Source organism: Ruditapes philippinarum, unplaced genomic scaffold (genome assembly GCF_026571515.1).
Source record: "Ruditapes philippinarum isolate M1 unplaced genomic scaffold, ASM2657151v2 ctg2772_1_1_1_1, whole genome shotgun sequence".
Taxonomy (NCBI): Eukaryota; Metazoa; Mollusca; class Bivalvia; order Venerida; family Veneridae; genus Ruditapes; species Ruditapes philippinarum.
The window spans coordinates 108,135-180,223 of record NW_026864662.1 but is presented as its reverse complement, the minus strand read 5'-3'; the positions used below and the strand labels follow the sequence as shown (position 1 = coordinate 180,223).

General features: G+C 31.5%; 6 protein-coding genes across 6 annotated transcripts in view; 5 read left to right on the top strand and 1 right to left on the bottom strand.

The window, feature by feature from the left end:
- The first annotated feature begins 18,663 nt into the window (after positions 1-18,663).
- On the top strand, positions 18,664-24,374 carry LOC132726417 (fibrocystin-L-like). The gene is made up of 9 exons (XM_060711732.1): positions 18,664-18,701; positions 20,157-20,227; positions 20,585-20,695; positions 20,929-21,287; positions 21,439-21,512; positions 22,980-23,139; positions 23,612-23,726; positions 24,015-24,173; positions 24,358-24,374. Exons 2-9 carry the CDS (start codon positions 20,209-20,211, stop codon positions 24,372-24,374), a joined length of 1,014 nt encoding a protein of 337 aa, XP_060567715.1. The 5' UTR covers positions 18,664-18,701; positions 20,157-20,208.
- A 4,155-nt stretch (positions 24,375-28,529) lies between these two features.
- On the top strand, positions 28,530-32,474 carry LOC132726416 (uncharacterized). The gene is made up of 3 exons (XM_060711731.1): positions 28,530-28,696; positions 31,408-31,559; positions 32,142-32,474. The coding sequence occupies exons 1-3, from the start codon at positions 28,555-28,557 to the stop codon at positions 32,472-32,474; spliced, it is 627 nt and encodes a 208-aa protein (XP_060567714.1). The 5' UTR covers positions 28,530-28,554.
- Positions 32,475-32,864: 390 nt separating this feature from the next.
- Positions 32,865-41,525, top strand: LOC132726415 (fibrocystin-L-like). Its single transcript, XM_060711729.1, has 10 exons — positions 32,865-33,027; positions 33,248-33,476; positions 33,687-33,953; positions 35,173-35,297; positions 35,712-35,847; positions 36,079-36,259; positions 36,395-36,645; positions 37,171-37,356; positions 37,556-37,729; positions 40,033-41,525. The coding sequence occupies exons 1-10, from the start codon at positions 33,022-33,024 to the stop codon at positions 41,523-41,525; spliced, it is 3,048 nt and encodes a 1,015-aa protein (XP_060567712.1). The 5' UTR covers positions 32,865-33,021.
- A 1,308-nt stretch (positions 41,526-42,833) lies between these two features.
- LOC132726414 (fibrocystin-L-like) lies at positions 42,834-46,856 on the top strand. The gene is made up of 5 exons (XM_060711728.1): positions 42,834-42,990; positions 43,806-43,971; positions 44,156-44,365; positions 44,804-45,172; positions 45,277-46,856. Exons 3-5 carry the CDS (start codon positions 44,359-44,361, stop codon positions 46,854-46,856), a joined length of 1,956 nt encoding a protein of 651 aa, XP_060567711.1. The 5' UTR covers positions 42,834-42,990; positions 43,806-43,971; positions 44,156-44,358.
- A 184-nt stretch (positions 46,857-47,040) lies between these two features.
- On the top strand, positions 47,041-64,640 carry LOC132726413 (fibrocystin-L-like). Its single transcript, XM_060711727.1, has 18 exons — positions 47,041-47,181; positions 47,428-47,694; positions 47,926-48,186; positions 48,839-48,999; positions 50,017-50,131; positions 50,707-51,448; positions 51,719-51,832; positions 52,592-52,689; positions 53,748-53,996; positions 54,842-55,048; positions 55,244-55,570; positions 55,760-56,037; positions 56,362-56,745; positions 56,925-57,185; positions 57,735-57,867; positions 58,029-58,210; positions 62,800-62,938; positions 63,482-64,640. Exons 1-18 carry the CDS (start codon positions 47,043-47,045, stop codon positions 63,658-63,660), a joined length of 4,236 nt encoding a protein of 1,411 aa, XP_060567710.1. The 5' UTR covers positions 47,041-47,042; the 3' UTR covers positions 63,661-64,640.
- A 5,431-nt stretch (positions 64,641-70,071) lies between these two features.
- Positions 70,072-72,089, bottom strand: part of LOC132726425 (fibrocystin-L-like) — a 14,615-nt gene continuing 12,597 nt past the window's right edge. Inside the window, exons 18-20 of the mRNA XM_060711740.1 lie at positions 71,958-72,089; positions 71,373-71,517; positions 70,072-70,695 (exon numbers count right to left, since the gene is read on the bottom strand). The exon at positions 71,958-72,089 is cut by the window's right edge and continues 50 nt beyond it. The gene's annotated coding sequence lies outside the window, so the exon portion shown is untranslated. The remainder of the gene's footprint in view (positions 70,696-71,372; positions 71,518-71,957) is intronic.

The following is a 72,089-nucleotide window of genomic DNA, read 5'->3' as shown; positions in this document are numbered from 1 at the left end:
TGCTTTAAATCCTAAAATGTATATGCTTGTAAATTATCACTATTTCATTCCCATTAATTTAATGATCATAGTATTTACTGTTTTTTTTTACAATGTTTGCCTTAGCTAATAACGACGGAATGGTATATTGACGAGTTTGGTTTTGAATATTTAAGATTACATTCAATACATATAGTAAATTTTATCATTTCAAAAGTCAGATAATTCTCCCTAATGCTTTTATCATATGTCTTTTATACAAAGACAGGTTACATTCAGACTAATGTTAAACGTATACATAAAACTGTATCATGATAATATAGTATAGCACATGTTGATCGGAAAAAGCGTACATGTAACTGTGAAACATCAGGGCAATACATGATAAATTCTCGGCAACCAAATGTTCTTAAAAGGTTTCAAAGACAAACTCTTATTATAATGAGATATACTTTTTCAAGATATCATTTGATAACATTACCACGGGAAACCTGTCAGAAATATAAATAGCTTTAAATATATATTTGATTGTTGACATAGCGCCAAAGGGGAAATTGAATTATTGCAATAATAAGGGAAACGTCGTATAAACACATAATTGTTCAACAATGAGGAAAGACAGGCTTAATATTCTTATTGGTAGAGAAAGCATACCTTCCTCAAACTATAAGCATGGAAGTGGATCTATCTCCACAGAAAAAACTATGAAAACTTATCATTAATGACAGAAAAGGTGCATTTAAATACTTATATGTACATGAAAAGATTGACATGAAGTCGTGTGTGTCAATAAAGAAAAACAAGGAACAACAACAAATACTTGAAGAACGCTAAAAATCATAGCTGGAACGAGCGGTTACCTAAATAGAACCTCTGACGTTCTCCAAATGAACAAATTCAAAGTCCTTAGAGAAATTTGAGCCTCATCGGTCAAAATCAGGTGTTTTAAAGTCAACGACTTTAAGTTTCGGCCACAGACGCCATAAAAGTGAATGTTTGATAAAAGAATGTTTGAAGCGATCAGCTCCAATGTTGTCTGTGGGGGTTATTTGTCATACAAGATTATAATTATAAGTGCAAAAATGATAAAGCAGTACATAACTAAATTTTGGTTTAGAAAACAAGGAATATAAATTAATTCCTTACATATCATCAAATGTAAGTTATAATGCTAGTATTTCAATAACATACCAGAATATTCCCTGACTGTGTTATCCTTGGTTCACAGATCAAGATAAATACCTCTGAAAATGTCGGGGCGTTTTGTCATATAAAACGATATTGGCGATTAGGATACATAAAACTAAACTTAACCCAGACCTTCAAAGTGTTTACTTTAAATCAATTTATATATAATCTTACTCATTGCTCTCAAACGCCGGTTACCGATCTGAAAAAAAGCTTATGTCTTGCAAAGATAACTTTCTTGGTATTGGAATAAAACTGCTTGAAGATATTGAAATGAGATTGTGGCATCCGCAGTATATAAACAGACTTCAGTTGTCCAATTTACCAGGATTTTGTCATCTTTATTGTAAAAAAGGCATGTGAGAGAATAAGCGTTCTATTTAAGTGCAGCTCCGAAGCATTAAAATTATGCAATATTATCAACAGCTGAAACATTTATTAAAAAGACAGAATGTAAGGTTTGTCTAATAGTTTTATATTCTTTAAGAACAAGGATCACGTGTACTCAAAAAATAAACACCACCAATGTAAATGAAACATGAAATGCATGCGCCTCAGTATGCAACCACGACATATTATTCTAAAAAGAGACAAATCGCAACTGACGTCACATTGCATCTGAGGCAGGTGCTTAAGAAATATTTCATTATAACTGTCATTTGTTCTCACAAGTTTCAGAGAGTAATTATATTCTATAGATTAAAAGTCACCACCTGAGCCTACTTGGCTACTGAAATTTATTAGAATGTTCTGCATGTAAAGTTGTCATTTCTAAATAGTGACAGTGTAACGTGATGAAATATCGTCTATTAAGTTTACTGAGAAATCAAAACATCACTAAGCAAATGCTTTTATTCAGCTTTTATGCATATGGTAAATAATATTGTGTTACTGGGTGGTAACCCATGCTACAATGCTTAAACATACAAGCGCACAACCGAATAATAGAAACGCATAGCATAAGGGAATATGGTTTCGTCATTTTTGCCGTTATCAAGACTGCAAAGAATGAAAATAAGGATCAACAAGGAAAAGTGGTATTCAGTATCATGTAATACTTGCAAACGGCATTGTCATAATGTCACATATTTGTTAAAACAACAACAAAATGTATGTATGTTCTATGCGCGCAATTCACCATATTAACTTAATTTTTTTTTCGAATGACTTTAAAACAAAATATTGAAAAAAGAATAGTTTCTTACAACATACTTCCGTCTCAGACGTCATAAAAAATCCTTAATACTGAAAGATTTTTTCTGTCTGTGAGACTGTCATCATGTGAAACCTTGAGAATTCATTTTATCCTATTCAAAACTTAATCATTGTCTTTGAAACCTTATAGGCATATTGCACTCTTTGTACCTAAATCTGGAAAATATTATGCAATGTTTAATGATCTGTCAACAAATTGTATTCACAATATCATGAAATCTCAATTGATTTTGTTGATAAACTAAGAAATTGTGTCATTTATATTTCAATAACATGTATTTCATTATCATATCTAGTATAATTTAAAAGTGCCTAAACGCTTAATGGGTTTACATTTACGACAATAACTGAAATGTGACTATCTAAACTTGTTATGAACAGTGATATCATTTTTCCTGTCTTGTTCCGCCCCAACCATACTTTGTCGGTGGAAATACTGTCAATACTGTTCTGGAAACCGCCATAACCATTCATAAAATAGAAGTTTTCAAATACCTGTCCTTTACATGTTTTTAAGTTTCAAATGGATGCAAAATCACTGAAAAAGTACACGTTTCGATATTTTCATGAATTGCCGCATATATATTGCTTTATGTAATTGCCGTATAGGCCTTCATTTTAACACAAAGCGAAGATAAGTTTAAATCAGCAGACACATTCTAAATTGTTTGCTCCACCGCCTCTCAAACACTGTACGCATGTACTTGGTTTAAATAATTTGCAGTAAGATTTAGATACAAGCTGATACTACGAAATAATAATATACTAAATGTGATTTAATGACATTTCAATTTTTGACATAAAAGAGTTTTTATTTTACCCTTGAAACAATAATTCACTACGCTAAAAATGTAATAAGACTTTAGAAGTGTAGCTGAAATATTTAACTCACCCTCGAGAATAGGTTCAATTTTCTGTATTTGTGAAAATAAATATTAAGAAAACTTGACAAAATGGAAGCAAAGCACCGGCAGCACAGTATCGTAAAGTTATTCGAGGTAATTGTTCTCTGAGAGCAATACATGTATATAAGGAAATAAAAGATTGAACAATATACCACATTTTGGAGCTTATTGCTAAATACTTATTTAAATGCGGATTTGATATCGCAAAAGCTGGGAATAGTTTCTTTCTCTACAGCAATATTATTTGCCTGTCCATAGGCGTTGGAGTCCAAGAGATGATTACGTAGGCTTGTGTAAAAACAGTAAGTATTTTTCTAAAATAACATCATGCTCTACTCATTGCATTCGAACTTATTGCACATTAGGCACTGCATTAGTCTAAGCATAACAGCTCCCATTAGCAGAAATAATAGGCACATGGCACTGTCCAAGTTCACAAAATGTCTGGTTAACATAGGCTACAACCTACACTATTGCCTCTTAATATTAACATTAAAGCTACTTATTTCTGTGAAACAACATCATTTCCCTGAGCCAGTCAACACATACTAAGTGGTCCGATTCCGTCTGTCCTCGTTTGACCTGTGCATTTACTTCGTTTTCCCTTCCTATTATAGTATTGCCCTCGCCCAAGAACCCAAGGCATAGACTCCAGATCGCGTGGCGACCCCTTTGGCTTGTATGTTAAATGTGTTTTCATTTACATCTTTTTTCGGAGCCAACTACAATGTCTTTCCATGTCCCTTTCATTGCGCATAAGCAAGTGCAACAACATGGAGGCTCCAGTTTACAACAGTCTAAATAAACATGAAGTACGCCCACCCCGCATGGCGATTTTTTATGTTCGTAAATTATAACCATGTATTTAATTAAAACATCATAATATAGAGACAAAAATGTGCTAACCATTGTACTTGAACCAGAGCAAACATTAACATTAAGATATGCGGCCACTTAAGACAAACGATGCTTGCTTTAGAAACATGTATATTTGATTTTCGCATGGTTTGTCATTGCAGCACTTTTCTAACACCATTTATGATGACACCATTAACCCAATTACAATTCCAAAGAAATATTTGCCAGTTCAGCCAATTGTTCGAGTACCTCTGTTTTTATTCACAGCGTTTTTTCTTTAAAAAAACACACACTGTTTTCTGGAGCACACCATGAGCCAACCGTTGGTAAGTACTGACGCTGCTATTTTTATGGTATATACGACATCGAACCAAGTGATGGTAAATATGACATTGTATGTCATTCATTACTTAGTGTCACTCTATTACTTAGTGTCACACCTATTTTAAAGGTATCGTAATTCAAAAAGAGGAATAACAACAAAACAAAGGATCGTTCCTACCTGCATTTTGTTTAAATCGGATATAATTTCGTCAAATATAAAAAGTGACTTCGCTGTAAATTCGCCTTGTCAATGAAACAAAGAAGGGTGTCTTTGAACATTCATGACATTAGTGACAGTTTATATGCTTTATTCAGGACGGCGGCGACAATAATCAAACATTTATACACACTATGTACTATGGATTTTTGTTATGTATTGTCATTGTTATAAGAGGCCAGCATTTATTGTGAGGTTGCATTAACATAATTGTTATAATATTCAACATGGCATAAATTGGTTGATTAAAATAGAAATTTTCAATAAAAGGTCGATATTAGACACTCTTTTTTAGCTAGAGAGAGCTCCTCTTTATCACGACAAACGGTAAGATGATTGTTGGCTGGTATAAAGATTTATTTCTCAAGTTCGGCCTTAAAATGTGAACTTTGTATAACGCTGGTATCAAACTAGTTAAATGTTTGTTAATTTAAACCGGATATTTCTAAAACAAAACACAAACAAAGAATTTTGACATATATTGTCGTAAAGTTGTATGTACTTTTCGCCCGTCGATTGACTACCACACCACCAAAAATGTATTTTTGTTGCTTTTACCTTTGTTGGCGATTGACTTATTGATTAAATGAACAATATTACATTACAGCCGATGTTTTATACCAAGAAAGTTTCACGTTTCTTTAACATATGTAATGTAGGCAGTATCTAGAACAGGGTTTAATCCTCTTCAGCAATGAAAACAAAAGTTGAAATATAAATTTTGACAAGTCTGTATGTAATCAAGCGTGCAAACTTCATCAAGCACATTACCCTATAACTGTTAAGGAATTATTTTGCAACATTTAATTGCATGTTATTGGAAGCAAGTTTACTCGTTTGTTACAACTACAAGTAAATGTTTTAAAACCCGGACAATGTTTTATGAATACGTGTAACATATGATATTATTCAAATTTCTCATAATTCCATCATTTTCATGAAAACTGATAAAATCTTTTACTGATTGGTGCTATTATACAATCATGCATTATGCATATGTTTTAAAGAATCTTACGATCCTGGTTAATCAGCTTTTTATTTTATATCGTATTAATGTTTCATATTTCGTCAATTATATTATATAGAACATTGACCTCAAAAGGGAGTAAATATTGTAATATCAGGAACTCTCCATAGTCAAACCATTCTACTGTGTTCACACAAAATATTACGTATAATCAAAATAAATTACATGTTTATAAGAACATATTATAACATTTTAAAAATGCTCTTTAGAAAACTTATGTTGAATCTAGTCCTGTCACAAAATTCTTTAATGTGTAAAAATATCATTAAAATATATGATCAGAACAATAGAGAAAATAAAAAAGTCGAATGAACGAAAAATATTTCACGAGTATGAATGATCAAATTGGTATATAATTATTGTATTTCTTTCTTTATACAAACTGTAGTACATAATTGTTCTTTTCAACCGATAATGTACGTCAATCAAAATGGTCACAGATATTTTGTATTGATGACATAATTTTTGTAACCTCTTCCGCTTTAGGTACTTATAAACCTGAAATAATTTTTAAATCTAGATCATAAAAATGGAAGCAGGAGTGAATGTGCGGATGTTTCGTTGTTGGAGTTTGTGCATATTGATTCTAGTTGCTTTGGTACCTTGGACAACATGTATCGGTACGTGCATGTTTAACATTTTAGTTATCAATTAAAAACAATTCAATTTAATGACAATATTAGAACGTTTCTTATTCCTAAAAGACAGTGTTTTAACAATTATATTTTTCGACGATAACGTGTAAAATTTTTTAGATATGCGGGGTAACAGTTCATATTATACATGAATTATTATCATTAAATTGATTATGTGATAATATGACTATCAAATAGCTAAAATAGCGGCATAACAGGACGGAAATACTATTAGGTTAATGTTATTGAAATAAATTCATTAATATTGAAGGCATGCGTATTGTAACATCGGTTTCCGTCAATAGATTTCAATAGTTTTCGTCTGCAGGTGAAATTTTGCAATGCTGTATTTGAATATTATTGCTTTTTATTTTATGGTTTTGATTGAATTTCTGATTTATCCGTGACAATTATATTTGATAATTTCACAACAAAAATTATCAAAATATAATTTCATCCTTTTCAATGAAGATATGTATTTCTAAAGATTTCTCCATTTGGTACCTCAATTTTATTTGTGCTTAAAAATACGACATTGTTTAAAGCAAACCAAATCTAAAATTGATGAATAACTTAAAATTCAACCGAATAGAAAATAAAGAACTTATTTCAATTCATTCAGTTTACCACACACCACTGTCCGTAAGACATGATTTTCAAATCCATCGTGGCTTTTAGAATATTAACTTATCTGTCAACAATTATTTATTGTCTGTATCAAATAAGTTTTCTTTCTTATGAATGCATGTAGAATTAACAAATCCAAATTTAATTCCTCTGAATCAACACATTTTATTTCTTTCTCCCGTAAGTTTTCAAAATGGCGGTCGCTTACATTTTTAAGGACAGTCTTAAATAAACCTCCGCGAAAAATAACGGAAATAAGCTCGGTATGTTGCAACATGTTCTTATTCTAGAATTGTTTGTTTTAATTATTAAAACCAGCGATAATTCATTTTTTGTATAAAATAGTTAATATCATCACCATTTAACATTTATTTTTTAAACAAGCGATCATTCATTTTTCTTTGCATAAAATTGATAAAATCATCACGATTTAACATTGAATTTTTGACTTACTTTCTTTCTGAAGATTTCATGTTTTTATGAGAAATATGTCTGAAATTGAGGTCTACCAGTGGGAAAGAAAACAGAATTAATATTTAAATTGATATTGTGGAAATTTCATTTGAACTTTGGTTTAAACATATATTAAAAAGAAAATTTGTTTGTTATTTGTGTAAGATGTTGTTTTATTTCATCCTGTGAACTTCAAAAATAGTATTGTCACTCGTGGCTAGGCCATTCATGAGAACACTGTTTTGAAAGCTCACTCAATGAAATAAATTTTCATCTTTCACAGAAACAAACAAAAATTCATTCTCCATTAAATATATGCATTGCTCAAATACTAATGTACATGTATATGTTAATTTGAATAATGTATTAAATTTAATTTCTTTGAGAAGATACTTTTAAGGTTTTGAAACATTTGGTCACATATTATCATTATTCTTTTAAACAAATTACGTTGATTTTTGGAATGGAAGGAACTAATAAAAAAACAGTATCGAGAAAACTTGAAGGATAAATTATTTTCATGATTTTTTAAGCATTTTGTTTAGAAAAAAAAATAGATTTTGAAATTCAAATATTATTGTTGATGTGATAAAGATTTATCGTTATAGCCTTTTGAAATCTGATAAGCTTGTTTTATTGATAATAATTTCCTTGATCGTAGCAATTAACATTGCATATTTTTTTTTTATAAAAAAGAACATTGAAACATTGAATTACAAGGAAAACCTAACAATATTTAGAAATAGTTATCATAATTAGGTTGGGATTATCTTATTATTGAAATAGATAAATTGATTGTTATCACATGACTTACATGTATTTTGTGTATAATTATGACTAAGACGATGTTTAAAAAGTATTTACTTTTGTCTGTACAGTCCGAGATAATAGACAGTATGTCAATCTTTAAAAGCAGATACAAAACAAATAAAACTATGACCGGGCATGACACTGAAGTTTTCATTATGTGATTTTGTAATTAAGTCATTACAACAAATGTTTTCACTGAATGCTTTAAAGAAAATTAAGTTGTTAAGTTATATTACCAATGCAAAATTGCTGTGATTATCATATTTATTAAATTTGCCTTCTTTAAATATTTATTTAGAACAGTTCCGCGTTAGGTTCAAATGCACCAATCAATATATTTTAGATATGGACTGTCCAATATAAAATGTTCAGTGTTTTACTTTGGGAACATGTCATGGGATATTTGTTTTTTTATTTAAATCAGATGAAATCATAATTGGTAGAAAACACCTGCGTATTTATAATAATGCAAGTAAGCGCAGCAACTAAACTCTACCCCAACGCCTACCCCGAAAACAAAATAAAAAGATAAATAAAGTAAATAAAATCCAAAAATACATAAATAGTTTAATGATTTTGATATTAACAAAGAGAAAAACAACAACAACAAAAACAAAGTATAACTTGCCCAATCGACCACTTTTATCTTGAATGTGATAATGTACGTTTGCTCAACGTGACCAGCGACCGTTATTAAACCAGCTTATTGCGAGCGATTACTGTATATTTTGAATTGACACTTTAATAAAAAAGAATATGGTAAACTATGAACTGACAACAATTTGTAGTAACATGCTTAGTTTCTATCTGCTCATTTTATTTATCATTTTTGGCCAAATCGTAATTTTAATAAAAAAATAAACGTTTGTACAAAATGGACAATTATAATACATTAATTCTTTGTAATTCGATAACATTGTGATTGGCTTCTTGTTAAACCTATAACCAACAACACAATGATCAGATTACTAAATTATAATGCTGTGCTTTCATCATAATACTGTAATCACTGTAAGATTTACTATTTATTCATAAAAGGAAGTTCAATGTAACTGATTTAAAGATATTCCAATGCTACACAATATCAATTCCCTTTTCACGTCAAAGTCAATGCGATTTAAAGCAATTAAAACAAGAAATATATTTACAGAGGATAGTTGGCCGAAGTAAAACAGGTAAAAATGCAAAATAATGTTATTTATAAATTTTCAATTAATAAAATGTTAGCATGCTTGCATAATAATGACAGAATATTCATTTTCTTGTAGCTAAGATGATATTCATTTGTAAACATTGAAATTAAATTATGTTATAGCATATTGATAATTTTTCAAAGATAGGCAACTTCTATTGAAGTTATCATTTTGTGATCATTTACAAATTAACCTAAAACATAAGGAACTATACTCATTCCTGTGCATTTTATTTTAGAAATATCTTTTACATTTTTTTTTCATACTGGAAAAACTCCCTTAAATTTTATCTTTGGACTATCCTTAAAATTTTATTTAAGAATTTCGGATTTGTAATGTTGTAATAGAGGGTCATCGTGATATAGTTGAACATGTGTTTAACTCGGCGTAAAAACACGAAAATCAAGCTTGAAAAAAACATACTTTATAACTGTTTTTATATAGATAAATTTGATCGGTTGAATATACTGGGTACATAATTGGTTGGCTGTCGTTATAAAAACGCGTATTGTACTCACTACAGACGAAATAACCTTCTTTTAACGCATAGAAACGGGTTTTGCACGTTAAACAATCCAATAACAGACAAGGTTTTTGCTAGGTTATAGTGATAGAGTGGTCATTTTTATAAACCTGCTAACTGTAAAATATAACGTTATTTTCAGGTTTGTGCAATATGTCGCAAACTATTGAGAGCGCAATTGTTTTTTCAATATTTTTTTTTCAGATATCGCAATATACTGAAGCTATAAATTTCTAATAAAAAACATAATATTCTATTCAAGATAGAAGTGCAATCTTTGTGTGTAAGCTTGACTGGCATTTACAAGAAGTTGTTTAAACGCCTTCGTTTCAATGCCTGTTTCAACACACTATGAAATATTTTTATACAATAGGGCCTCTGACATACATTGTTTTTGGACATAATATTTAATGATTAGATTCTGTACGTCTTACATTTAATTTTAAAGCTTTTTATATAGTTCACAATATATTGCAATGACTGTAAATATCGCAATATATCGCAATATGATTTTTTTAATTATCCACCCCTAGTTATTAATAATGAAACATAATCTTTACACCTCTTGTATGTATAAGGTACATATTGAAATGAATTTTCTGTATAAAGGTCGTTTCCCATCTTCTCCATTCTTAAACTTTCATATTTTTCGCAAACAAATTAAAAATTATATTTCTCTAGATACATTGTATCTTAAAATGTTAGTAAAGTGTTTAACAGTAATTCTTAAAAATAACGATTTAAATTGTAATATGAGTTTACATGTACTCGCTTACCTTAGTTTTACTTATTTCTTTATCATAGGTGCAACTATTTCAAGTATCGAACCTTCATATGGTGGCATTGGAGGAGATGTTAAAGTAACAATATATGGCTCAGGTAAATTTCTTTATTTCATTTCCAGTTATTTCACGCTGTTTTGTTTTTACTAAATGCAACATAAGTTATTTTATCTAGTACATACATGTTTGTAATTAAATTACATATCGTAATATAAAACATTATATTTAAAATAGATGTATTTTTGTGAACTTTAAGCATATGTTCTAATATAACTTAATATAGAACGTATGTGTGTGCATATATTGCAGGCTTTTCAAACCAGTTTAGTCTCAACTCTGATCCGAATGTAGGCAATCTTGTTTTCATATCTAACAACAATGGAAGTGAACATATTTGCGATGTCGTGAAGGAGGGCTCGAACCAAAACCAGATAATGTTTCTTACACCAAGGTTTATTTTTAACTTGAAACTCGTTTATTCCTATCCCTGCAATGTTTTGTTAAGTTTTAGCTAAAATGTAATAAATACATTACTATAATTGTTTTCGAAGATGATTAAACGTATGGTTTCTTGGAAAAAAAACACACTTAAATTAAAGTTTGAACTACATGTATATAGTAAGCGCTTTTCCAACTTACAAATTAGTCTGAACTTCCATCATTTAATAAATTAATGTTTATAGATGACAAAACAACAACAACAAAAGAAAAGCCATCCATAATAACACGTCGATTTAAATTGACAGTTTCTTCCCTTATAGAAATTTAACCAAAATTATTCAATAAAAAATTTGATTCATTTTTCAGTGGTTTAATGGATCACAAACTATATACGGTTAATGTTGTCGTCGACGGGGAACCTATGTCATCGTCAAGCTTATTTAACGTAAGTTCTCAATATATTTAGTGCGTAGTATTTAGCCCATAATTAAAAGAAAATCATTTTGTATATGGAAAATCATATAAAAATAATTTGAATGTTTTCCAAATGTAATCTACAACTAAGTTTATAGTAATACAAAAGGATAGCCTATTTCGGATTTCTGTACACATTTGTATCTATTTCAATCGTATAATGATTTAAAGAACTATTGCAAAGAACATGAAAACTTCACCTCTTAAGAAACTAAAGTTTGTTAATCAAGGGCAACTTGCACTTACTATTACTGCCAAGCACCAACAAAATCAGATTGAAAGCGTGCATCCTTTTCATTATTTTTGTCGTGCTATACATGAAACATGCCATATAATTTCATTCTCACATTTTCAGTGAATAGTCGAGTAACTGACTTAAACTAACAGCCTTATTTGAAAAAATTATTTTTACACTTGCAGTCTTATACTCATTACACACCATGGATTTCTTCGATAACACCAAATTCCGGAATACCAGGTTAGACTATATTTTTTTCTAAAGGAAACGTTTCCGAGATAATGGTATCAAAGGAAAAAGAACCAACTAACAAAGATAGTATGAAGTGTTTAAATAGCATAAGTGACGGATTATATTACTTTATAAATCTAGATCATGAATTGTGAACAATATTACGATCTATATTACCATTATATCTTTTGTAAGTATTATTGCATTATTGATGGTGTACACTGTAAAAATCTATTTAAAGTATCTGCTGTGATCTTTTCTGTACATAGATATATGAATGAACGAATGAATAAATGAATGACTGATTATAATCCAATAAACAAAGCAATAAATAACTGAAAAAAGGAATGCAAAAATGATTTACAAATAGTGTTTGTTCTAATGTAATGACTGATTTGTGTTTTGTTGTCATTAATTATAATTATTGTTTATCTCCGTGCTTAAAAATAAATTTCTTTGAATCTACAATACATTCTTATTGACAAGGGTTATATGTAATCGTACCAATCTATCTCCCTGAGGTTAGGTTAAACTAATTAAACGTTTATATTCATTATGTCAGTAGTACATTTATATATATATTAATGACTTAAAATACACGTAAAAAGGCGATTTTATTATCATTTCAAAGGAACGATAGTGACAATACAAGGCAGAATGATTACAGATAGATACAGCACAGAGTTAGATACAGGATCTAATGGAAGGACTGAAATGATATCACGGTAAATATTGATATTTTAAAATGGGAATCTAATTCACATAACAAGTTCATAGTTTAAAAAGTATTCATTCAGTGATAAACATAGTTTTTTTTCTAAATGAGGCACACGTGTCAATATCTGGAAATAACTGATCCCTCGGACGCTTTTATGCAACAAAATTACATGAAAATTGCAGTTATACACAGTTGTTTTCATAAATAAACTAATTGACAAATTCCATCTGATATATTACCAATAACTGTGAGTAAACCATATTGAAAAAAAAGTATTTTTCTAGTCAATCGTACTGATATCTTTTTTTAATTTACACCTTTATTTTTTAAATCAATTCTACAGCTTAGAGACATTGTAATGCTACATTTTAAGTAATGCCTGTAACCATTTGTAGGGTATATGCTGGTTCAAGCCTCTGTGAACTGTTCAAGGTAGAGAACAAGTAAGCATATGATTTACTTCAATTACTTCTACATGTCATAGTTTGTTTAAATCTTTTAAATATGTGTGTGTTTTTCTCTTTCATTCTATAGAACTAAACAATTGAATTTAACCCATTTAAAGCGATTTTTATTATAAGGAATTGTCAAAATATGTCTAAATACATAAATCAAAGTAAATCCGAAATAGGAAAATATTATTACTCAAATTTAATTCTCCTGGAAAACCTGCGATCAAACAAACTCAGATATTTACTACACCTCGCAATATTCGAACAATGTTTTTACCTACCATTCAAGATTTGGTAACGTGTCAATTATTAATAAGCTTAAGTATTAGATTAATAATTTTATAATATGTTTTATTACTACAGACTATGTAGGAATTTTAAATAAAATATTTGAAATAATATTGAAAATAGAATTAAAAATAAATGATCAACGTTTTCATATTCATATTTGTAATACTTCAGCTACAGCTTGTCTCTCGTAAATGAAGATTTTTATTATGGAACAATTGAATGCAGGACATCAACCTTATTAGTCGGTATGAAATTTATAGATTTTTTACAAAAAAGTGTATTGTTTATTGCCACCCGCCTTTTCGACGAAAAAATGGGGATACAGTAATAGGCTCCGTCCGTCTGTTCGTCCGTCCGTCTGAGCAAACATTTTGGGTTTCGGGGCTATATAACAGTAAAGAGAACAAAAGATAACAATAGTCTCAGTCCGTGATTAAAAGGTTTAGAGGCAAGTGGCCCTTAAGAAAACAAAGAAAATAACAAAGAAAATAGCCCCTAAAGCCAAAATGTTGGAACGTCCGTCCGTCTGTCCGTCCGTCCGTCCGTCCGTGACACTTTTGTGTCCTCTCAATACCTTTGTCATTTATCAAAGGAATCTGAAATAACTTGGTACAAATGTTTGTTATAATAAGACGATGTGTCATGCGCAACAACCAGACCCATACCTCCAAGGTCAAGATCGCAGTTGCTCATTCAAGGTCAACATTGTCTATTTGATGGTATATGTCGTGTCCGGTCCATAGCTTTCTTATCTTTGAAGGGATTTTGTAAATACTTGCCACAATTGTTCACAATAATAAAACGATGTGTCATGCGCAACAACCGGTCACCTACCTCCAAGGTCAAGGACACACTTGGAGGTCAAAGATTAGCATAGTCTATTACAGGGTATATTTTGTGTCCGGTCCATAACTTTTTCATTTATCAAAGGAATCTGAAATAACTTGGCACAAATGTTTGTTATAATAAGACAATGTGTCATGCGCATCAACCAGACCCCTACCTCCAGGGTGAAGGGTGCACTTGCTCATTCAAGGTCAACATTGTCTATTTGAGGATATATGTCGTGTCCGGTCCATAACTTTCTTATCTTTGAAGGGATTTTGTAAATACTTGCCACAATTGTTCACAATAATGAGACAATGTGTCATTCGCAACAACCGGTCACCTACCCACAAGGTCAAGGTCACACTTGGAGGTCAAAGATTAAGTTAGTCTTTTACAGGGTATATTTTGTGTCCAGTCCATAACTGTTTCATAGGAGTCTATGACACCTCGACCCCTTGACACCTCGACCCCTTGACACCTCGACCCCTTAGACATCTCGACCCCTGACGCTTAGACCCCTAAGACACTTAGACCCCTTAAATATACCGGACATTTCGACCCCTTAATTAATGTATTGTTATATAAGGAAAGACCGTGCTTTTTTAAAAATAAAAAAAAACAAAGTAATGACTAGTTTAGAACATTTTCAGCCGTTTAATAATCATTTATGTATATTATTTACAAAAACAGTAATACAAATAAATATGCATGTACACACATTTCATTGAAATAACAATACATAGAATACGCAGACACTATCACTCTCTTTATATACAAGTATGTAATAAGTACAATATTTACAATATATATACTTTTTGAAACTGTATTTTTGTATGTCTTATTGATAATCTTTTTCCAATTATACATTTCCTTGTCTGAATGATCAACGGAATTGTCTTGATCAGGTGTTGCTTGGTCTGAAGGAGTGTCACAGCAAATACTACAAGTGAACTGTACGACGCTTAAACGTTTACGTGCCTTGTAATAATCGATTCTACTGATACCTGCAAAATACAAATTTTTCATCTTATAACAAAATTAAAAAAAATAAAGTTATGTTTTATTGATAATACATGTATATATCGTTCTAATGAGCGATAATCGGATTAGTATCGGCACGCGCCGGTGTTAATCCAATTACGTGTCACTGAATAAACACATACATGTATGACCGATAATTTGATTATTAAACGGCACGCGCCGGTGTTTATCCTATCACGTGTCACTGATTAAACACATACATGTATGACATTAAACCAGCACACGGGAGATGTATGATGATAATTTATTAAAGTCATTTTCATTTTTTGTGGTCAAAATATGTATGAAAGTGATTAAATGTGTATCAAAAATAAATCCTTTTTATTTAAAAAAAATTTTGGATACAGTTTGATGCACGCTCATTCTAATTTTCACCGTTACGAATTTTAATTGTTTAAGTAATGAGTCATATATATTTTTTGTACATATCTGACATACCAAGTCAATAAATATATCTTAAACTATATCATTCATCTAAAATTACTGTAGTTTTTTTATTTTGATAAATATGGCGGTCAGCTTCCGTTAATTATTACGCAGTCAATAATTACATTTCCGTTAACTATTACACACAATTCTATATTTCATTTAGTATAAACGTTCATTGCCAATGTAACATTATTATGTCTTACAAAACAATAAACTGAAGTTTACAAATTTTTAGTTATTATTATTACGACTTACGTATGAATTATATGTAAATGGAAAAATGAAACATTACTCACCAGTATTGCAGGTTCTGTGTTGCACCTTCTCACAAATGTCACACGTAACGACATGTTGGGGAACAGTCTCCTTGCACGCAATACACAAAACGGACAATATCATTTAATAACTAATCATTTAATAAATTAATATGATTATGACAAATATACACACAAAAATAAAAGTCTGTAATAATATTCCTCCACTTATTTATCAGACAATATTAATAGGAAACACGCTTAATATTAATAAAACTGAAATGTTGTAGTAAATACGCGTTTTTATGTATATCTTCACAAGTTTGAGTAAATGATATTATTAAGAAATGTGTGTAAATAATTAGCAAAAGCTTTCTATAACATCAATACTCATTTGTAACGCGTGATGTTACATATTTAATAAATATTTCTTACTTAATGCGCTAATAACGAAATTAAATTATAAATTAGCATCTTTACATTAAACAACGGGACTTTAATCCGATTTTAGTCCGTAATTAAACAAATGAAAACTGTGATTAGTTTATTAATCACCAAAATTAGATTTTTAAAAAAAATGTAAATTTTGCAACTGATATGTCAGAAAAACAAATAAATTTAAACAAAAATCTTAAAGATTATATATAAGTCTTACAATATTTTCAAAATATATTAACGGTTCTTTTAAAGTCCAACATTTAAAACAGGGGTCGAAATGTCTTAGTCAGTAGGGGTCGAAAAGTCATCTTACAAGGGGTCTAAGAGTCAAGGGGTCTAGATGTCATCTTAATATCCTAAGGGGTCGAGAAGTCAAGGGGTCTAGATGTCTTACTTGCTTTCATAGATCAAAGGATTTTGACACTAATAGTCACTATAATAAGACAATGTGTCATGCGCAACACCTGCATCCCTACCTCCAAGTTCAAGGTCACACTCAGAGGTCAAAAGTTAAAATAAAGTTAGTCTCTTTTAGGGTATATTTTGTGGCTGATCAAGAACTTCTTCAGGATTTTGAAATAACTAGGCACAAATAGTCACAATGATAAGTGGATATGTCATGCATAACACATATGTCCCTACCTTCAAGGTCAAGGTGAAAAAAGGAGGTCAAAGATTTACATAGTCTGTAATTGGGTATATTTTGTGTCCAGTCCATAACCTGGGATTTTAAAAATACTTTGCATAAATAATTTCAAAAAATAAGATGATATGTTAGGTGCAAAACATGGATCTCTACATCCAAGGTCACACTTAAAGGTCAAAGTTGACAAAGTCTGTTATAGGGTATATTTTGTGTCTGATCTACAACTTCTACAAAGTTAAAGGAATTTTGAAAATACTTGGCACAAATAATAATATTGATAAGACGATATGTGATGCAGAACACCTGCACCCCTACCTCCAAGGTCATGGTCCCACTTAGAGGTCCAAGGTTAACATGATAGTATTTAAAATTCCGTGTTTCATTTTACTAGTATTTTTTTAATGAATTTATTGTTGCATTTGCAGATCTAGCATTGATCATAATGTTGGACTGAAAGTCCTAAAATCCATATCTCAATCTTTTGAAGTAGCACAATTTAATGCTTCATATAAACTTCCCAGAGGCGGGGGAAGTTGGTAACTCTGTTACAAATTCTTGTTTTGTTTGTTTTATTTTTTCAAAGCTCAAACAGTTTTCATTGATGTGAAACTGCTAGCATATTCTCTATAAAATGTTTATATGCATTTTGTACATGCGTAGTGAATGTCAGGTCGATATTTCGCCTGTCATGTGACAATAATTACGCCTGACACCACAAAACGTTCATGTGCATCTCATATGCCGAAAAGCTTTCAGAGTCCTCAGCCTGTCATATGTATCTAAATAAATTCCTAGTAGGGCTTGATTTTAAAAATGAGTTTGAACCAAGGATCATTGCAAAATAGAAGCAATTTTGATTCAGTTTTATTTCACAGATGACATTTTGTATGAAATATAATTGAAATGTATATTCGTTCAAAAGATATTAATCCCTCAATCATATTGAGTCTATCAAACTGATTTTAAGTATTATGGTGCTCATTCAAAAACTGAAAGTGTTGATAAAACCACGCTTAAGCAATCAATACTCAATGCATTCTTTTCGATTTAAGATTCATTTCATTATGCTGCCCAAGAGTAACATGACATTATTCTACCAAACAGGCACATTTCATTGTACTACCAACCCGATACATTTCATGATACAACCACACAGATATATTTCACTATCCTACCAAAGATATACGTTTCATGGTACACCCAAACATATAAATTCATTATTACTACCATACGGATACGTTTCCTGATACAACCAAAAAGAAACATTCTAATGTACTACCATACAGATATATTCATTATACTACTAAACATATACAAAACATTTTTATGCAAAACATATACGTTTAATAATACTACCAAACAGGTACACTTTCCAATGCACACATGATTTATTCTATATTACATAGCACACGATATATTATGATATTCATGTACATTGCAGGATTTCTAAATCTCAGTTACATTGTTGAACCACCATACGGAAGGTAGGAATAATTATTGCATTTTATCAGATTGTTTTATGTTTTGTCTTAAAATATTTATTGTCAAATTTATTTTATTAGTGCCCAACCTATTCATGTTTGGATTTGTATTAGTAAACTCTGTATTGCTAAAGCTACAGTCTCACTTACATCCTGGCAGAGCCCCGGCAAAGCCCGGTAGACGTCCGGGTGATCCCGGAACGACCGGGGTACGACCGGGAACAACCTGGAGTACATCCGTAACTCGGCCGGCAACGTCTGGGATGATCCAGGATGATCCGGAAACATCCGGCATTCGACCCCGGATGGAATAAAATATTTAATATCACCGGGGTGGTCCGGTATGATCCGGGAAGGTATAGCTTTGCCGGCTTCATCCTTAGCTCTGCCGGGAACGTCCGGGGTTATATCGGGGAAGTACCGTAGATCTGTCGGCACAAACCGGGGATGATCCGGGGTATGATATAGCCGGTAGAGCTACGACAGAGCTACGGTAGAGCCCCGGTATATGCCAGCAGAGCCCCGGTAACCAAAGGCAGAGCCCCGGAGGATAAAGGTAGAGCTACGTTGATCCCGGTAGATCCCCGGCAAAGCCCGGATCATTTCAAAAGAATAACGACAATTTGTGATGATTGCACTTGTTTGTATTAAAACCCTTCCCGTTTCCCTTCTATCCAGTATGGCATAAGGATTTTTTCAGAAAATCATCTTTTAAAATTACTATTTCTGGAACAAAGGGATTTAAAATTTATTAAAAATAAAAAAGTATCAATGTTAAAATTTTTTGGGGCGTTTTAATTTCCCCCGGGGTTTACCGGGCTTTTCCTGGATTCCCTGGCCCCTCCCGGATGACTGGGTTTCCTGTTTGGGCTCGGGCCGGGGCTTTTCCGGCGTCTTTTCCGGGAAAGGGCCGGGAAGACCGGCATAAACCCGGAGTTTTAAACTTTGGCTCTCCCTTTGGATGCCCGACCATGCTGGGGGGTTAGTTGGGAATTTACGAAAGTGTTCCCGGGGGGTAAGTGTGACCGAAAAAAAATTTTCACCCGGATCTTTCCCCCGGAAATCCCCCCTGGTTAAAATTTCCCGGGGGAGGGTTTCCTTTGGGCTCCCCGGGAAGTAAGTGAGCCAAAGTTAAAGCTAAAGATATTAAAATTTAAATTTGAACATTGTTTTTTAAATGATGTCCTTCAAAGAATGACTTAATCCATTTTAGTGACATTTTTAATAAAACTTAATTTGCATATTTTGTACTGCTTTCATTTCCAAACATGTATATATACATTAAACAAGTTGTTTTTTTTCAAATTCAAAAATCCTGAATGAATAGATAAGTATGAAATATGCTAGTTAAAAGTACAAAGTTAATATTATACAAGGTATGTCACTGTTATTTATTCAAAATGGTTAAAGATACGATATTTAAGGTATATGTTTATCATTTGTTATTTTTCAATTTAGATCCGTTTCGTATCCGCAGCTATATCACGTGTCATACAATGATATAATATATATGTTCCAGCAATACGCAGGTATCTCAATATTGATACTCTTTTAGTGTAGTACAATTGTATATGCAAAAATATTTTAGTTCGATTTAGTTGAAAGATATTAGCTTATTGAAAAACTCTCGAATCCGTTCCTGGAACCAACCAGTACTAAACAATGCGTAAAGTTTCTTGCTGGATGAAACAACGGTTTGCCCCTGACGAGGGTTTGATCCCCCCCGCGGTCAGCAATCCTTTGATTACTGGTCCGACGCGTTCACCACTCGGCCACGCCAAACTTAATATTGTTTGGTTTCCAAGCACCTTTGAACTTGTTGTTTGTCATTTTTGACAACATTCTTGAAACAATTGATTATGTATATTTTCAACTTTCAAAATCAGATATCACAAACATCAGTCACTCTAATGGAAGTGTGGCCGGAGGACTTATTCTTACGATATATGGAAGACATTTTGGCGGTAGACTGTCATCAAAGAGAGCTTACATCGATGGTAATTATTTGATAATTATAGCGCATACATACTGTTTTATTTTCACAATGTATAATTATAATATATTAGTATTAGATCTTGTAGTATTTCTTGCTTACGGTTACAGTATAGAAAAGACATTTAATCGTCTCATGCCTTTGAAATCATATGGTCAGAAATAAGTAAGAAAAACTATGAAAATATAATCGTTTTGATGAAAGTACTAGATTGCATTACAGTTATGTGTTTTTTAGATACGCCGTGCGTTGTGACAGAAGTAATGCCAGGTAAACACATTACATGCCATGTAGCAGCAAAGCCGGAAATATTAGGTTCTGACTTTGAAGGAAATAGAGGCGTGAACTACGAATACTGGACAAACATGACTATAGATGGTATAGAAACCATCCTGTGGCTCGATAATCTTGACCCGGGTTATAATTTTCAACGGCTTGACGCAGCCAATCTTGATTTCGATGATGTAAATGGTACAAGAGGTCGGCATGCTGGTAAATTCACATTTTATTTCAAGCCACCTCACACTGGGCATTACCGGATCACCGTAGAAATGTATATGAGAGGAGGAGGAGCAGCCAAACTATATATGGATGGCGTAAGTAGCGAAATTTTAAATTTCCATTACTTTAACAGTGTATTGGCCGGTTTGTGCAGGTCAGATCATGCCGTATGTGAACAACATATAATATGTTTAACAACATATTACATTTTATCAATTATTGATTTATTTTTTAAACAAATTTAAGGTTGAGAAAATGTCATCTTCTTTCCGATACGGACATTCAAGAACGATGGATGTCATTCTACATAACGAAGTAAAGTAAGTTTATTCAAAGATACATAAATTACACAAATATTTTCATTCGTCAGTAATTATTTTTTCTCTATAGTTAAAACTTTTGATACAAAGATTGCCAGTGAGAAGTATAGCAAGTATTATAGTGATTACTACGACAGGGACACCAGCCGTTCGTGGGACAGACGTTATTCGAGACCTCTGATAGTCCAAAACAAACTTTAACAAATACATAGGGGATATTAAAGTTTTTCTATTAATACGGGACTTATTTTCAATGTTTGATACGAAATTTGATAATATATATTTTGACCATATAATTCGGAAAACTTCTCCTTTTATTTTGTGTATTGGCTGCATGAAGAAGAAATGTCCGGTAAGTCAACAGTGAAAATATACAAATATGTTTAATTGCAGTGAAACATGTTTTACAGTAAGAGTACGAAAACATTTTATTTCAATAACATATCTCAATATTTGATTGATATGAATTTATGAATAAAACTGATTATTTGAAATAAGTCGAACTTTATCCTATATTGTTTTAACATTTGAGTAATCTTGAATCGAGTAAATTTCGGCTGATGTGAAAATATTATTTATCGGTAGCGTAAAGGTTTTATCTTTGGTTTTAACACGTTTCAGTAAATTTATAATTATCTGACGAATCTGTATTAAATATAGCACATGATAATTATATATGTATTTATCGCATGATTTTGAATTGTGTCTTTGTTTGTTCTAAGTCATTGTATATTGTAAACTTTCAATGGAAATTTCAAACTGTATTGATATATAACAGGGCTGTTTATTTCCTTTGAATTAAAATGAAAATAAATAAATTGATACATAAGAGTTGATTTTCTTTTTGCATCGAGTATTTATCATTTTTTTTTTTAAAGAGGTTGGAATAGAGCAAGGGAAACACATAATACAAGTAGCAAAACATAGATTAAAGAGATGCAATTTGTTCCCACACTTATGTCATAGGCCTACTGTAAAATGTACAAAACGTTACTCATTAAGTAGTATATTCACAAGACCTACAATTGAAGGATACGTCAACTGAAAGAGTTATTACCTCTTACAAAAGTTAAAGGCATTTACATTCACCTAATTGACTTATTATCATATATAGCTAAAAGGTAGCTTTCGTCAGCATTAGTAGGAATTTGCTTTACATTTAAAACAATCAGGAAAGGGCACACGAGGAGGAAAATACTGAACATATACGAATTTTTTTTGCTTATTTCTGTGACAAAAATAGTGAAATTGCAATAGAATAGTTCTAATCGATGACACCGGTTAATAACGGGGTTATAACACTGGCTAGGACGACATCTGCAAAACAGTCACGCGGCCAGACGGCCTAGACATATTTTAGTACAGAATCCATTCTCGATGTGCCCCAAGCCAATGTTATACTATTTTAATTGAATAATTCCAAATTTTGTTGCTATTACTAAACAAATACCAAATAACATTTTACAGATATCTATTTCAATTGATTTACCATTCGACTGAAGGAAGTGTTTACATGAATACAAAAGCAAAATATTATAATACGACATTTACAAACACTATGGTTAAAAAAGCGGACCAAGAACAGCAGAGAATAAAGATAACGTCTACTGTCCTAAATGAGGTTCAGGTATGAAAATTATATTACTTTTCAATAACAGTGATATATTTGTAAATCCTTTTAAAAGAATTTTTCAATAGAAATATTTTAACTTTAAAGCGAGTAATAATATAATTTTATAATTGATTGTCTTTTTATAAAAGCGTTATGACGCGTCGCTGTAATTTGCATATTTTCATTTTGGCGAACACTAATAATTGCCTTTTTTAATCGGTGTGTTTGTTTGTGTTATTTATACTAAAGACTAATATGACATTGTTTTAACTGTTATTTGAAAGCGATTGAGTTATGATACTACTTTGTTAATTCAAACAGAAGAGTATTGAATGAATTAACGATAGTCTGTATTTCTTAGATAGTTCCGTTAACTGAAACAATGTCATTTTACTTTTAATTGAAATATGTTAATATATTAATATAATAATAAAAATCCTATTTTCATTTCATTTTTCTTAATAGAATAATAAAATCTGATTTGCAGGATCTCGTTTTCATAAGAGAATTAAAGCAGAATCATGTTTTTGAGGTTCAAACGGTTACAATAGATTCAGTGTCGCATGATTTGTTCAGGTTTGGATTGTATGGTGTATTTACAGGTAGACATATAATTAATCAAATACTGATGTTGTTTATTGTCAAAAGAAACGTACCGCATAATACTTCAAATTTAATGTCCATTGATTAAAAACTATCATTGTAATCGAATGCTTTTGAGACAAAGTCATAGACTAGTAAAATTTCAGCGTGAAGTACATGTTTTGATAATAATCTTTTATATTTGCCGGGTAAAACAAAATGTTTTCACAAATTCAGTACAAAAAAGAAACAAACAAATTTATTTTACAAACGCTTACATATTCATCAAAAGATACTTTTCTTTGTAGAACCATTGTCTATATCATTTACTGAAAAAGAAATCCAAGATTCACTGTTGGCTTTGCCAATATGGGGACCGCACGAATCGGTTTCAGTTAAGAGAAGTTATAGTCCAGCTTTATCAATACCAACTTTTACTTATGAAATCACGTTCATCACTACAAGAGGTAAGTGCTAGTTTTGCTTTATATAACTTGTTTAATATTTATAAATAAGATGGAGTTTTCAAAGAATAGCGAAATTTCGTTGGTGCAAATAAGTTTATAAAGATTCGATTACGGATTTGGCTATGAATTTGTTTCTCTGAGAGATCTTTTGCAATCGTTGAGGTGACTGAATAATACTCATTAGGAAAGAAACAACCATGAATTTGAACCGAATTTGTTATCATATTGTTTAATGAAAACCAAACACATCATTTCCAAATGCTTGTCATTCAATCACTTATTATCTATACGTATTCTACATGTATTTGAGTCACAATGAATATATGTTTTGCAGGATTTCTTCCACTTATTGACGTAATTCAAGTCGGAGACAATAACCTAATCCCTCACAAGGTGACAAAAGTCCAATCAGGAGTTCCAGATTTAGACACAGTTGTTCTAATGCTTGAAGGAACTGTTTCAAAACCATTTTCACTGCAATTACTGAATGCAGGAAATATCACCGTACGTTTAAGAGGAGATGCATTCGAAATAAAAAAATGCCTGTTAAATGATATAATATGATGTTTCATTTTGCTTGTGCACGATGCATATTATTAGATTCGTCCTTGATGTTTTGAGATTCAACATTTATTTTACACCTATTAAAATGTTACCAAGGAATTTCAAGCATTTGCTACACTTGACTGTCCAATACGAATCATTTTTTCGGAACAAATGTATTCAATTTATCCATGTTTTCATTTTCAGAATTCATAACAATTTTATGTGCTTTTCCTTAGTAACTAAGGGTATGAAATAGATATTTTACGATACATTGTTGAATAATATACAGATTCCATTGAACGGGTACTTAACTGTACTCGTTAAATGGAATTCCTCTTTCTTCTCAAAATCATAGAATAACCTCTGAATATTACGATTCTTCAGTTGCACATGCATTCAATTCAATATATATTAAAGGAAGCAGCATATTATATCGCAACGTTTTTCTTCACACTTCTAAATATATATAATATTCTTCACTTCAGTTGGAGCCAGTTTTAAATGATATGTTTGAGTCAAAATGTCCAGGGAATCTTGACGGCAAGAGCTCTTTCAATTATGATAGTTTTGAAGAAAGAAGCTACTCTTATAGTGATTTCAGATGGCATAGGGTTCGAAGTACAGAAGCATTTTGTGGACGATATGCACTTATAAATCCAAGCCTGATATATAGTGATCGTCATGGAACCCAACTAATACGATATGGAATGGTAATATTAATTATGTAATACATTGTGTACCGATCAGCAATAAAAGAAATGTTTCGATTTTTCTTTTTTCTTCGTTATGAGACGTCGTTAAGGTATGGCTTTATGCCAGTTACATTGAGTATATATCTTTATTTAAATCATTTATAATTTTCATTTAATGAAAAATGTATTATAGTTGAATTTTGATCCTTTTCTTGAATTTTGCTTTCGTCGATCTTACTAGAACTGATCACTGTTAGCTGTATGTTAGAAGAATATATGTGTACATATGGGGTAAATGAGAAAACCGCGTTATGACGAAAAACGTATTTTATTATTCTATTTTTATGTCTTATAAGTAAAAATAACTGCAGACAGAAATTGATTAAGCTACATCATTAACTGTGTAACAGACACACCATGAGTGATGTGGATTTTATTTAAAGAATAAGTATTCACTGAATATCATAAACTAGACCAAAGCTAATTGTTGGTATAATCACCTCAATTATTCATTCAAAATGCATAAGTCTGTACAGAAGTAAAGAAAAGAAATACGTGTAAGCATTGAGAATTGAAAAAATACCTTGAATTGTTATATTTTATAAAAAAAATTCTGAATTTCCTTCAGCTAATTTTACTTTATATATCATATTGTGTAAATCTTTTTGTACAATATGCATCACGCTGTACTTAAGACATAGTTCTATTCTGACACAATGAAGGCCTGATAATCATGAAATACATATTCTTACCTATGTTTTTTCAGGTGTGTTTTGCATATAAAGGCTTCCTACAAAATAAAGTAGGGGTGTACTACTCGTTCAAGGGTCGTAGTAGTTTTCGTCATCAAGATTTCTTTTATCATTTTAAGACGGATTCGGACAAAGTGTAAGTATGATCATCATTAATGATGTTGTTATAGATTAAGAAAAAATAAGCTATAATGAATGATGACTAACAATGAAAGCATTCTTGTGATCTTTCTTCGGCAACCACATATATACCGTAGGAAGATCCATAATTCCCCGGACTTTGTTTACAATTCTGACAAATGTCATGTTTACTTCATAAAATTTACACCTGCGCAAAAATTGATGTTTCACCTATTCAATTGCAAAATATGTTTGATTTAAAACACCCGGTAAAAAGAGTACCGCCTCTGTGGTCGAAGGGTTAAAGTCAATGACTTTTAAGCAAGTTACGTCTCTGGCATGGGTTCGATCCCCGGGAGAGGCTTTTGTAGTTTAGCACAGATGAAGGTAGTCTGCTACTGGTGTACCTCTCGAGGAACGATGGTTAGGAGACTACCCGCCTATATGACTGACATACTGTTGGAAAAAGGCGCAAAATAAAACAAACAATCAAACAAACAAAACAGGTAAATCAAATAACCACTGAAACGCTCACATAAAAGAACGCGAAGTTCGCTGACATTTATAATACACCAAAAAGGCTTGTTACAAATATGGATCTTGACCAAAATTTGACGTAGTTAGTATAAAACCTGAAAAAGTTCATGCCTAAATTTCATGCCATTTGAACATTTGATTTTTATACAATAATTATAAAGTTTTCAGGTTTGTAGTTGCAATGTTTATTTTTCAAAAAACGTCGTCATTAAAGCGTCAAGAAAGCAGCACTTTCATAATTCCATAATCATTAGTCGACAGTCCGTGTAGCATCCTTTAATTGCATCTTAATGAGAAAAGAAACACGACACAAGTATCTTGTTTGTCAAACAAAAGGGTTTTAGAAGTTTCGACGTTTCTCAGACGTTGGACTTATTTTAAAGATAATATATATAGTTGACAGGATGAAAAATGCGCAAGGCGGCAACGTACTCCGTCGCTGTGGCAATTGAAAGAAAAAAGAAATATACTGTAGTGTGTCGCCATATTTTAATGCGATTTTAATATGGCTTTCAATTGATGAATTGCATGTATCACATATAAGTTTCAAGTATTTATATTATTTATCCAAAACGTTTTTTTTTTTGAAATTAAGTAAATTCAAAGCCTTTGGATTAATTTGATTTTCCAATCTAGTCTAGGAATAATAATCGACGGTAAACAAAAACTGAAACATTTTTCTTATTTTCTTACATCTTATTTGTTTTTTTAATTTCTAATTTTATCACACACATTCTAATGAGATAAAATTATATAAAGAAATATAGAAATGTAAATATGTTTGGCCTTCAACTTGTTAGCACACTTACGGTGTATGGCATTCGCGATTTTTCGACAATAGGACACCTTATACATAGATCCCTACATGACTATGATGTTTTAAATTGAAATTATAAGATAAGTGGATTGCAATAACATTTACAAAATATATTTGTTAACAAAAAAAGGCGCATGTCAATGCTTGTGGTATAATCGGTCGTTATTCAAATGAAAGGCCATAATAAGGATCAATCCGTTGTATAAGAACATAATTGTATCATAGTTTGGAGACCTTTCTGTTGAAAATGTGTCAGGGTTAAATCGTATACATATACATGCACAGTGCGTTAACTGGAGTGCGGGTATTAGTTACCCGCACTCCAGAGCATGCCCATTGATTGGCCCATTTTTGCTGGGGTTTACATATTTTGACGGCAGAGAAAAGGCAAGCGACAGAAATGTCATATTCAGATGTTTGTTCATTGGTTCATTTTTGCCGGGGTTTCATATTGTGACAACAGGGAACGTGTTTTTATGTTTGACTATGATACAAAAGAGAAAGAACACCAAAACACTCTGCAATCTGATTAATACTCGGAGGCTACGCCCCCTCGTACAATCAGATAGCCTCGTGTTTCGGTGCTCTTTCTATTACTTATTTTCCTAATTGGTTATAGAGCATCGATCTAGTTTGCGTACAGCAACAAATAATTTGAAAACTTTTAGTATGTTCTTGATGTCAACGCTTATGAAGTTGTGACAACGTTCAGACTGCGTATGAATACATTGTTTTAAAAATGTATGCCTAAATTCCGGGAATTTCTGGATCATCCCTCATATTAAGTCTTCATCACATTGAAACACATATCTCTTTTTGTGATATTTGATTGTAAGTTATGTAATGCCTATCTATCGTAGCTAAGGTCTTATATGATGTGTTACAGGTCACAGACGTGGCATTACACTTGTATCAACATGTTCGACATGGTAAGAACGGACCAACCTGGTTACACAGATTACCGTCTTCATGATCTTTATGTTTATCGCCTCAATGGCGTAGTAGACGCATATATTGACTCTGTAAGTCTTGCATCGAAACCGACAACAAATGACCCAGGTAATTTTGTTTTGAAATTTAGAACATATTTCTTTCATGAGGTTTATGTATATGCTTACTTACTAAAAATAGGCATTGACTTCAAGTACTGATATGAATGTAATGGTAAATATTAATGAAACCGTTTTTACTTTGTCTTAAAAAAAGTTTGAATGGCGGTTATATTTAATTACATTATACTTGTATTTAGACCCCTGTGGTATGACAAACATCAAATGAGCCGCGTCACGACAAATCCCACATAGTGCGTTTGTGACCAGCATGGATCCAGACCAGCTTGCGCATCCGCGCATCCGCGCAGTCTGATCAGGATTCATGCTGTTTTCTTACCAACCTTATAACAAGTAGAGAAACTGATAGCTAACAGCATGGATCCTGATAAGACTACGTTAGTTTTGTCGTGACGCGGCTCAAATTTCATTTTATTGCGTATCATCAAAAATATACACTTCTTTGATCATTTGAACACACACAAAGTCATTAAAAGACATACATCAATCGTCTTAGTGAATCAAAACTTCAAAACTTCAAAATTTTATTGCATTAAACAAATACATGTTTATAGCAAGTACAAAATATATAAACACAAACAACACAAGTACATGGATTTTTTCAGAAGAGCCTTACAATCATATGAATAAAATACAGATCACATTTGATAGGATTAATTTCTTAAAGTGTTAGCATGATATATAAATTTGCTTAAACCATTAATTACAGTTAACGATGATTCAGACATTAAATTGATAAACTTTTGCTAAGTCGGCCATGTGTAGTAATACCGTTTAAGATACTTTTTTTCTCAAATCGGAGAACTTCGGGCAAATAAGTAAAAAATGATATTCATTCTCTATTTGAATAAATTGACAATTTTCACAAAAACGTTCATTTCTTGGAATATTACGATATCTTCCATATTCTATAGCTAAATTGTGTGACGATGTTCTGAATCTAGATAAGGCTATTCTATACTTTGGTTCTTTAATTACACTTAAGTATTTTTCTAAATCAAAAGTATGTTTAAATAAACTGTATGTATCAAGACGAGGTGAATTATTTATCAAGGTATACCATTGTTCGTAATACAAACTAAGAATTCTGAATTTAATTTCTTTAAAACATTTAAATCATTTAAAACATCTGAGACTAATCACAAATTTGAAAAGGTTTGAAACTCAATTTGGTAAAAATCCCCAAAGGAAATTGATGTATACTGGATGCGTATTAATTTTGTGTTATTGGGTAATTGTGTTATATTGTTGTGTCCACGTATATCATTCATCATATTGCAACACAAAAAAAGATTCATGCATCGGATGAGATCATTCAAGGGGCAACCTATGGGGTATTTGTAAGTTAGTAAAATTATCGCTGAAACATTAAAATTTCACAATTCTAGCACAAGAATTACATTTCATTTCTAATTTTTAGATGGATAACATGATATTTGATAGTAAAAGTAGTAATTTAGGTAGGATATAATCCTCAAAATGATTAAAAAAATAAATAAAAAAATGAATTTCCATTGGCGCTACGCGATTCATGATCATTAAACATATTACATATTAGACAGTTTTCGGCTTATATCTACTTCATAGTATGTTAAGGTATTAGGACCCTAAAGGGCACTATCAGGAACTAAAGAATTGACATCATAGGTCGGATGTAAACCTTAAAGTACACTTGTATGCAAAATTTAAACAAAGTTTACCGTACGGAAATCAAGTTATGGCCACTTTTCTGAACTCAAACTAGGATGTTATGAGGGCCCTTTTTTAGAAATGAGGAACCTTTAAATGATCTGCAATAATATTCTAATGAAAAATGTTTTCCCATGTATTTTTGTTAAGAAACAAATAGTACCATTCAGCTAACAATCCACATAAGCAAAATTATGGTTTCTACTCAAAGTTTATGAAATCTGTATTAAAATGTTACCCTACCCAAACCATTTTTACCACATGTTTGACCATTTTTCTACTTAGGGACTCCCTAATTAAAAATTCTTAAAATTTACCCAATTGCGTGCCTGTTTTCAAAGTTTCCCTAAATTTTTAAAAAAGTATATTGGTTGATCTTGTAAAATATGAAATACTTTTACCGTCTAGTTTTGATAATAATACACTTTGAAAATATCAGGTACCATATTTTTTACTAGATAATACTACATAATTTAGCCAATAAATGCCTATATAAATTAAAAATTCAAAATTAAACACATTTTTCTTTCCATATGGGACATGAGAGATACATAGATAATGTTAAAAGAAAAAAAGAAAGAAAAGAAAGTTGACCCTTTAGGGGATTGAACCCATGGCCCTCATTTTCAAAGTAGTTAACAGTAATTCTAGCCTATTTGAATACTCTTCAAAGCGGACGTAATGCATTAGGGTGCTAATACCTTCAGTCTAAATATCGAATATTGAATATTTCATGAATACAATTAATTCATACTAAACATTAAAAATGAATTATTGAGCCGTTGAAAGTGAAATACCAGCAACGTAATCATAATTCTGCATTTTGTATTAATGTTCATTCAATATTGCATCATTCTTATTAACACTTGGTAAATGATATTTGTTTTTTCTGATCTGTCCTAGGTTAATATAAAATAAAGCCTCGCTATATGGGACATTCTGATGACAGGCTTTTGATAGTTCTGTCGATGCATACAACATTGTAATGTATAAAGGTATTTGTCATTACAGACGCTCATCTACAACGAAAACGACCAGCATATTCTCGACAAGCATTAATTGATAATGTACGCGTATATGTATTAACAAATGGATCATATCGAGTTATAATAAAACCACTTGAGTGCGGGCACGGATTTCCTCTATTTGAACTAGCAAATGTCGTAAGTAAAAAGCATGAAAATAGAGTTAATGTTTTCTCTGATGTAATGAAATGCTTTTGAGATTGAATTTTTCTACTAAGCTGCTTGAAAATGTCCGCCGTTTTGGAAAAATTTGAAATACCAGAGAATGCGTCCTTGATATTCAAAGCTGAATTTTTACGTTGTTACCTTGCGACCAATTATTAATGAAACCTACATCATTCGCCTTGTTGAACGGTTTTTTAGTATTGCAGTCAAATATTTGAAACTAAGAATATGTAGATTAATTGATAAGACATATGAAGCTCTGATAAACCTAAAATGCAACAATGGACACATAAAATGTGTGACTTGAACTTGCAGTAACTGTGAAAAACTGTTGCATTCAACCCTTCTGTTATTTTAGCTAAACGTTTTTAATAAGTGCTTGTGTGTATGTTTCTGTTTTTCCATTATGAATAATGCCTACATGTATGTTAAATCTAAATTATATTCAACCGAATAGTAATTATATTTGTAAATATATACGTAGTAATTTCAATTAACACACAAACACAAAAAGAAAAATATAAGAATGATTGAAGAAGTATGATTGTATTTCAGAATAAGAAATCACCAACCGACACAACAGTCATGTTCTCCACAACAACAGTGAGCAGCATAAATTCTTCTCCGAGAAGTTCTACTGCTGCTTCAGTTTCATCAACAACATCCAGTGAATCTTCAACAGTGTCATCAATGAACTCAGAATCTATCCCCTCTCCGACAGTGTCAACTCAATCACAATTTAAAACAATGGATGGACTATTTTCCGCGGCAAGAGTTTTGGCAGCTTCGCCGCCAGTTACAGGACTTTTTGACGTAACATTTAACGGCAAAGAGAAAAAAGGTAATGCTACTGTAGTAAATGATTATTTAAATCACTTCAATGACTAATAGTATAAGAAAATCCTTACTAGTACGAAACAAAAGATTTCTCTGATATTTAACACACATGCATACAGTAGGTAAGAAGAAATACATAAATGTTCCGGAACTATGCTTTTCAAGAACTATGCTTATATTTCATTTAATATTTTTTATAGTATAAGCTTTTTCATGCGCTTATTACACTAGAAGGACACGTGTCTCTTTTGCGAGTAATTTTACATAATCCATTTACAAAAGACGAACATTTACTTTTGAACTGCAGACGGCATATGTTGAGCACGATACTATTGAAAGAAAAAAAAAACTGTGCCGTTAATCAATCGTTCGAATGGATTATTAAATGCTTTTTTTGCAATTACGAATTAAAAGTATGCATTTTTATTTCAATTGTGTTATTTTTTAAGGAATAAATGTGTCGCTCACTGCTGTTGAATTTAAAAAAGAACTGGAATCAATTGAAGGAATCGGTTCGTTAGAAGTATCTAAGATCGGAGACTGTGCAAACTTTCATGTTATTACGAGGTTTATTACACTGCCAGGAAATCTTCCACAAATGAGGGTTCGTATAACTTTTTGTTACCTACTTTCAAAATTATTCTGTATTGATAATGTAGATTTATTTAACTTTTCCATACATTGTTATTCTAATATATATTCGAATACCAACAGTTCCAAACGAGCAAACTTATGTTCAATTGGTTATTAATTAGTATATCATGAAACAAACAGTCGCATTTCGTGTGTCTGTATATAAATGTTATTAATTATTTATATCGCAGGCAAATTTTAGCCAGTTAAAGGGCCTACAAGTATCTGGAAGCATTATAACAGATTTGTATGGTGGACTCAACTACAATCCACTCATGGGTGACATGGTTTCTACAGTACATCAACTACCGCAAGTTAGACTATTTATCAATGATGTCCCAACTTCATGTACAGGCAACTGCTCTTTTCAATGGATTCAAACAATAACCCCGGTCATAACTGAAGTGAACCCACGATCTGGTACTAATTGCAATTTATAACGAAGAAATAACTCTTTATTTAAGTGTGTTCTTACCCATTTAATACATAGAACTTGCTGTATTTCATAATGACACTTTTCTTAAATTGTGAAAAAATACTTTCCAAAATTATAGTTTAGTTACAATCATGCATGCATGTTTTTTTATATTTCATATCAACACATTTTGGGTTTTCATATTTTTAATTTAGGATCTGAGGCTAAAGCAACATCTATTGATATATCCGGTTCAGGTTTGAGCACAAACGTTACCCATGCTTATGTTAGTATTGGTGGTGTGGAATGTAAAGTGACAACAGTTCGAATAGACAGTATCTCTTGTAATGTAGGTGCCGGCCCCTTAGGCTCCTATCCTATCCTTGTCAATATCGCTGGCAAAGGTCGGGCTATAGGAAACGTTCATTTTACATATATATCAGAAATAACTGAAATAAGTCCAACTTCTGGCAGCATAGGAGGTAAGTCATTAACATGAGTCTAAAACAGGATTTAACAGTGATAATTTGAATACATAAACTATCATTTTTAGAGGTAAATGGGTAAAGTCCCTATTTATGCATAATGTTGTGGGCTATGAAATATATCTTATATTTTTTCATAAAATCTATCACCTATAAAACTAATTTGGTTCCATAATCTTATGGTCGATTCTCAAATAAAAACCGGAAAGGATGTTTTTAACACTCATTGATATTGTACGTTAACAGGAAAAAATTGCTGGAACAAAATATTACAATGCTATTTAAGAAGATTTCTATCCCTTTTATAATGATTTTGTGCATACGCCAATAATATCCAATGCAAGTTAATGCTACATTCACTTCATACAAGCATTGCGGACGTATTCCTTTTTTAAGTACAAACAATGATGTTTGAAATATATCTTTATCTTTATTCACCTTGAATACAAATATTTACATTGTTTCCAACAAACACAGCAGCAACAACAAAAATAGCGGCGGCGGCAGCATGGACATCAAAATGTTATCAAAGTTAATTTAATTACCTTTTAACGGCGAATTTATTGAAAAGTCATTTGAAGGATTTCAGCAGGCCACTTGCTTTTGCACAAAATCTTTATAAAATATATTGTTTTATTGATCTTCAAAATGTTAAACTTAATTGATTTTGACTGATTATGTCATGTAAAGCAAGTGACTATTGTTCATTCACTGGCAGCAACCATCTTGAGAATCACTGACAACTGTTTACGCCATTTTGCATGTGCTCCCATACAATCTCAAATTATATAAAAATGCCGAGAAGCAAGGTGGCATTTATTTCAAAATAATCCTGCTCTTGCTAAAATTAATATTTTAGTCGAGTTTCACGCAATGATATAGAAAAGGTCAAACCGTTTCTAGATTTACTTGTTGATCTCATGTGTCATTTTGGCCTTAAATTATAAATCTTATTGTATAACTATATGTTGCAAGGTATTACTAAAAAGTTGTAACTTTCTTCCTTTACAATATCCTTCATATCAATCCATTTTAAGAACTGTACAGTATTAAAATATTCGATTAGTGTAAGATTAATCAAATATTTCAGATTTTCATTTTAAAACGCAACTTAATTGATTTAAAACCACATTAACATTTATGTCTAGATTGAATTGAAAAACCGTTATTAAATTGTTTTAAATGATTGAAAATATGTTCCTTTCGTTTCGTATAGGTGGACTGAATCTAACGATAACAGGGTATGGTTTCAACAAAAATGTTACCATTTTAATAAATGGAAAAGATTGTATCGTGACAAGTGTGACCTTTACTAAGATCATCTGCATTATTCCGCCATCTGTAAGGAATGATTACTTATCTTATTTTAAAGGACTAACATGTGTATACTGAATATGATCAGTTTAAATGATAACTCAATAAATTTTATCGTTTTTTTTTCTGTTTAACATTGTAAACGCCGCAATCAGTAACGACTTATCTGAATCTATACCGCTTCCTTTTGTTTACCATTATGACTATCGTAGTCCATTAAAAAAACATTTATATGTTTGAAAATGACATTGTTAACGTTTGTGGTACAAATAATTAAGATAGATCACAGTGATATATATACTTCAATGTATCAATATCTGTAAATATAAAATGCATGTATAAACTGTAATGGAAAAATGTCTGGAGGATTAAGGGTGACCAGATTAAATGAAATTTAATAATTGCTTCTCTTTTTCATGATGAATAAGTGTGCTTTTGCAGAATGTAAGTGGTATATTTGATGTTCACGTGACTCATGGTTCAGGGATAAAGGTGACACCAATTTATGAATATGAATACAAACTGTCAAAAACAGCTATTGTGAGCAGTATTGCACCCGCTACAGTAAATGTTACAGGTAAAACGAGTAGTTTACTGTCGATTTTTTTGACAATTATTTTCTTGTAATTGTTAACAAAGGGTTCATATCTAATACATTTTATAAGTTAAACCGTATCTGTCAAACGTTCTTTCGTTGTTAATTTTAATTTACAGTATATTTTTTAAAGAATTGATAGCAACAACAACAAAAAATATCGTGGAACGTATCAGGCAAATAATTATTAAAGCATTGACGTAACATCAACAGGTGGAAAACTAACAATCCTAGGAGAATCCTTTACAAATGAACAAAATTTTGTTGTGGTTGGATCGGAATTGGCAAGTGTATCATTTTGGTCTGACACCCGCATTGAACTGATCATCGGGGAAATTGATAAAGGATGGAATGTGATAAAAATAGGTGCACAGTATGGATTCGCAATAAATGGGTATGGATCTGTTTTTATTAACTTTGTATATGGATTTAATTTAGTAACCGTGAACATCTTATCTCATTACTTGTGCATAATTATCATCATTGTTTTGTAATAGACTAACGATTAACTATTTTGTCCATTTTTTAGAACAAGTTTTCAACTCCCAAGGATTTATGTAGATCTGAAAGTTACACAAGTCTATCCGCTGCAGGGCTCATTATTTGGTGGAACTGTACTTACTATCGCAGGCTCAGGATTTGGAAATAATATTTCAAACGTTAACGTTACAATCGAAACAACTAAATGTCACGCTATCAATGTAACAAATTTTGAAATCGTTTGTCAGTTAGAATTCACCGGCATAACTCACTTTGTTACAAACAAAGGAGTAGACCCAGGTAAATATGTTGCTTTTATTTATCTAGAGAAGGGAGTTAAGAAAATTGATATCAATAAAATCGTTTACAAGTATGAAAATTGAAGCAGGGCTCGAGACCTTTTTCATGATTTTGAACTTAAACATATATTTTTTTGAATATTTGAGTCAGATATCATAATTTATTGACATAATAGATAATGTTTTATATTGCAAGGATCAGTCACTTATTATGATATTTATAATGACTGTTAAAATGAATTAAATGCAAAATGGAAACACAATGACAATTAAACAAAGTATAACATAAACATAGAAATATTTCAATATATGTTTTTTTGGATTTGCCGATATGACGATAAATATAGAATTTGGTAGGTGTCACTATTAAAATGTAAACTATATTGACAATGATGATTTTAACAATATTTCTTTCAAAAGAGGAGCGTAAAAAGTTACAGTAACAAAAGTATATAACGACTGTCGAAACATAAGTTTGATGGTAGAATTATTTGCTAGGTTGCTTTTCAATCTTTTTCATCTTCAGCATTTGGCGCGTTTTATGCATTCGATAAGCCTCATATCAATATAACTGTTGGAGACTACGTGCAATGGTCATGGGAAACACCTGCATTTGTGAACAATGTAACACATTCAATTATTGAAATAGAAAATCCAAGCTCTGTGACTCAAAAGAAGGACGGTTTTAGCAGTGGGGTACCTACAAGAAATGGTAGATAATAAGTATCAATATAATACTTTATATGATGTATGAACGAACTTATAAATAAAATTGTGACAAAATATCATTCCTTATGACATGCAATACAGTCAAAGAACTCGTTATCTATGATACCTTTGACATTATCCATTGAATAGACACAAACGTACATCTATGCCCTTAAAACTATGGAATAAATCTTTAAATTTAGGTATATTCAGGCACCAGTTTTTGAAGAAGGGCAGATATTATGTTTGGAGCGGATTTGTAGATATATGGTTTATCAAAAATTACGTTGGTACAATTGAAGTTCTCGACAAACGTTCAACAACGTCATCATTGAGTGTTCGAGTTGGTGAAGCAGAAGCTACTCATGACATTGGAGGTTAGTATGAAAATATTGCGCTGGCGTAACAGTTAAGCAGATTTGAACGAAATGTACTCATATATGCACACCATTAGTTAAATGTTCCGATCGAAGATCGTCTAAACTAAGTTTAACTTCTTTAAAATTTATAAGGAAGAACTTTCTGAAATCGTTTACTTCTATAGTTTGAATAAAGCTAGAGGAGTCTCGGAACCGAACGTTCTCCTTTAGTGTCTTCGACATTTAAGTTCTTTTAACAGCGAGATCACTAATTACGTTATAGACCGCATAAACTGATGTGAATGAAAATATACAAACAATAAATAAACATACAAAAAAAACACAACAAATAATATCCGTTATGCTCAGTTATTTATGTCAAAAAAGTGATTGATGCTTCAAATTGATATACCGCTTACACTTTGCGTATACTTGTGCTATGCAGATTTGTGAAATGTGTATATAACCACTAACGATTAAATGGTTTTGTGTTTTGTAATTGTTTTTCGGAAGAAAGTATTTCAAACTACATTTTTTAAGCTATACTACGCCTTTTTCCGGACTATAAGTGTCTTTAGGTATTGTCAACTTAGCTTTTAAGAGACGATTTAATGTTTGTCTCACTTATATACTTCCTATCAAAATATTGACTTGATTAAACTTTATTTGCTGAGTTTATTATTTTTACCTTTAAAATGCAATTCAGCTTAACAAATTATGTTACAATGTAAATCGACATTAATTTACATATGAAAAAAAAAATTGAAGCAGCAATTCAGAGTACGAAAAAAAGTTATAGTAGTCATTGAACGTTTTTTGTACCTAGAAGGTCACAGGTTTTCCTTTTATGTAAAGTAAAAACTGACAAAAACCTTTTTTTCTCAATTGACAAACCCTATTATAGGTTTATATTATAACCCTGAGATGAAAATCGTTCTGGGGGTCAAAATTATTCTTTTCTGAAGGGTGTCATAGGTTTTCCTTATAGGTTAATAGTAAAAGCTTAAATATTACTTGTCTGAGATAACATAGGCTAAAGCTGAGATATTTGGCATGAAACATTGTCTAGTGAACGTCTATAAACTTCATTCACATTTTTGCTTCTTTTGTCAAAACTCTGCCCCGAGGGATATAGCATTTCCTTATATGTATATAGTGAAAACTTAATTTTTTTTTATCTAAAATAACAAATGTGCACAATTGTAGATGTAAAATTATACTTTGGTATCAGCTTACCCAGTTTTTGATTAAGTGATCTAACTTCAATAGACTTTTATAAATAGGTATGACATTTTGACCGTGTTCACATTTTCGTTTTTTGATATCAAATGACCAAAGTATTGACTCATTTGTTTTTTTACAGATGTACAGCTTAGAAATAAGAACCAATGTATATAGTATAATTTAAGACTATATAATTTGCATGAAATGTGGTCTTGTGACCACAAGACATCGTTCACTTCTTATAATAAACACTAACTTTAGATACAAATAATAGTCTGTCTTAACGTGAGTGCTCTTTGGCAAATGGCTTTCTTGTTTAAACATGTGGACATGTTATGCAATTTTCAAAATATGATTCATTATTTTGAAGTTCGTCTAAAGGTTATGATCTAGCAAGAATGGAGTTACTTTTCAGGGATTTATATAAAATGATTTGAGGTCATAACCTCTAGCAAGAGTCTTGTTTGCCTTACACGGATATCTATCAAAATCTAAGCAGATATTATTAGGACAATCATATTCACACCATGAATATAATTAATACATAAATGTTTTCAAACACAGAAAATGGTTTATTTAAACAGAAGTGTTTAAGAAAGTAATGACTGTAACTGTATTTCAACTTTGTTTACACATATGTTATGCAGTTTACACAATTTTTGTTTTATAAAGTCAGTATTTTGTACTTTTTGAACCTGTTATACCTTGTCCTTTGATTCTTAACAGAGACACATCTGTAGATTTTCTTTCAATTAAAATGCTAAACTATGATCTGGACCTCCAAATTCAGTAGAAACAATAATGTAAAACGGCAAAATTCAGTTTTATAGAGAAATTACAAAATCTTTTGTTTCTAATATTTTTTCACAAATGCAGTCCTGTTTTTCATTTGCCCATATTGACGCGGGCTCTTTGTCGTCAAAGACACGAGGAAAGAGTCAGATTATATGTAAATGCGATGTTGTTGCAAAATATATTTTTATTAGTCGTCGTTAGTCTGAGTGACAAACAAGATAAAATAATTACAGTTTAAAATGCCTTCTGTTTGTATTTGATTTTAAATGTAGCAATATTCTGTTTTCTTTATCATATGACAGGTGTTCTTAAAATGGAAGACGACACTGTTTGTAAACACACTATTACACAAAGATCTGGCTGTTTTGAAGAGATCCCAGTGACTCAAGCGAAAAAAGTCAGTTACACGTTTTCGTCATGCAGTACCCCAATCATAAATTCAATTAATTTGAATAATGGTACATTTGATACAGAAATTAAAATCAGCGGAGATGGATTTTCTACTAAAGAATGTCAAAACGAAGTGAAGTTTGGCAGTTTTATATGTAACATTACATCTGCACACGAAAACTCATTGACATGTAAAATTGACAGTAACTCAAGGCCAGAAATATATGTGCTACATCAACTTCACGCTAGAGTAAACAATAGAGGTTTTGCTCAAATAAATATTTCAGATTTAGGAAAAAGTGGTTTTGCTATTAAACCAAGTATTAAATCTATCACTCCTATTCGCGGATCATTAGCAGGTGGGGCGCGCCTAACAATAAAGGGATATGGATTTGATGGTTCGCCATTTATTACAATTGGTGGATACGACTGCAAAATCACCGAATATTCTTATAATGAGATAATTTGTGAGACCCCTCCTTCAAACACAGAAGAAAGGAAAGACGTTTTGGTGTTTGTATACATTGGAAATACCTCAATACAATCCGAATGCGAAACAATGTTTGAAGAATGTACATATAGCTATAATTCCTCTTTGACTCCCGTAATGTTAGACGTTAAACCAAAAGTATTCTCGCCAAAAAACCCTTTCACTATAACCGGTTCATTGTTAGGTAATATCACAGAGGAACTTGATGTCACATTTGGCAATGTTTCAGCGAAAATAATTGAAGCAAACGAAACATACGTCATAGCAAAAGTTGATAATATTCCTGCTGGTAATAATAGTGTAATAATTAGGGTTAAAGATTATGGTAAGGCATCGGGAAAGTTGGAAGTTCATGGACCATTGATAGTCAACGATTTGTATCCGCTATCCGGCAGCATATATGGTAACACAACTGTTACCATTTTTGGAAACGGGTTTCTAAGAAATAATTTAACGATTTCTTTCGGTGACATTAATTGCACACTACTGTCATCAAACTTGTCACATATAATATGCTTAACCAAACCTCATAAAGCCGGCTCAGTAGACGTGTCTTTGTCTTCAAATGGATTAACGGCTAACTATTCCTCCTTCCGATTTACAAAAGAATCATCACCAACGGTAACATCTGTAAGCCCAAAATCGGGATTTTCAGGAGACACTTTAACAATCTCAGGTTCAAATTTACAAGGTCAATATACCAGTGTATCCTTAAATAAAGCAAAATGTGAAGTCATTTCTGTAGATACTGACGAAATCAAATGTTTAAGTGGTAATCATCCAACAGGAAAGGTCAACATATCTGTACTAGTTGCTGACTTTGGAGTATCAAACACAGATATTCAATTTGAGTACCAGCTGAGTCTTTTAGAAATTACACCAACTCAAGGTAATCTTCAATATTTTTATAACTAAATCGTGTACTTATAAACTATTTTTAATTTTCTGATATCATTAAAATAAATCAAAGCGTTTTTCTTTCTTAAACGATTTTTTTATACCTTTTAAAATCTAGGTGGAATAGCTGGTGGGCAACTGATAACTTTAACAGGAACAGGAATAGATAATTCATTGGTTGCAACAATTTGTGGAAAGACCTGTTTGCTACATAACACTACAACGCAGGTTTATATATGTCGGACCCCTGACAATAGTGGTAGGTAGAAATTGAACTAAACTTTTGTTTTAGCTAACGCTATTCTAACTAAATTACTAGTTGGTTTCAGTATCCCTTTAAGCAACTCAAAATGAAGTCTAATTAAATACACAGTTTGCTTAGATTGAGTGTCCTACAAATATGAAAGTAATATTCGGGACAGATAAAAATAAAATCAAGCGAAAATAAATATTCTTATAGCAAGCATGTTTCAAAACACCACGAATATCCTCACTAAATTGCCACACAATTGTGTTTATGTAAACGCCAAGAAATATATCAATCGATCTATGTCTATTTGGCAGTACATATCATATGAACGTTACAATAAACGTTCTGAAGTAATTATAAAAACACTTTATAAAACGTTTATAATTTAGTATTCCTTGCACAAACACAAACCATGAGGATATTTGTGGTTTTGATCAGCATGCTGCAGTATTTCTTAACATAGTAACGGTTACATACAATTATATTCTATAGACTATACTACAGCTTTTTAAATTTCTAATATTCATTTTTAAGGCACATGGTGACGCTTTCGACGTAACAGCGACTAAACATTGCTTTTAAATTATGAATTCAAATATTTTTACCCTCTTATGTATTTTGATACATTTGTAAGCGTGATTTTAAAATGGAAAGGGGAAATGGTGGCTGTTTGTGGCAAAATAGAAGTTGTGATTTTGATAAAATTTAAAACAATATAATAAAAAAGCATGTTCATGTTTTTAATCCATACACACGTAATGTGCGTTCATCTTTATTTTTTTAGTCCAGGTCTGTAACGTTTCTGTTTCGTTGAATGGATTGAACAGAACGTTACCGAACGCCTACCACTATAATGAATCTATCACACCTACTATTTCAAATGTGACACCAAAGAGAGGTGGGACTGGTGGTGGGACTATAATCACTATAACAGGAAAAGGATTCGGGTAAGTATAAACCATGTATTTAAATCTTCCTCAATGTGATTAACTTATTTTATTTTGAACAATAACTATTTTGTTTTTTACACTTAATATTTGATCAGAGAATAAACCATGCGTTTTTGTGTCATTTAGATATGAGCTTCAAAGCGCAAGTGTGATTATAGATGGAGTTCCGTGTTTTCTCATAGATATATCTGATGGAGAAATACACTGCGAGACAGGACCGCATATTGGGTCAGTTATAACTAAAGTCGAAGTACAAAGGGCAGGAAATGGCATAGCCAAAGAGGTACACTTCCTATAACATTTTTTCTTTTAAAAAAACCTTTATGATAAAAAATAGATTTATTCAAACCTATACAAATCCATCTTTTTTCTGTCAATGCTGTCCAAGTCCATCTAAAAAAAATCTTAGGATAATCATTTGTGTAAAACGGTCATTATTAACATCAAATTTTACTTGGATGAATGAAAAAATCACAGACAGACAGATATAATTCACGACATGTTTAAAATCTTTTCAGTTAACGTGAAGTATTACGACGTCCTTCACTAAGATCCGTTAAAGCACGTTAATTTATTAAAATCGAATTAAAACAATATGGCATGTAAGACAAAGAAAATGCGTGGTCGCCCTAGCATTGCTGATTCAGTAAAATCGAAGAGTTAAAAAAAAGAATCAAATCATTTGGAATTTAAAATAGCGAATCATTCTGCAGGTAAACCAAAAATGCAAACTTGCAGACCTGCTCAATCAAACCGAGTCTGCAATTTTCATGTAATTTTGTTGTTTTTAATGCTTCCAAGGGAACACTTGTGCTAGATATTTACTTATAATGTTGTTGATTTATAGCAATCAAACATGATAATGTATATGGGCAGTTAGAAATCTAAGAAGAAGGGGAAGAACTACTTTTGAAAGTATTTTGTACACGGAGAATGTACATGATCAAAATCAAATTGTCTAGTGGTGTAGACCAGAATGTTTGCCTTGTGTACAGACAGTCAATGACGTTTCCTTGTCATTCATTTGTTTATTCCAATGATAAGTAATGATTTAATATACAATGAAAGATAATCTAAATACTACTTTGTACATTATAGGCTTCAGATTGTGACGCAAATTTCCAGTATATTGATGTTTGGTCTTCTCCTTTTACATGGGGTGGTGGACCATTACCGGAAAAAGGAGAATTTGTTGTCATTCCACCTGGCACTACTATATTATTAGATACAAATACACCGATTTTAGGTTTTCTACTAATTCAAGGTAATGCATTGTAAAATAATTGATGTTGACAGCCGATAAAAAATAATAATAAAAAATAACGACGTACCTTATTAAAATCATGAGTAATATATTACAAATGTGCACGTCGTTATAAAAAAAGACACGTTTTTCGTTTTTAATTTTTTAATTTTTAAAATTTGATTATTTAATTCATAATATATAGGAGGACATCTAGTATTTGATGAGAAGGATATAGAGTTACAGGCAAATAGCATACTGATAACTGATGGTGGACGTTTGCAGATAGGGTCAGAAGCCAAACCCTTTCAACATAAAGGGATAATAACAGTACATGGTCATATCAGAAGTAAAGAACTGCCGGTATATGGAGCAAAGGTCTTAGCTGTTCGAAATGGAACATTAGACATGCATGGTATATCGTGAATACTACAATATGATGTTAATAAAAGATGTGAAGATATACGCACCGTAAAAGCATACAAAAATAAGAATCTCAACAGTATCAGTATCGATGTGAAAGTTGTTTTTAAATATTTTGAAATATTTAATTTAACGTTGTACAGTACAATATTGCTTAAAGATAAGCTTCACTAAAATGAGGCCTTTTTTTTAAAATATCAGAAACAGTGTTCTTGCTGACCTTCTAAGACCTACTGTAATACTCCTGCTTGAAACAACTGTTGTGCTTTTATCACTTAATTAAACGTATTGAACATAATCTTGAGGGCATTCTGATTAAATTACAACGCAAAAGCTACTGGAATAAGCATCCGTAATTCTTTTATTTCAAACGTTCTCGTTATTTCCTCAAAAAAATCTGAAAAAGCAAGTTTCCATACTTCATTTTCAGGAAAACCAGTTTCTCCGACATGGACCTATTTATCAGTTACAGCTTCAAAGGGTTCAGATATTATACATTTAGAATCACCTGTAATGTGGGACGTCGGAGATGAAATCGTCATAGCATCCACAGGTGATAGTAAGACAAACAATGACAATGAAAAGAGGGAGATATATTCAGTCATCAACGATGGAAGGACTCTTATTTTAACAGAACCATTAGAATCTGAACATGCAAATGTCCATGAAATATTCGACGGTCGATTAGTCAGAATGAGTGCTGAAGTTGGTCTTTTAACACGAAATATTATTATCAGAGGCAATGATGATACGCAGTGGCATGACGAAATACAAACTTGTGATTTTGAATATAAATCAGGTACTTTATTTTCAATAACGTTAGACTTTTAAATTTGTCTTTTTCAGAATAATTATATTAGATAACCCAATAATGACGTCATTGGTCATTCTTTTAATTTTCAGATCGTAGTTCATTCAAAAGATGCAGCAATATGATATATGAAAATGAGTATGAGCATGGAAGCAGTCAGTTTGGTGTAGCAATTATTGTCCATCCACCTGTTCGAGATTGTCAAGCATCAAAAGTTCATATATCATTTGTAGAAATAACATTTGCTGGTCAGATTTTCAGATTAGGACGACATCCACTTCATTTCCTTCAAAACGGTAATATGGCAGGAAGCTTTGTACGAGCATGCAGCATTCATAACACATTTAATAGAGCCGTTAATATTCAAAGCTCAAAAAATATACATATTGAGAGAAATGTCATATTTGACATCCTTGGTGGGGGTTTTGTATTAGAAGATGGAAGTGAAACCGGTATTTCTCTTTCACAAAACCTTGCTGTTTTTGTAACTGGATGCACAGCTTTAACAAATGACGATTTAACTCCAGCAGCATTCTCGTTGGCAAATCCAAATAATTCGGTTCAACACAATGCTGTAGCCGCAGGAACACATCATGGATATTGGTATAAGCTGGATTACCATTCAAAAGGTGCAATCTATAAAAAGAATTATGATAAAGATCACGTTCCACTTGGATCGTTTCGGGTCAACTCGGCACACTCTCTTCGAGGATATGGGCTCTATATTTATGAAAATTATTTTCCAAAACAACATTATCACGAAGACGACACACTAGCGACCTTCCATAGTTTTACATCCTGGAACAATAAAAAGGGTGTAGCTGTTGGTAACATCGGAAAGGATGTTAAGTTTGTCAATTTAACCTTAATTCAAAATCGACTTGCTGGTATTGAAGTTAATACTGTTCCAATAGATATTCCAAGGTACCATGAAAATTCATCTTTTATTCAAGACTCTCTCATAGTGGGGAAAACAACCGTGTTACCAGAAAAAGATCACAAATGCACACAGGGAGGTATTATTTTACCTCTAGGGAGGGGAGCAATGATTAAAAATGTAAGCTTCGTAAATTTCTCTCAAAAAGAATGTGCGGCATTCCGATGGACACGTATTCTTCCCTTGAGGTGTCCCTTTCTTTGTGGTGGGTTTACATATCATCTAGAAAACATGAAATACATCAACGCCCCAAATAAAGCGATTTATGCTTGGGACTGGGAAGGAATAATTCTTGACAGGGACGGAACTTCTACTAAGAAAATTGCTAACTGGACAGTTTTGCCAACTTCAGGAACTATTCCACCTGAATGTGAATCTGCTCCAGAATTTAGTATTGGTCATGCTGCAAGTTTATGTCCTCCAAAATACAAATGGCATAGGTTTTCTTTCAACAACTATAGAGTAAACCGCTTTTATTATCATTATAACCATATACGTCAGAGAAATTTCATTATTTCAAACAAGTATGGAATAAGTACACTCCCATATGCTAATAACCGATTTACTCACGTCAAAGGCTGGATGTGTAATTTGTTGAGTAATACATCATACAAATTTGGATTTGAGAACTTGACAGCTTTTAACAACGTTAGTTTCTATGGCTCTTTTTACGATTTTGAGGTTCGTATTCAATACTTTTTATGTAGCTATATTTTGCATTTCCTATTAATTTAAATTTTATGTTTTAAGTTTTTTTGTAAAAATTAGGGGGGTACATGATAAACTTAATTTTTTACAGAAGGGGCTTTTTTTTTCCCAAAAAATTGGGTAAAATGCTGGTTTTTATGACATTTTTAAATATTAAAATGTTAATTTGAAAACAATTTTCCCAGTTTTGGGGGAAAACTTTTAAATATTTCGATGGACGTTCCCGAATTTCCGGATTGGTTTTCTGTAGAAGATGATAGATTAAATGCATCTTTAGTACCTATCAAACACTCAGACGGCTCATTTGGGGACTGGCATTGGGACAATTTTAACAAAGAAATCACATTTTTAGGTATATAATTATTCAATTTAGAATACCCTTAGAGCATAAAGTTTATAAAATAAATACAATGTTCTTAGTTACAAATTAAATTTAAAAAACAAGTCTTTACTTCACATAAAAATTTGAAAAGTCAAAAGCAAAATGTCCTGTAAAATTACGATTCAAGGATACAGTTATATACAACAAATGATTATTAATCCAGTAAAAGTTAGAAATGATCAACATCTTTAAGGATGGTATTGCAATCTTTTTTAGTAAATAGTCGTACGTCGTCTGGTTCCAACACTGGCTTGAATACCAAAGATGTGTTAATCAACTTCCGGATATATAAGTGTTTCTATAAAGACTGTAAGCTTCCCCCGGATCCTAATAAAACGCCACCGTTACAATTTTCACCGCCAGTTTTCTTTTACTGGCATGACTGGAGAATATGGAAGCTAGAACTAGACGGGTATATGACCAACAGTGCCAAAAATGGCACGAGAGTGCCGAAGGATTTTGAACACGTTAAAATTTTACCAAGTAAGAAATTTATTTGATCGTTTACTCGTTTAATGAAAGCATATGTTTGATTTGAAAAGCTCTTTCTTAATAACGTGACTTAAGTCGATGACATTAGTTCATAATTGTTTGAGAAACATTTGCTACTGCAAGACATGTATTAAAATATGTTATGATCATACGTAAAAAGAACAAACAGGCTTAATAAGTATGACAGAACCAAAAATATAAGTAATATGCACAATATTTCAGATACTTGGGTAAAAGTAAACTTAACAGACATTTGCAGACTTAAAACATTGCTTTTGTTTGGCGGCCTTGAATTTATAAATTCTCCGGAAGCAGTTTATACAATTGAAGTTGAAGTTATAATCATAAAAGGAGGAGGAATGTTAGTCATAGGATGGCCTAGAGATCCGTTTCTTGGACATGCTAGTATCTTTCTTTATGAAAACAATTTACCATCACCCTTTATTCCGGGAACTGGAGCAAATCTAGAAAGGAAATGTATTGGTAAGATTTTAAATACATATTTGTTGATGGCATTTCGGTTCAGTAACGAATTTAAATTATTTAACCGGTGTGCAGCGTGTATTATATGTCGATAAAACAATTCTGTATTGTTTCAATAATTTTATCACGGGGAAGTGCATCATATTACTGTTAAGCCGTCTTCACAACAACGAAACGATAGCTATTTATAGCACGGCAGTGACTTTTGTTTCTGAAAATAGAAGATCGGAAAAAGAATCGTCCTCTTTTCTAATTTCTATATAGAGAGCGGGCGGCTAGATTAGAGGTACCGAGTGTTTTTATGTTTTTTTATGTATTTTATCGGCGGCAGATGTAATTTTCCACTTTTAAGTCATTCCTTTTGTTTTGACAATGTTAAGAAACAAATTATCGAAATATAGCATATCAAACATTTAGAAAAGCGGACGATCGCTTAAATTTTGTAATGAAAACGTTAGACATGGGCTAATATTCTGTCGTTGTGTTCACTTGCGTTCAAAAGGTTATCTCTAAATATCCTCTTATAATGTCTTGTTGCAACTAATCTCTTTCAGGCCTTTTCAGTATGCCTAAAACACACGTAAGCTTAATATGGCTGTTAATAAATGTGTTTAAATAAAGAAACTCCTTTTAATTACTTTATTTCTTGCAGGTGTTTTTGGAGGATTGCAACTTATCGGGAAAAGTAAAGGATTGTCTTGGACGTACTTAAATAGAACTGTATATCCAGGGACGAAAAAATTGTTTTTTTCAGAAAACAAATGCAATGGGCAAAAGGGGGATGAAATTTTTCATAAAAATCCCAAACCCCGGGTTTGGGCCATGGCAGTGGAAAGGGATTTTCGAAATTAAAAAAACCTTGACTTAGATAAAAAAAACTGGGAATTAAATGGGCCGTTGAAGTACAAACACATTTTTGGTTTTTTATTTTTCAAGGGTTTTTCTTTTAAAAATCAATTAAGAAATATTCAAGAGGTCTGTTTTTTCATTGGACATTATATAAACATCAAGATAAAGTGTAATCATTTGGAAGCATTCAGTACAATAAAATTACATGAAAATTGCAGACTCGGTTTGAATGAGTCTGTACATGAGGGATAATGAAATAGTATAACATAACTCAACCCCCAAAAGGGGTTTTGCGGTATTTTAATTTTTAAACCCTTTTAAAAAATGTTTTGGGAAACAAAAAGATGGCCGAAGGACCTGAAAAATTTACAACAAAAGAAATTTTATTTATAAAAAAAATTTTAAAAAAAAGCGAAATTTACTAAGATCCCCATACAAACAGTAAAAAAATAATTTGTTTTTCAAACACACCAAATTTTTTCCCTTCCATGGGACGATTTAAAAATTACCCAAATGGCCAAAAACTTACGTTTTCGAGGGAAAAGGTTTTTGGATCCTTTTCTCGCAAAAATAAAAAAATCGGGGCAAATGTTTCATAAAGGGTAGGGGGGAATTATATTTATAAATAAGATTAAAAAAATTGGTTAGTATATACAAATAATTTTATTTGGGGGAAAAACATGCATAATAAATTTTTATTTTTAAAACAATTTTAAAAAATTTGCATTCATAGATACTTTTAAATAACTCAAATTATATAAAATAATAAAACAACATATTGTTTATTCATGCTTAATATCTATATATATAATATTTTTTTAATGTATATAAGTATGCTTTTTTTAAGGAATTTTTGCAAAAACCTATCGAACGTTTGAGTTTTACCCCATACAGGCGAGGAAGGACATTTCTGTATCTTGTTGACCCAAATATTCATTGGCAAAATACCCTTGATGTTGGTAACAGAATTAACCATATAAGCCGTCTTCAGTAAATAATTGTTCATTTCACAGTGGTTTAGGCACAGCTGTGGGTGTGATCGGTATCAATAATATCAGCGTAACCAATAACGTATTATATAACAACAAAGGGAAAGGTAAATCTTAGTGAATGAAAACATATACGTATGCTCCTAATATAATTGATAATATAACATACCGATATGCGCTTTTGTCATTATGAAAACTTAGATACATAACAGAAACATATTGATTATTAGCGGGCCATAATTAAGAAAACCAACAAGAATTATTATAAAAAAAGTACAATTAACAACAGCAACAAAACTACCACAAAAATACGCCAACAGAAATCTAATTACAACACAAATTGACACATTTTGTTACGAATGAAATGCTAAATTTTGTAACTTTATATGCATAATGAGCTGTGGATTGTCATGGAACAAGATTTAAATAAGCCAAAATAGTGGTAATTCTGAGGTATAATTTAAGTAAAATAACATTTGTGTATTGGCTGCCAATTCATTACAATAATATGTGGATTGGCTTGGAAAAATGTTTTGCATAATCGTTAAAATGCCATTAATAACATAAAAATCTGTTTTGTATAGTGATATATTTTGTGTTATATATTTTGTGAAAATGTTCAAACCCTATATAACTCTGGCAGAAATAATGTCTGTAACGGAACATCTTTTTATAATTTCAGGAATACTTTCGGCATCTACTAATACTAAAATTGTACACAACCTTGTTGTCAAAACAACATACATTGGGATTGAAGCAATCCATGCAGAGAATCTTACTCTAAAAAATAACCTTGTTTCATCCTCGGAACGTATTGGCTATCAAGTACCGCCTCTAGAATGCAAGGAAACTAAAGATATGTATGCGAACAACAAAATATACTCAAACTATCAAGGGGCTGTAATTTCTCCAAGATTTTATAGGCAATCAGAGTGTAATAAAGTAACTGGCTTTTTGGGCTGGAAAAATTCAAATTTTGGACTTATGTTTGATGGCAACACTAATGCAGTCTTTCAACAAAACATTCTAATTGAAAACCAAATAGGTATAACTGCAAAACTTGCTAGACATCAACCAATCTGTGACGTGTTTCTAAATATTTCTGTTACTGTTAGGAACACGACATTTGTAGGACAGACTTCATCTTTTGACTGTGGGGATATGGTATGGGTTCGATTAAATGGACTAGCCAAGTCTGTAAGTGGGATGTCTGGAATTGTGTTTCCAGAGTATACGTCTGCTGTTGGATTGACTAAAATGGAAAATGTAACGTTTGCTAAATATAACCATTCCATTTGCCAGAAGAATTACGCTTTAAGAACGAATCTTGGTATAAATGAGCTTCAACGTCCAATTTATTCTGAAAGAATAAAATTGTTCGATGTAGATCATGCAAACAAGGTCTTCTTCCAAAGAACTGAAAGGTAAAATGCACCTGCTTATAAACCATGTTTGTACCAGAAAAATCTGACCTTTATATCAAAGAAAGAATCTAAATGAGATAAGAAACCTTTTGAATTAGCAAATAGAAATAATTTGTTCATTCAGATCAATATCAAATATTTACAGCCCGTTTTACGTTTGATCATAATAATCAATCATTAGAGGTATACTTTCTATTATTCCTTTTAAAGATTTCCATTTAGTAAACTTTCTTATTTGTGACATGTAATATGCCTGCTGTTTCATTTAAGGCTTGTTTCATACAACTGCTATTCAATTGACTGTGATGTCTTTCGGTTGGCGTTTCTGAAAGACCTAGATGGAACGTTTCTTGGACATAATGGAACTGTCATTCCAAAATCAGAGTAAGATTGGTTTAGTGGAGTTTTGATTTTACACTGTTTATTTAATGAATGTATACATGTAATAAAATAGTATGTACCAACATATTTATATTTTTTACACCATGTAATGTAAGCCTGTCATTTATTTACTTTAAAACAGAATGTGTGATAGCGCTCTGTGCTCCTTACTAAACTAACATTCGCTCACGAAATGGCTCAAAGAAATTTAACCTACAATATTTCCAATTTGCCGTGTTGCGCGGCAATTTAGATCTTAGACTTTTAGATTTTGTTTTTACATCTTAAATGTTTATGCAGATATATTTTCAACACATAACTGTTATATATTGACTGTATCAATAGACATGTAGTCTTTTTGCTAGGTTTTGCTATGAGTGCGTTCATTGGATGTCCGTTCTTCTTGTTGATATTTATTCCCATGGTTTATCTTAATCTAGCGAAGTATTAACATTTCTTATAATGAATTTCACGATTTTTGTCAGTATTGTTATATCTCTGTAACATTTTGTGTAAGTATCTAAATAAAAATTTAGAAAAGGGAAAACAAAACAAAAAGTTAATTATGTGGACTAGGATATATTGGGTATATCAATTGTAATGATTATGTAATGTTCAACATATTCTATGCACCAACCAAGTACCCGCTTTAACGGTATTTTATCCTATTTTCTAAATGATTTAGCTTAAGTACAAGTGTGATTAAACACATATATAAAGTAAGGAGTTTTGATATTCAAAGTATTTTATAAACGATAATAGGTACAAAGACATTGATTACAACAACAAAATTCCAAGAGAAATGATAACGATGATAAATGGGACAAGGATACCTTTAGAAGACATAGCTCCTAACAAAGGTGAATTATTATATTCAAAATGATTCATTGAACCAACCACTTATGATCTTCATTTAAATAAAAACGATTTAAGCGACAATTACATAGCATTTTTAAAATGCTTTGTTGCAGATAATATTTCCATTTTATTTTCCATGCAAGTTAGTTGCCTTAAGACGCATTTTATATTGTTTCTTTTTCTAGAAAAATGTTTGCTTTATAAGGAATTTACGGTGGGTGATTGTGTCATTCCCTGTTTTCGCCCGCGACCAAACCAAGCGCAAATCACAATGGCACATATAAAGCACAAGATAAATGAAATTTGCAGTTAAGATTTTATGAAACTGACATTTTTAAATTGTCCTATTGTTTGGTTGAAATTAACAGTAAATATTTAAGTGTCATGTTACATTTTTGTTACAGGCCAGGCGTAACGAGAAAGAAAATCCAGCAACAAACTTTTAACAATAACAAATTTATTACAGAAAAAATATTAAAGAAAAATTAAATAACAATTCATGTTTACAAATACCTGAAATCCAAATGAAAATATAAATCTCAAATGTCTTGTCTGATCCTGGAATGATCCCTTTTTGAATAGCACAGTTAAATCCAAGTTAAATCCAAAAACACTTTAGAATAAATTCCCACAATAAAATCCACAATAATAATTTACTTTAAAATCCAAGCTCCAATAAATTACTTAATATCCAAGTTGAGTATACTCCAAATGTATTGATGACTTGAAAGGTAACTGATGACTTAAAAGATAAAGGAATGAAAAATGTCCCCTATATATATTAAGCTAAGAAGTTTCCAGAATAGTCTTCCATGTTCTACAGTTATCATAATCTAGCAACTTCAACAATAAAGAACTTTCCAGAAATTTCTATATAAATATAATGCCTGAATCATAATCTAGATTTTTCTACAACAGTTACGAAAGTTCTAGTACATACATTTAGTTTATGTTCTAACAATAGAACAGTGATAATAATATATACATATAATATGTTGCATACATAACATATTTACAATCATAAATATAATTTATGTAGTTTTCCTTGTATGTGTTTAAGGTGTTGTAAGAAACAGCAATTGCAGTTACCGTTTCTATTGGCAAGCATACGAGTGCAATGATGACATGGGCTATACTATGCTTCTTATAAAAAATATGGACAAAAATGCAAAGTATCGTCAAATTTCACCATTAGCTTTATTAAGCGAAGGATTTCTAGATCTGTTAGACGTTCCCTTAGACAATGGCCACTGTTCTCAACATATATGCAGAAGGAAGAACAATTTATTTAACATTCTTGTAGCAACAGGTAACTATGATTGTTTCAAATGACAGTCAACAGAAGTTCATTTCAGAAACAAGTTGTTATCTTTTTATCTATTTATTCTTTTGTGGATATTTCAAAATTGTTTTATTATTGTAAGTCCACTAGGCGACGCCGAACAGTACTTTTTACTGAAACGTGGTCGTGACATGAGTATGGCTTCAACCTAAGACACTTTGAAAGTCAGAAAACCAGTTAAACCTTTCGTTTAAGTTGTATATCCATATATCTTGAGAATGTTAATGCTACTTGGATAAAATGATTTATTTCAATGAGACAATAATCATTTGTAATGTTTTAAAAATATGTTGAGTGCCGCTTCTTACTATAAAGTGAGTTAATCTTTTCTTTTAGCGTTAAATTGAATGGGTGAATTTCAAACAATTGTAATCATTTTGATAAACGAGAATCGACCAACAATTAGTAATGATAAATCATTGGCATGAATGATAAAAAAAATGCAAAGAATTATGAAAAGACTGCCCCACTCTTTTTGCCAAGTGAACGAAACAAGTTATTTACGTTATAAAAAATATAGAAAATGGGGTCACATGAGCTATTGATAATTTGTTTATAACAAAATAACGAATTGAGAGTAGGTATGATAAAATGTTAAGTTTTTATACCTTTTCCAGTGCACTTTGATTATATTTAGAGGCACATAATGTCATTTTAAATTGTTTCTTATATTATAACATAAAAAGTACAATTCTTGTTTCCTGTTACGATTTCAATATGAATGTATGAAGTCTCATAAATACTGTGTCCCTGCTTAAATTTATTGACCCCGTAATATTATAAGTATTAATGAACGGTTTACTTATTCGCAGGCAAATCATACTTGTTGCATTTCACAAGAACAACACCTAGACACATACATTACCAACTTATGAACGTCAGTCCAAATGAAGGAATAAAGCTAACAGTCTGGTATTCCCAACCAAATAGACTTGATGTATTTGTCAATGGAAGGTTCAAGATTTCTACCAATGCACGTATTGATGACAGGGGCAGATATATAATATCGATGCCGCAAGGTATTCCATCTTGTCGTCAAGATTTTTTTTTCAACACTCTCATATAGGAGTCTTAATATTTAATTGTTGATAAAAATCTTAATGTGTACGTTCTTTCCTTTTAACATGATTCAGAACCTCAATTTTCAGTACAATATTTAAGTTTTGGTCATTTTAACTTATAAAATTTTGTTGTATGTCTTCGATTTCTTACAGGAGACGAATTCGAGCCCTATCTAGAAGATAAAAGTGGGTCAAATTATTTTGATAGAAATCGCGGAGAGATTACTCTAATAGTGAAAGGCCAAGAAGATATTGATGTCGTTTCACAGGAAACAATCATCGTGTCATTTGGATTACCCGCATTAACGAGCACAGAACTGTTCGGTGAAAATATTGTTGAATATTTGGCAGCATTCCTAGACATTCCTTTAACTAAGATACGAGTAGTCAATATAGTCAGGGAATCTGGAAATAAAAGAAGAAAGAGATCTGAAAACGATGGAAGTATTATAATAGAAATTGGAGATGAACCTAAACTAGGTAAAACTCAAAATTATGTAACGTACACAAATCATAAATTTAAATAAGGGACGGGTTTTTATATGGAAAAGTAACATTTGACAAATATATACATAAGAATCCTTTGATTTGTTAGCTTGATGTAATATTTCTTAACTGTAACATAACCACTGTAACTGTCATTAACATAGTACCTTTGTCTTTCTTCAGAACTAAATTCGACCCTGGATGATTCGGTGAGCTACGCGACTCAAACCGAGCTTTTGTCGCTTATAGTTAATGAGTGTCAGCTAGGAAATATCTCTAATATTCTGAAAGGAAACGTTGAATGCGGGAAAATAGAATTATCTTCACATGACTATGAAATTGGCTCTTTTGTCTATAGTAGTCAAAGCCCGAGTTATCTTTATTCCTACGATGAGCCAGAATCAGAATATGAGGGTGTTTTGTTGAAAACGCAGCCAAAGATAAGAGCAATAGACATTAATGTAAGTTTGTAAGTCTGTGTATGGCCATAAAATGTTTGCACTGCTTAAATGCCTGAAATATGCATGTTACTTTTTTACCTTTTGTTTGAAAAAAATGTAAATACATTAAAGATTTAACTTTATGCTTAAAAGTGATCTCTAAAATACGAATCTATTTGCAAGAACACATCCAAGAACGGAAGTACGTACTAAGGTAGTAGATTTGTACTGATCATATACACGAAAATATTAATAATCAACTTTAAACAGAATGATAAATGATACTACATTATTGTCGATGAGATACACTTTTCATTTACATCATATATTTTATAATTTTTTCAGGGTTTAAATGTAACTGATCTCGGAACGTTGGAATACCCCTGGCAAATGACTGTTGCAATAAAGAAAGGTTCTGGAAATGACTTGGCGGTTCTAAGTGGCGCGCTAACCGTCAATTGTTCTCAAGGGTGGTTCAATTTTACTGATCTTGCCATATCACACAGTGGACAAAACTACACTCTTGAATTTAGAGTGGTCTATCCAGAACAAGCGAAACGTTTCTCTCTGGAATCAAGGTCATTTAATGTTACAGGAAGGCCACTGAAAATACATGTCTACAATCAAAATCAATCATCAGATGAAATATATGCATATGATCAGTTTGACATTATACTTGGACTTGTTGATTTCAACACAAATGACGATATTACTAATATCACTTGGAGGGTAAGTTTGTACAATGTAGTAACACGATTGTATAATTATATAAGGTGTCAGACTGAATCCCAATTTAAAAGTTTTATTTAATATTTATAAAACTTCCATTTTAAGAAGTAAAATTGTGTGTAATTCTTAAATCAGTTTGATCTGTATGCGATGCAATATTGACAGTTCTCCTATTTCAGGGTCATACTTGGACGTGTGAAGTCGATATGATACGACCATCGGTGTACGCAGACCTAACAGGAATTCTTAATACGCCATTTGATGTCGGAACTGGCAGAGCGTCATTCTATAATCTGTCTGTAACAGGGTACGGTCTGTATTTTCTACAGATCACGGTTGTATCTAATCCACAAGAATATATCCTGACATATAATTGGAGAGTACAGATAAAGGATCCTAGACACGTCAATATGACTGTGGAAGAAACTTCACTGGTCCAAGTAATCCAATAATTTGTCTTATTTTTGTGTATTTTTATTTATACTATTTAATTCTTCTGTTCATTTTTCTTTTAATTTTAGATAAATTATTTCTTATTGCAATATTGTTTGTAACAGTCGGTAAATGCCTTTCTATTTTAACTTTCTATCGCTCGAACAGCAACGATGTTTCCTTCAAACGGTCAACTCATTTTGAATTATTTAGTTAACTTGATCTAGGATTATAAAGATACTTACGTCATGTTATATACAGGAAAATTGCTTGTTTTAACACATATCAAGATCTTTTACATGTAATAACGTTTTCTGAGTGAACCCTGTATGTAGTACTTTCACAAGTGTCGGAGCTAAGAGTGAAAATAAAAGATCAGGTGTTCATGAATGAAAAATAATCTAATCTTATAAACTAAAGAAACATTTTGTTTTTATCTTTTCCATGCTCTTTAGGGATTTCAATCGTTGGTTATGATATGTGTCGCGTAATGATATGCGCTCTAAACTTTGCAGTTTATGAAACTTTAAATAAGATTTAACTATATGATTTTTAAGATAAAATTTGATGCCACTTTCAACGACGTCTTTAATACAACGGACGAAGTTGATGCATTTGTACAGACGTTCCTTACAGAGTACGGACACGTTTATCACCAAGTTTCAATCGTAGAAGGAATTGCGTTTGAAGGTTGTACTTTTCTTCTATTTAATGGCTTTTTCAACACACTCTATGTCAGTTATGTTTATATCAAACAAAATTCTATGTTTTTATATAGATAGATATGTAAAATAATTTTAAGATGAACTCACTGTTTGACTGTAGTAACACCACTCTTCATTTTCTTACAGGTAGTATTGGTGTTGAGTTTGTCATTGCTGGCTCAAAAGAAAACGTAAAATTCATGCTTTCCGACCTTTGTGAGGAGATAAAAAACGGGACGCTGTTCCACTATGACGGCCATAATTTGACATTATTACCGTTTATGACAGTGAACAGTAGGACGTTTTATGGAGTAGAATGTGGCGATAAAGTAAGTCATCTCAAAAAGAACTTACACTGAACTTAGTCAAATTTTGTTTATAAAAGAAGCTTCTGTTAATTTTTTGATAAAGGGCTAGGTACGTTTTGGGTCGATTTTGGCCTATCGGCAAAAAATATTCAAAATTTGATATATCAAAATTAAATTTTATTTCTAACAAATGATGCAAGATTGAGCCAGATATCTGTTTAGACAAAAAAGTTATAATAAATCAAAACAACCTATCAAAACAAAAATACTACAGTTTGACGTCATCAACGTCACGTATTATTTTGAGCGCATCGCTTCGAGTAATTAAAATATAGTGACGCATATGTATTTTCTTAATTGTTTATCGTGTAATACAAAGGAGTTAATGATACATTTGATGTACATTTCTACGTTCAATTACGATTGCAGACATAAATAATTAGTCACTGTGAAGTATATAAAACAGACGAAAAGGAATACATATACGATAGCTTTTATTCTATATGATAGGGTATTAGTACGCGTTTAACTGTTGAGGTATGGAGGAGCACGTGACCTGTTTTCGGTACACGGAGGAGCATGTGATCTGTAAACCGTACATGATTGGTTAATTGCCTTTTCGAAAACCTGGCTAAATACCGTTTGCCGGTACGTTACGGATTTACCTCTAGGGAAATAGTCCGAATTACACATAATTAAGAAAAAAAACTATTACGTGACATTTCTAATTTTCTAAAATTATTTTACCGTTTAAGATGGAAAAACTTGAATGATGTGTTTGAAAATTATCAATGTTTCTTTAATATCTATGTCAAATTTTACAAACAATAAATTGTTTATACTAAAGATCTACAAAATTAAATATTCGTAGTTGAATCTGCCATAATAAATAGAGATATTTTGTAAACTTGTGTGTTTACTTATTTTTTTTTGCTCGGAATTATTCATAGAATGGTAGGCCTATTTAATCATTTTCTTAAAAAGAAATAATTGTTTTATGTTCGACCTTCTCCGGTCTTTCAACTACGGTCACCAGTTTCCAAATACCTTCTTCTATATTGATCGATTATTGTCAACTATATTCCTGATACAAACGTTATTTATCCCCCAAACAATGTTGAAAATAGTTAAATGAGATATATTTATATCATTAAAAATGTTAGCCGCAGGAAAACGTTTTACTTGTTTATATAATTTACTTACCCTATTTAAGAAGTGTGTTCAGTAACTGCTGTTTTATAAAATACACAATTACTTTAACAAGTTCATAGTTAAATTTTCGGCACTGAACCTTCTTCAGTTTAAAAGGGCCAACCAACGAAATCTATTAGAAATTTGACATACGAAGAGGCACATATTCGTAATATTACCGCTATGAAAATATTTTTATTCAGTGGTCTTATGTAATTATCTATTTAGTAAAGTTCAGAACTTATATCTATGCACGTGTTTGATTATCATCATCATCATCATCATCATCAGAATCATTATTATTATTGTTATACAATATTGATCTTTCACATAATGCCTCGGTTACTCAACCTACCGGAATCGGCCGAATTACCGGAATCGGTGGTTTTTACTGAAATCGACCTGTAATTTTGTTATTAATGAACTTATAAAGAATGGCCTTGCATTTTTATAAGATATAAATATCATCAATGATATGTCAAAAGATTTTTGTAAATAAAATCACTTTTGATTAAACAATAAATCTAAGATCGAAGAGTTACTGCCATACTACTGGATTCGTCGAGGGCCTGTGATTTGGTTATTTATTATTTATGCATTTTAATAATATTTGTTTTGGCTGTTTTTATAAATTAAACTTAAACGTTATGATTGTCCTCCAAAAAAAGAAATGTTAAAAGAAAATCGGTTTAATTAACAGTGAAGAAATATTTAAACGGGGAAAACTGCCGGAATCGGCGAATGATTACCGAAATCGGCCTGTATTTTGCTTATTTATGAACTTTAACCAATTTTCTTGCATCTTAAATTAAATATAAAACGATATCAATAATATGTAAAAAGATTTTTGTAAATAAAATCACTATTGATAAATAATACAAAATATTTAATATCGGCAACTACGGCAAGTTACTGCCTTACTGTCGGAACCGGCGAAGGATTAGCGGATCGGCCTATAATTTGGTATTTTTTGGACTTTTTAACGTTTCCTTTGCATCTTTTTATTAAATATAAACATTATCTATCATACTCAAAATAAGAATTTTGCAATTCGCTTTTGATAAATAAAACAATCGAGTTACTGTCATACTGCCGAAATAGTAGAATGATTAGCCTCCCTTGAATTCCTGCCAAAATGTCCGGAGACCACGTACGTGCTAGATTTTATATTGATTTATTAATGTTTATGTACTCAGTATATAGATTTCGCAAAAACTTAGGTCTTGAATACAGGATATTTTCGTGTTTCATAAAATATTTGTCGGCGATCACAGCGGAGAACTTACTTTTTTATTTTAAGATGACGTTTAAAAAACATAATTAAATAAATAAAATGAAATAAATAAAAAATAATACAATGGAAAAGAAGAAAAACATAAACATATGTACACACACATTCAAGTCGGCAGTGTTAAGTCGAAGTTTTTGGTATCGTTCAAAAACAGATCATCATTATAATACGATGATGCAGAGGCTGTTTATATTCTGTAAAAAAGTAAAATACAAAATGAACTAGTACAAGATTTTTTCTGTTACGGAAGTTTTTTCTTTTGCAAGGTAAATGCACGGATAATTTAAACTACCTTAGTCACTAAAAATATTTACAACTTGCTTAGAATACTGTTTTTATTGAAGAATATAGGAAAAGGCGGTGATCAATCAACATTAACTTTGTTCCGGATTATTTACACTCGTATTTATGTTTCCTGTTAAAGGATAATACCACATATTTCATTGTCATACTTTGAATATTCAGATTTCATATCTAACAACACAAAGCACAAAATAGGTTTGAATTCCTTTTATGATGTAAAGAATATACATGAACACGTAAAAACAGTGCATAAAAAATCCTACCCTTTTCAATGACATATACCATTGGTGCAACAGTACTGTAATATACTGCAATAAATTTGCATAGCAGTATACAAAATACTACCGACGAATTTCTTATTTTCAGTTTTGTTTCAACACAAGTTATGACTAGTAAAATATAGGTACAATTGCCGACAAAATGCTTTTCCAGCTATTTCGATAACATACATTTTCGTTTTATCACACACACATACATGCCATAATTTCAAGACTGATTTCCGGGACACTTTAAAAAAAATTCTCAAATGTTGTAACTTTACAACTTGCAAATGTTATGATACAGTAAAGCATGCGCTATGCTTCATCACTGTGGTAGCGTAAGGTTTTCAACGTACCTGTTTTTATACCTGACCAATGCCTCTGACAAAAGAAAGAAAAAATGTTAAGAAGTGACTTATAAAGTTTTTGAAGCCACAGAGACTCGTATGTTAAAAATAATGTACAATATTGCGACACTTCCAAGATAATTGCAAGCATGCAAACATTTGAAGAATTTGTAAAATTATTTCAATACAAATGTATAAAACAAAATCGCAACTAATGACCTATATTCAGAATTTTTTGACAAGATTTAATGTCACACCACCCTTCTAAATAAACTGATTCTGGAGACAAGTGATTGACCGGTGCTACGCTAAAAGTGTGAATCATCATTAAAGGGCGGTTTTATCAAGACTTTAAAAGACTTTGCCGACGTGCGTACGTGACAAACTGCTAGGTAAATGTAGGCGGAGTCATTTATTCAGTTGTTGACACACTTGCCCAGCAAAGCAGCAGTGTTACAATATTTTAATTGACGAGAAAGGTCACATATATTTATCAATCAGTGGATTAGTGTCAACAACTAAAATGTCTGGGGAAAATCTATCTGAAATAAACGTCTTATAATAATTAAATGATATAATTATATAAATGTTATTGCATATTATTGGAATTGTTCACTAAAGAGAAATACTTTATGTTATTTAAATGTACAGTGATATTTATCTCTTCACTAATTGAAGAACTGGAGCCTCTCCTACTACCAATATATACTCGATTACGCCCCTTACCAATCCGTCGCCATTTGCCAGTATGTAAACAGCAGACTGACGGAGTGTAAACTTTGGGTAATTAACAGAAGTGCGCAAGCAGTAACCACAAAATAGTAGGTGATAATTTAAAGCTAATATTTTATGGGAATATAAAATGTAAAAACCTAAGCGGTTAAAAAGTGCGTAAACCTAATATTTGTAGAATCACACCAAAATTTACCCATTTTTGCGAATTTTGCGCGAAATAGAGGATGATTGACGTCATCCGTGACGTCATCTACGTTGCCGAGATACAAAGGAACGTCAGTTTTTAATTGCATATATGTTGCTTTGTCAACTGACATTAAATGACTCATTTATATTCAATATTTTATTTCTTCAAAATTTTGGGCCAAAATCGACCCAAAACGTACCTAGCCCAAAAAATGTTTTATTTTATTGAAACCGGTTTCATCTGTACTACAGTTAGTTTGCTACTTAACATTACTGAAACGTTTTTGCTTTTTTCAGCCAAGTAGCGAAAGAAATATGATCCAATTATGGCTTTTCATCATCGCCGGTTCAACACTGGGTTTGATTATAGCAATTATTGTCGTGACATGTGTCATTTGTAAATGCTATTTGAAACCAAATAGGACAAAAATTCAAGGTAAATAAATATATTTTGTATTTCACTTTGCATCGATACATACTATGTTTTCTGGCATCCAATTTGTATGGTTAAAGTTATTTATCATATAACTGCTGACATTTATGATCATAGAGTAAATATTATCTTTAACTATTCTATGCAGCGTTTGTAGGTCTGCTCACAAATAAACGAGTAATTTAGGTTTTTATACTAATAAAAAGATAAAAAAAGTAATTAAATAAATGTTCATGTCCGTTACCATTTATTCTAGGCTTACTAGCATGTGTGGGGGCTGCATTCATTGAACGACTTATCTTGTTGATCTTGTTTATCATGTTTTACTAGCTTTTGATAAGTGGCATTGATTTAATATTATGATTAAACGTTACCAACCTTACCTGTTATAGCAGGAGGTTATCAAATTTTAGACTTGATTCGTTTTAAGAGATATTCATATTTCAAGGTTGTAATAAAGATTTATCATTTGTCGCCTAAAACAAGAATAGCATGGTGAAGCAATGTTCTTAAAGACACGTTATAATTTTGTTATTCTATTTGTAGTAATGAATTCAAATCGCAAGATAAAAGAACTGTTATCGGCTGGAGATCTTATCGGAGACAAAAATACGTTTTGTAGAGAAAATCTTAAATCAAATGCTGCAGAAGTCGAAAGTCAAAAGCAACCTGAACGTGAGCTTTCTGATTTCTCTCTTAATATTGTTAACTTCGGAGAACAATAAATGGTTGTTACTGGTTTCAAAGAAAGATGTTGGAAAAGTTTGACCATGCACGGAAATTATAAACATTTATAAAAATTACGTATAAAAAGCACGACATAAAATTAGACGTTTATCTATATGTGAAGCAAATATTTATTTGTTAGTATATTGTATTTACTTATTTTACCTTTTATATTATGTTTTTTTTTCTTTGTTGATTCAGTGTTTTTTTTTCATTTGAGAGCAATCACAACAAGGGTGTTTATATTTCGCCTGCTTTAATGCACTGTTTTATAAAGTTAATCCTATTAATTAGAATGTTACCCTTTCCTTTTGTTAAGTTTATATCAAAGATGCTGTGATATAATGTTCCTTTCCCTTTTTATGTTATTTATTTATATGTGTATCCTTATTTCTTTTTTAAGTATTACTAAAGTTTAGTTCAACGACGACGATCAGAATTCGTCTGAATTTATTTGACTTTGCTTTTTTGAAATTTACAAGCAACGACGGTGAAATGGTATTACCTGACTTAAGCTAATTTTGTATGATTGAAATGTGGTGAAAAGGTTTTATTATATTTAATTATACATTTTTTATAGTCCATTTACTAAGCAATATATCTAAATTATTTCAAACACGAGATTAGACGCAAATACGTACATACTTAAAACAAAAATTAGAGGATGAAATTAAAGATTAAAAAATGTGTATACAATTTCCAGATACGAAAATTATGATTTTTTTTTAAGATTTAGACATTATGTGTACGTGTAATATATTTTCATTACTTTAGGCATTTTATTATTTTTTGTTGACATGTACGAACTTAATATATTTTCATTGGACCTTCTAGTTATAACTAATGCCCGTGCAGCATTTGCGTCTGCAGTTTAAATGGATTCAGGTTTTATATAAGCAAATAATTACTAAGAAGGAATTAAGACACATGGCGTGAAAAAGCAGCACGTTTTATTGAAATGATAATAATAATAATAATAGAGATAATCATGATAACATTAATAATAATAATAATAATAATAATAATAATAATAATAATAATAATAATAATAATGGTAATAATAATAATAATAATAAATAAATAAATAAATTTAATAAACATTTAAAATGTTAACAAACTTGTTTGTCTTTCACACACAACGCTAAATCCATATCACTATACTAATAGCCTTATTGGCGTGTACCTTAGAACTTGTTTAACTGTTTTATACTTACTCAACAATTAAACATTTAACACGATTTTTGTTTTCGTTTTTTCCCCTCCGAAAAGGCCTTATGAAAAAATGTCTTTTAAATATACCTATTTCATAGTTTGTCTTAATTGTCTGAAAAGTATATTGGTTGATCTTGTCAAACATGTATGCTTTCAACGTTTTGTTTAATGATATTAGACTATAAAATGTCAGGTACCTAATGTGTTATCAAATTTAGCATTTTAACAAATTGAATATACATATTTAGAATAATTTTATCGTTTCTTCCAAAATGGATCTTCTTTTTAAAGTAGAAGTCATGCATAACAAGGGTTCAACCTTCATATGACAGACGGACATATAGTTATGAAATAACATCGGCCTGAGAGACGTATATCGGCTATTTAACACCGGTTTGGAGTTTTGATGCGTAGGAATTGACCACGAAGACCATTTGTCGCAGTCCACTCTTACGATATGGGAAAGGTGCTAAGAGGTTCTGGACTTGAGGGTTGCTATAAAAATACAGAAATACGCTCTCAGAAAATATTTATTATCGATGAATACGAAGTCTGGCTCGCGCCATGAAAATCTTCAGTAGGAGTGCAAAGACAAAATAATGACAAATGACACAAAATCATGAATGGCAAAATGTAGAATAACAAGTATGGGATCAATACAGACATTCATATTAACCTATAAAAATACAGAAATACGCTCTCAGAAAATATTTATTATCGATGAATACGAAGTCTGGCTCGCGCCATGAAAATCTTCAGTATGAGTGCGCATGCGTGAAGGTACTTAGTGCGGAAATAGAATATTTAAGATTGAGGCCCGTACCAATGGTAAGCATGTCAAAATATTTATTAACTGATATGTATCTAATATGTGGCGTTAATGTATGTGAGATATTATTTCGGTATTGTATGAAAAGAAAACATTATACGTACTGAAAATATAAATAAAAAATGTTTTTTATTGTTGCTTTAAAATGCTTTGTAAACTATACAATCGAGGGTGAAAACATAACAGCGCATAAACAAGTAGTCCTTAACCGGTGTTTATTGGCAGTTTAACGACAGTTTTTTTCCTTCTTTGTCTATGGTGACAAAATCACCTGAGTGTTAGAATTGTAAGTTATGAAAAGTAAATGCTTTTTGGGTTAAGCATAAGAGCTGGTACCGTTATAATAAAGTCAATGTACAGACCGAACTTTAATTCTCACACTTAACAAGAATTTTGTTTTTTTGACGAAGCAAATAAATGTCGCTTCGACATCTTCCATAGGATGGTGGTGATCGTATACGGAATCAACTCAAGCAAATCAAATAAGTGGTAGATCGTCCATCCACCCAAAATTGTGTAGTTACTATTTCTTTTGATATTAAAAATGAAGAAGAAGTATTCATTATACCAAACTGTAGTAGCCTGATGCTCTTATGTTCATATATGCAATATTTGATGAATGAATATTAATTAATCACGTTAGCATCAAGTTATGTTGTAGCCTATTTTATAAGTTTAAAGTGACACAATGATAATCTATAAAGTGCTTTTACCGGTTACCAAACGCAATGCTAAAATTGGGAGTAGTTTGTTTTGTATTACAACTTGTTCAAGTGATTAATAAACAATTAATTGAAATGTTAGTTTTGTTAATATTGTGTCAAAAACACTGAAATATTAATTGAATATGTGATAGTTAAATTCCCCAAAGAGTAGTGATCAAAAGAGCATTTGTTATGAAGTATTTAGATGCGTTGTTTGTGTCGTCATGAATCTTTTGTTTCCTAAACACTGACTGGAACAATGCAAACAACTATTTTCCCTTTGATCTATATTCATAATCTATATAGAGACACCAATCTATCCTTTCAGTCATTATCATTGTTCTATCTTTTAATGAAATTTGGAGCGTCGCTGGCCGAGTAGTTAAGGTTGTTGACTTCAAACCACTTGCATCTCACCGCTGTGGGTTCGAATAGCGACAGAAATTTTGGATTCTTTCATGTGAGTAAACTATCCAGGTAGTTAACTGAACGTCTGTGGTTATACTCAGGTGCCCGTTCGTGCCTGAAATAATGCACGGGAGGGCACCTGAAGTCTTCTTCCACCAGTAAAGCTAGAATGTCGCCATATGACATATTCTGTGACGGTGTGACGTAAAACCTGGAATCAAACAAACAAATTAAGACACATCGAAGGAATACTGTGGACAAAAGTACTTGTTAAAACACTACATAATATTATGTAATGATGCAAAATCGGATAGAAAATTGAAATAAAAACAGCAGACACATTTACTATATTTATTACAAAAGTTTCAAGCATATGATTCATTAGCAACAGTGTTCAATGCAGCTGAGATATAAGAGTATACCTGATAAACTATTGTTTTAAAAATTGTTGACAGTAACATGATATTGTTTTCACAATCTTATGATCGATTCTTTAAAAAATGGCTCTGCGCTTTAAAACACGCAGAAATATTGTACGGAAACAGATTAAAATGTTCCGGAAATATTTCTATTTTTTAGTTCTTCAGCAATCATTATCATTCCTTGCAAGCGTCATTCAAGGTTGTCGACAATATTCTAACATTTTTATACTTCTTTTCAAAACTCAAACAATAATGATTGCAGGTATTATATAGCTTTATACTTTTTAATTGGTACAAAATAAAAGTAATTTTATTATCTACACAGTTGTCAACTGAGCAATATTCTTGGTCGTTCAATATACATAGCAATTTTTCAAGTTGTTAATCTATCGTTATAAAGGTGATATTGTGATCATAAACGTTGGTTCAGTGCCAAAAAACAAGACTGTGTCTTTTGTCAAATTGAGCAAGTAAAAGTGTGAAATTAAAATGTTCCGATCTTTAAGAATATTCAACACATTCAAATATGCTATCTGATTTAGAGTATTATTCGAGCACAGAAAAACAATAATGCCTTTAAGATTTGGGGCTTTTGTTTAGAAGACAACAAGCTTTAGCAATGCGACAACAATGGTAACTTTATCCATAAAAAATATTGGATCACCTTCGGCACTTACAATTTTAGAATGCTAATATAATCCCTATTCTGCTTATGTATTAAGAATGTATGATAAATAGTTAATAGACCGAACTGCTTGTTGAACAAAACTGCGACCATTTTAGGTCAAAACAGAGCCACACCATTTACGGTTTTGATCGGAGTTAGACAGACACTGAGTATTGGGGTTCTTACATTGGACTGATACATTCACAGCGAGAGCTTTTATGAACACGGGATGTTGTTTGCTTAACTTATTTAGGTAACCACATTTCAAAGCTGCTTATCAATAGGCCTTGTAATTCAGAGATTTACATCACTTTTGTAAGGAAAGCAAGTTTTTACCCAACGGCAAATCTTTTTTAAATGTCTAGATGCTGCACTGAAGAGAAATATTTCCTATTTGTGAATTACTTGTAAAAGACGTATGAAAGTGTTTTTTTTTATATCATTTTCAGGAAAATTTGTTAAAATTGTGAATAGTGACATTGTGCCCTCGACAGACACCTGGCAATATGGGATCACAAAGCTGATATGTGTACACTGTTAAGCTCAACACAACATCAACATTGACATGTATAAGTCTACATATCTCACTTGCATCTTAAATATATTTTATGAAGTTATTCCAAATAATAAAATGAAAAGTCTTAAAGTATCAAAGAAAAAAAATCGTAATATCAAAATGTACTCGTTTTTGGGTTTTCCAATCGAAGTAATTAACTACTTTCATTAATATGATATGTGATGACTAAACATTCCACATGCAGGAATACAATATGACTTAGTACAAAAAAACTTACAAGAAAAATAACTCAAAAACAAACATTAAAACAAACTTGAAAAAAGGAAATGACACAATAAAACAAAACCAAAACAAGAAGTGCTTGAAAAATATCTATGCCCCTATCGGCAGACAATGAGTCATGTGGTCTAGTTATTGAGACTGACTTTTGACCTAGTGAGCAAACTATCAAAAGGCATTATCAATGTGACCTTGACCTTTGATCCTCAATGGGGCTCTTCTACTGGTCATGGACAATCACAATACACAGTTGAAAGTTTCCGTTGTCCAAACATTATTTAGTAATTAATTGGAAACCGATTTACATACAAGGTCAATGTGACCTTGACCTTTGACCCCTTTACCAAAAAACAACCGGGTCATCTTCTGATAATGAGCAATCATCATACCAAGTTTGAAGTTTCTTGGCCCAAGCGTCCATTTATTATTGATCGTAAACCGATTTTTACCTTTAAGGTCAACGTGACCTTTGACCCATTGATCCCAAATTAATCATTTTCTTGCTTCAACCAAAGCACCTACAAAGTTTCAGGGCAAGCAGCGCATGGCTGGTCAAATTATTGATCGGAAACCGTTTTTTGGGTACAAGATCAATATGACCTTGACTCTTTAACCCAAAAACTCAAAAGGGGTCACCTACTGGCCAAGTCCAAAGCACCTAAGTAATTTGAGGGCAAACATTCCTTGGGTTGTCAAGTTTTTGATCGGTAACCGTTTTAACGTACACAGTCAATTTGACCTTGACCTTTGACTCATTGATCCCAAATTCAAAAGGGTCATCTACTGGTCATACACACTCATACTAAGTTTGAAATTCCTATACCAAAGCGTTCATTGTTTTTTTATCAGAAACCATCATTACCTACAAGGCCAATGTGATGTTGACTCGTTGATCAATAGGGTCATCAATTTTTCATACCAAGTTTAAAGTTCTTAGGCATAAACGTGCTTTAGTTATTGATCGAAACCTTTGTTAACTACAAGGTCAGCTACGTTTGACCAATTGACCCAAAATCAAGAGGATCATCTACTGGTCATGAACAATCATCATACCATATTTGAAATTGGAAGGCCTAAGCGTTCTTTAGTTATTGATTTGAAATAATTTGACAGACCTACGGACAGACAAAGCAATGTACCCCTCTTCTTTGGAAGGGGCATAATTATGAAACAAAAACTCAATAAAAAAAACCATTATATAAAAATCCTTGACCAAAAAAACAAAAAAATAAAATCATAAAGTGATAACAAAATTGTTATATCTGAAGAAATTGTCTCCGTCGTAAAACAGTGTGACACATTACATAATGATAACCATATACATCTTTATGTTATATTGTCAATCGGGAGGTCTAACACAGATCATCATTAAAGAAATGTGTTCTAAAAAAATTGTCATTCTGCCTATATGGCTTAAAAGATGATTCCTTTTATAATACTGCACGTTGTGTAGGTCGTATTTCATTTGATTATCGTGACGATTACACATGTATGATCTATTTATTTATTATAAGGTTGCTGTCGATTTATGAATTAGTGTCATTTGTTTCTCTTACAAAGAAAGTATTATAAATTCGTTAAAATAATGTAAACAGGTAACATGGCCGCAAATGAACGGTTGTTTGCAATGTGACCTTATACAAACAATCGTTTATATAAGGCCATGTAACCTGTCAAATATATTGCTTGAATTCATTTATTTATTTAATTCTTTTTTTTTTTACTTTTTATTTGGAGGGGGGGGAGGGGTAAAAATTCACAGTAGCTATTTATATGAATTATGATAATGTCACGGGTGCAATCGTATATTATGTTACATTTTCAAAGTTCATCTTCTTTCACCATTTCCAAGGAGAATTCTGAAAACTACGAGGCACCTGTTTCGGTTTGATTCCCGTGTTTACTCGAGCCGTACATACAGTTGCACAAGGTTCCACATAAAGAAGATTCTCGATGGACAACTTTTCCACATCAGTATAACTATTGCAATTGACACCTGGAATAATAAAAAATGTACAATACTGGCACAAAAATATAATACGTTTTCAACAACAAAAGGAGGGATTCTGACCAAAACAAGTTTAACAAGGAGAATGATAAATATAAATATATGAAGAAAAGATAGAAAAATGAAGACAAATAAATTAGTAAATAATAAAAACAATTATTAAAACATTTTGCTTAAACTGCTGAGTCTTGAAAGGGGTCTAAACAATTTATGATCTCCTTTTACATTTTTGAATTGTTTGGTAATCTTATTGTTTTATCTCTATTCATGTAAATATGATTGCAAAAAGGATATTTGCTTTTTATTTGTTTTACATCGAAGTTTACTTTACAGAGTGAACAACAGTTGAAATGTGTATCCACGAGTGAAAATGTAAGAACTGGTGTTCACGACTGAAATAAAATTTGATGGTGCATACAAAACAAAGCCATTTTCAATTAATTCCATGCATTTTAATGGTTTTAAGTCATTTTTCAATTTTAGTTTTGCCGCGTAACGATATGCGCTTTAATTCATGAAGTTATGAAATCATGAAGCCACATTGTTCCGGCTTAAAGATATTTCTTTACTGTTTTAGATATATATCATTAAGAATTGTTGTTCTTTAATTAGTTTTAATTTACTGTGCCATTTCTTTAAACAATTTTATAATGTGCAAAAAGTACCATGGATCTTTGTTTTGGGAACGAAATAGCATTTCCAAATGGCACACGTTAACAGCGCTATCACTACGATCATCGAAACAACTGAAATGCTGACAAGGAAAAGCCATGACGTCACAAAATGTTCGTCAGTTATGTCAGTAAATGGCTGCAACGTGAAACACAAGAGAATGAAATATATAAATAATTTATATATTAGTGAATAGGTTTTAAAGTTCTTTCAAAAAGCATTATTTTATTGTCTCTTAACATCATTTATGTGAATTAAAAGGAACATGTGAGGTGTACTGTAACAGTTATATTATATTATGTAATCATACAACAATACCATGCGACGTAATAAGTTTGCTCTTTTACAATCTTATATTGAGTATTAATGAAAAAGATTATTATAAAATGAATGGAGCCGCGCCAAGCATAACCAGCTGTTACAGTAATTTTTAGATATTTTCGGCTTTTTCCATCATGTTTAAGTGCATTTTTAAAATTTTCTTGTAATGTATACCTTTCTATACTTTAAACGACTCACATTTGCACGAACAAGTTTAAAAGTAACGGCTAATGATAAAAATTAAAAATAGTAATTACGATAGCTCCACATTTTACTCCGTAAAATGCCTCATTGTTGATTGTTAGGTATGGCAGCATTTCAAACGTTTCGTTGTTGTAAGTGTACATCGTTCCGTTGTAAATGAGGCTACAGATACCATACATTATTGT

Coding starts and splice junctions, on each gene's coding strand:
- LOC132726417 (XM_060711732.1), top strand. Junction 20,696..20,928: donor AAAGAGAGCTTACATCGATG/GTAATTATTTGA, acceptor TGTGTTTTTTAG/ATACGCCGTGCGTTGTGACA. Junction 23,140..23,611: donor CTGTCCTAAATGAGGTTCAG/GTATGAAAATTA, acceptor TCTGATTTGCAG/GATCTCGTTTTCATAAGAGA.
- LOC132726416 (XM_060711731.1), top strand. CDS start 28,555: ATGTTCGACATGGTAAGAACGGACCAACCTGGTTACACAGATTACCGT. Junction 28,697..31,407: donor ACCGACAACAAATGACCCAG/GTAATTTTGTTT, acceptor TTGTCATTACAG/ACGCTCATCTACAACGAAAA. Junction 31,560..32,141: donor TATTTGAACTAGCAAATGTC/GTAAGTAAAAAG, acceptor ATTGTATTTCAG/AATAAGAAATCACCAACCGA.
- LOC132726415 (XM_060711729.1), top strand. Junction 35,848..36,078: donor CGCTACAGTAAATGTTACAG/GTAAAACGAGTA, acceptor TAACATCAACAG/GTGGAAAACTAACAATCCTA. Junction 37,357..37,555: donor TGGGGTACCTACAAGAAATG/GTAGATAATAAG, acceptor CTTTAAATTTAG/GTATATTCAGGCACCAGTTT.
- LOC132726414 (XM_060711728.1), top strand. Junction 45,173..45,276: donor TGATTTTGAATATAAATCAG/GTACTTTATTTT, acceptor TTTAATTTTCAG/ATCGTAGTTCATTCAAAAGA.
- LOC132726413 (XM_060711727.1), top strand. CDS start 47,043: ATGGACGTTCCCGAATTTCCGGATTGGTTTTCTGTAGAAGATGATAGA. Junction 48,187..48,838: donor TCTAGAAAGGAAATGTATTG/GTAAGATTTTAA, acceptor TATTTCTTGCAG/GTGTTTTTGGAGGATTGCAA. Junction 50,132..50,706: donor ATATAACAACAAAGGGAAAG/GTAAATCTTAGT, acceptor TTATAATTTCAG/GAATACTTTCGGCATCTACT.